At 36.2% G+C, this 72089-nt stretch overlaps 4 protein-coding genes across 5 annotated transcripts; 3 read left to right on the top strand and 1 right to left on the bottom strand.

Annotated features, from left to right (window-relative positions):
- The first annotated feature begins 19901 nt into the window (after positions 1–19901).
- Positions 19902–28804, top strand: LOC104222300 (damage-control phosphatase At2g17340-like). The gene is made up of 12 exons (XM_009773528.2): positions 19902–20105; positions 20225–20290; positions 21396–21462; positions 21570–21638; positions 21995–22135; positions 24081–24209; positions 24327–24413; positions 25262–25336; positions 25416–25493; positions 27584–27661; positions 28337–28399; positions 28589–28804. Exons 1-12 carry the CDS (start codon positions 19936–19938, stop codon positions 28667–28669), a joined length of 1104 nt encoding a protein of 367 aa, XP_009771830.1. The 5' UTR covers positions 19902–19935; the 3' UTR covers positions 28670–28804.
- A 1369-nt stretch (positions 28805–30173) lies between these two features.
- Positions 30174–30851, top strand: LOC104222301 (uncharacterized). Its single transcript, XM_009773529.1, has one exon. It carries the CDS (start codon positions 30174–30176, stop codon positions 30849–30851), a length of 678 nt encoding a protein of 225 aa, XP_009771831.1.
- Positions 30852–59175: 28324 nt separating this feature from the next.
- Positions 59176–63816, top strand: LOC104237822 (uncharacterized). Of its 2 annotated transcripts, none has more exons than XR_011404497.1 (5): positions 59176–59453; positions 60019–60449; positions 60538–60747; positions 62395–62645; positions 63442–63816. XR_011404497.1 is itself a non-coding variant. In XM_009792048.2 (5 exons), exons 1-5 carry the CDS (start codon positions 59222–59224, stop codon positions 63481–63483), a joined length of 1113 nt encoding a protein of 370 aa, XP_009790350.1. In that variant the 5' UTR covers positions 59178–59221; the 3' UTR covers positions 63484–63816. The 2 variants fall into 2 exon arrangements, 1 of the variants encoding a protein (XP_009790350.1); XM_009792048.2 differs by having other exon boundaries at positions 59178–59453; positions 62448–62645.
- An 85-nt stretch (positions 63817–63901) lies between these two features.
- On the bottom strand, positions 63902–69794 carry LOC104237821 (calcium-dependent protein kinase 4). The gene is made up of 9 exons (XM_009792046.2): positions 69647–69794; positions 68736–69548; positions 68083–68226; positions 67853–68005; positions 67561–67676; positions 67215–67382; positions 66505–66729; positions 65099–65251; positions 63902–64428 (listed from the first exon to the last, which is right to left on the bottom strand). Exons 2-8 carry the CDS (start codon positions 69463–69465, stop codon positions 65126–65128), a joined length of 1662 nt encoding a protein of 553 aa, XP_009790348.1. The 5' UTR covers positions 69466–69548; positions 69647–69794; the 3' UTR covers positions 63902–64428; positions 65099–65125.
- Positions 69795–72089: the final 2295 nt, after the last annotated feature.

Below are 72089 nucleotides of genomic sequence, written 5' to 3' on the forward strand. Positions count from 1 at the left end.
TAACACTTTTGTAATACAAAGGATGAATAGACTAAAATATACTCTAACATGCTATATATGCAGTTAAGCAGTACTACGAAACGTGCGTGTGTGTCTATATATATATATATTAACAATAAATTAAAATGTCTCGACTTATATCAATTAATATATGTATGTATGTATGTGTGTGTATATATATAAGCTATATACGATATAATATTAGCTAATGCACTAATACTTAGTGCATAGTATAGTATAGTATAGTATAGTATAGTATAGTATAGTATAGTATAGTATAGTATAGTATATATACTAAGTGTATTATATATCAAGGTATATTCGATATATATAGTATAATATAGTATATAGTATATAAGCTATATTCGATATAATATTAACTAATGCACTAATACTTAGTGCATAGTATAGTATAGTATAGTATAGTATAATATAGTGTATATATATATATATATATAAGCTATATTCGATATAATATTAGGTATGTATATATAAGAACATGAAGCGCTCGGAACACAGGGACGGGTTCTTTTAGGTATTGATATACTTGTAAATTGATTCATCGACTTATAACCTACTCATATGCATGTATATATATTAACAATAAATAAAAATATTTCGACTTATATCAATTAATATATGTATATATATAAATATATATATATAGCTATATTCGATATAATATTAGCTAATGCACTAATACTTAATGCATAGTATAGTATAGTATAGTATAGTATAGTATAGTATAGTATAGTATAGTATATATACTAAGTGTATTGTATATCAAGGTATATTCGATATATATAGTATAATATAGTATATATATATATATATATATATATATATATATATATATATATATATATATATATATGAATATGAAGCGCTCGTAACACAGGGACGGGTTCTTTTAGGTATTGATACACTTGTAAATTGATTTATTGACTTATAACCTACTCATAGGCATATATATATATATTCGATATAATATTAGCTAATGCACTAATACTTAGTGCATAGTATAGTATAGTATATATATACTAAGTGTATAGTATAGTGCATTATATAATACACTATACTATATATATAGTATAGTGTATACATACATATATATATATATATAATATTTGATATAATATTAGCTAACGCACTAATACTTAGTGCATAGTATAGTATATATACTAAGTGTATTATATATCAAGGTATATTCGATATATATAGTATAATATAGTATATAGTATATGTATATATATATATATATATATATATATATATATAAGAACATGAAGCGCTCGGAACACAGGGACGAGTTCTTTTAGGTATTGATACACTTGTAAATTGATTCATCGACTTATAACCTACTCATATGCATGTATATATATTAACAATAAATTAAAACGTCTTGACTTATATCAATTAATATATATATATATATATATATATATATATATATATATATTTTTTAAATATTATATATTTATTTATATATGTATATATATATATATATATATATATATATATATAGCTTAAATTGAATTAAAATCCTAAATTTATACTACATATGTACATAATTTTAAATTGAATTAAAAGTAATTTAATTTTTTTAGAAATTGGTCAAAAAGTCAAAACTTATTTTGCTACCAAAATAGCGACCAAAGTTGGTCGCTATTTTTAATTCCAGTGTCAAAATCGGGTTTCCCCTCCCATTCTTTCAAAAAAATTCCCCAAAATCTCTTTTTTCTCTCTCACACTCAACCCCCCCCCCCCTCCGACTCCCAGTAGCAGCGGCGCCACCGACCGACGGTAGCAGCTCCACCGCAGGCGACCTCCATTCCCAAGGTAGGTTTCTTTCTCTTTTCTTTGTTTTTTTCGAAATACAGTGATTTTGTTTAATTTATCCATGTTAGGGTTCACAGTTATATATTATTTGTTCAACCATGTTAGGGTTCAAAGTTAATTTCTCCATATTAGGGTTTAATTTCTCCATGTTAGGGTTCAAAGTTAGCTCAACCATATTAGGGTTCAAAGTTATATATTATTTGCATTTTTTAGGGTTCTTATTAATACATTTAGTCCAAAATATTTAGTTTTACCTACTAATTTGGGGAAGAAATTGTTTGAAGAGAAGAAACCCTAAGAGTTGCACCTTTAGGATTATGTATTGGAATTTTAGTTTATAAATTAAAATTTTAGGATATGACTTGAACTTTTGTGGATATGAGTTGAACCTTTAGGATATGAATTGAACCTTTAGGATATGAGTTGGACTTTTAGTTTATGTATTGAAATTTTAGTTTATAAATTGAAATTTTAGGATATGACTTGAACTTTTGTGGATATGAGTTGAACCTTTAGGATATGAATTGGACTTTTAGTTTATGTATTGGAATTTTAGTTTATAAATTGAAATTTTAGGATATGACTTGAACTTTTGTGGATATGAGTTGAACCTTTAGGATATTAGTTTATGTATTGGAATTTTAGTTTATAAATTGAAATTTTAGGATATGACTTGAACTTTTGTGGATATGAGTTGAACCTTTAGGATATGAATTGAACATTTAGGATATGAATTGGACTTTTAGTTTATGTATTGGAATTTTAGTTTATAAATTGAAATTTTAGGATATGACTTGAACTTTTGTGGATATGAGTTGAACCTTTAGGATATGAATTGAACCTTTAGGATATGAATTGGACTTTTAGTTTATATATTGGAATTTTAGTTTATAAATTAAAATTTTAGGATATGACTTGAACTTTTGTGGATATGAGTTGAACCTTTAGGATATGAATTGAACCTTTAGGATATTAGTTTATGTATTGGAATTTTAGTTTATAAATTGAAATTTTAGGATATGACTTGAACTTTTGTGGATATGAGTTGAACCTTTAGGATATGAATTGAACATTTAGGATATGAATTGGACTTTTAGTTTATGTATTGGAATTTTAGTTTATAAATTGAAATTTTAGGATATGACTTGAACTTTTGTGGATATGAGTTGAACCTTTAGGATATGAATTGAACCTTTAGGATATTAGTTTATGTATTGGAATTTTAGTTTATAAATTAAAATTTTAGGATATGACTTGAACTTTTGTGGATATGAGTTGAACCTTTAGGATATGAATTGAACATTTAGGATATGAATTGGACTTTTAGTTTATGTATTGGAATTTTAGTTTATAAATTGAAATTTTAGGATATGACTTGAACTTTTGTGGATATGAGTTGAACCTTTAGGATATGAATTGAACCTTTAGGATATGAATTGGACTTTTAGTTTATATATTGGAATTTTAGTTTATAAATTAAAATTTTAGGATATGACTTGAACTTTTGTGGATATGAGTTGAACCTTTAGGATATGAATTGAACCTTTAAGATATTAGTTTATGTATTGGAATTTTAGTTTATAAATTGAAATTTTAGGATATGACTTGAACTTTTGTGGATATGAGTTGAACCTTTAGGATATGAATTGAACATTTAGGATATGAATTGGACTTTTAGTTTATGTATTGGAATTTTAGTTTATAAATTGAAATTTTAGGATATGACTTGAACTTTTGTGGATATGAGTTGAACCTTTAGGATATGAATTGAACCTTTAGGATATTAGTTTATGTATTGGAATTTTAGTTTATAAATTGAAATTTTAGGATATGACTTGAACTTTTGTGGATATGAGTTGAACCTTTAGGATATGAATTGAACCTTTAGGATATTTGTTTATGTATTGGAATTTTAGTTTATAAATTGAAATTTTAGGATATGACTTGAACTTTTGTGGATATGAGTTGAACCTTTAGGATATGAATTGAACCTTTAGGATATTAGTTTATGTATTGGAATTTTAGTTTATAAATTGAAATTTTAGGATATGACTTGAACTTTTGTGGATATGAGTTGAACCTTTAGGATATTAGTTTATGTATTGGAATTTTAGTTTATAAATTGAAATTTTAGGATATGACTTGAACTTTTGTGGATATGAGTTGAACCTTTAGGATATGAATTGAACCTTTAGGATATGAATTGAAATTTTTGGTTTATGTATTGGAATTTTAGTTTATAAATTGAAATTTTAGGATATGACTTGAACTTTTGTGGATATGAGTTGAACCTTTAGGATATGAATTGAAATTTTTGTGCATGAATTGAACTTTTAGGATATGAATTGAAATTTTTGTATATGAATTGAACTTTTAGGATATGAATTGAGCCTTTAGGATATGAATTGATCTTTTGTGGATATGAATTGAAATTTAGGATTGCGGGAGGATTTTGTAGAAGGGGTTGATGACTTTATTAGACATGCAATGCAACTTCCACCAAGAATAACTTAGACACAGTACCTGGCATAATGTGCCTTTAATTGTTGTTCTCATTAGCGACAATGATGATGAGAAGGCAATGACGTGTGTTTCAAACAGTGATAGTGTAGGTAGGAATTTAACATTTCCTAAATTGATAAAAGAAAAAGTTATAGAGGAATTCTCTACTTCATTTTCCAAGAGGAAGTAGAGAATTCCTCTATAACCTCTTCTTTTATCTGCTTAAGAAATGTTAAATTCTTACCTACACCATCACTGTTTGAAACACATGTCATTGCCTTCTCATCATCAATGTCGCTAATGAGAACAACAATTGATCAAAGACACACCCTGTCGGGTACTGTATCCAAGTTACTCTCTGTATCTAAGTTCATCCCGAGTAATAGTACCACAAGGATAATCACCAAAGCCACCAGACAACTTTATGATGCCAATGAAGTAAGATGAGTTATTCAATGAGACTCGTATTGTAAAGAAGAAGAAAGAGACTGATCTAGAAAGGTGGGTCGAGGGTCGAGCCTCGACTATACATGTAAGTTTTTTACTTTTCATTAAGTATTTTGATTTACTTTTATATAAATTTTGAAATACTAATTCAATATAATTTTTCTTATAGGTTCGCTTCATAGCTGATGTGGGTGAATTCATACGCAGTCAGCCACCTAATGAGTCGGGCGAGGCAATCCAACTTTCGGATGAGGATGCTGAAAGAACACTCCTTGAGTACTTTATATACTTTGAATTAGACAATAGAACCAGTTTTCGAATGGGCTTGTAATAAGCGTTAACTTAGTTTTGTTAGCTAAATGTGTTAGTTCTATTGAACTTTATACTTTGTTGCTTTTTATTGTTGTTGTTGTTGTTGTTGTTGTTGTTGTTGTTGTTGTTGGCATAAAATGCATGTTTAGGATTTTTGGTAAGCTGGCAGGCGGTGTAGCTGCCAAAACAGGCATTTTCTGGCAAAAATATACCAAGAAAAGCGACCAACTTTGGTTGCTAATTGGTCGCTTTTCCCTTAAAAAAAACAATTTTCTGGTCAATAGCGACCAACCTTGGTCGCTACTTAACCCAGATTTCTCAAAAGCGACCAACTTTGGTCGCTATTCTATTTTAAAAAAAATAATTTCTGGAAATATAGCGACCAAAGTTGGTCGCTTATAATTAAAAAAACAATTATTTCTTGAAGTTAGCGACCAACTATGGTCGCTTATTTTAAAAAATAAATAAATAAATAAAAAAGCGACCAATCTTGGTTTCTATTTTTCAGATTTTAAAATATAATATTTGGATTAGAGACCAAAGTTGGTCGCTTTTTTATGATTAATAATAAATAAATAAATAACGTATTTTACATTTAGAGACCAACTTTGGTCGCCAAAATTATATTATTAAAATAATAAAGCGACCAAAGTTGGTCGCTATAGTCTTTACCCGGAATATTTGGTCCTTTTACCTTAGAGACCAACAATATTGCGACCAGGCATGTTTGGTCGCTTTTTGGTCGCTTTTAGGCCTATAAGCGACCAACTTTGGTCGCTTTTTGTGGTCGCTTTTTACCGGATTTCTAGTAGTGATACCTTAATAAAATATGGCTCAACTTAGCAGGAGTTAAGAATAAAATTAGAGCTTCGTGCTGATAACGTGTTATAAAATAAAAGCAATGCAGTAAAATGTAAATAAGAAGAGATAGAAAGAAGGGAGAAGTGTTTTCTTCTTTTACTTTGGTGTATCTTTCCATTGCAATTACATGGCCTTTTATAGGCATAAAAAGTAAAGATGATGGACAAAAAATAAAAGATTTAATTTTTATGTTATTCACAACATGATCATCCAATGTACAAACTATTCATAACAATTGTTGGTTTATTTGTGATTGATCCCCTTTTTGTTCTTTTATGTAGCAACGGTCCATGCATGAGCCATATATTACCTATATAGGAATGACTAATGAGGACATTGAAATTCTTCAGCTATTTAATTAGGATTTCAAATGGACTATGGGAAATCATAAAAAGAAAATGAAAGGTTTGACACAAGAACAAAACCTGCGTGGAGGGACTATGAAAACACAGTAGTATAGTTTTGAATTATTAGCACTTAGCTTTGTTGAGCTCAATTATGTTATTGTTTATTCCCCTTTCAAATGGAGGGACTATGAAAACACGGTAGTATATGCATAATATTTGATCTTCACGCGTAAATCCCAAATTTTAGGACAAATAAATCTCTGAACATTGTAGTGTTGCTTTAGGCACGGCTTAATCTATCATCGTGATTGTGTACACGTTCGCGTGACATGATTATGATCCTAATAACAAAATCAAGTTATGCGTTCGCGCAACTTCGATTGAACTTTCTTGATAATAATAAAGTGTGATTAATTGTGGACACGTGTGCGTGACATGATTCTTGACGCGCCAAACGAAATGAGTACACGTGCGCGTAACTCGTTTTTGGTTAATTCCTTAATTAAAAGCGGTTAAAGGGATAAATGCACATAGGTCCTAAAATGAGTAGTTAAACAATTTAAGCCAAGTATAAATTGCTAAACGACTGTGCTAGAACCACGGAACCTGGGAATGCCTAACACCTTCTCCCGGGTTAACAGAATTCCTTATCTAGAATTTATGGTTTGCAGACTTATAAATAAAGTCTAAAATTTCTTCAATTTGGGATTTAAAAATAAACTGGTGACTTGGAACACCAAAAATAAATTATTCCAAGTGGCGACTCTGAAAAATTTAAATAAAATAATCTCATTTTGGTTAATGTCACTTTAATTGAAAAAACTCCCTGATATACACCCTTCGGGTGGTAAAAAAGGAGGTGTGACAATATCCATATTTTCATCATGTGATAAAGTAATTGAGCTGTAAATCATGCTAGATATCATGTTTGGCTTTATGTCGGTATTGTTGGGGCCTTTAGTGGTCGTTTCTTGTTGTCATCTCACTATTTTATTGATATTTCGTACTCAATCATGTTCATGCATTTTTATATCATATATCAATCTCAGTTATTTATTGATTCATTATATCATTACTCCGTGTTAGTTTTCATGACATTGTAAGCCCGTGGGTGAGACTGACGACTGGGTGAGGCCGAGAGCCTGATTATGAGTGATAGTTATGGGATCGGGCTGCACGCCGCAACAATTATATTGATTTGTGATAGCGCTTGGGCTGTAGGAGCCCCTCCGGAGTCTGTAACACACCCCAGTGAGCGCGTATGATATTGTTGAAGGATGAATCTTCCCTAGACATGAATCTTGTCCGAAGTACTTGATACCTGGAGATGGATCTTCTCCACAGGGTTGGATTGCCCTTTTTCCTCGATACTGGGTGACTTATAGTCAGTGTTGTATATCTTCCGGGATGGATCTTCCCTGGGCCGGTGGGCCATATACAGTACCGAGTGGTTGAGCACTTGAGAGTGGAAGCACATGGTGCATTTCATACAGTATGTGCATTGGCATGTAGAGATAGTTGAGTTATATACCTTACACTGTTCAGATCTGTATTTACTTTATTGCTTTGAGCTATCTATTTAACTTGAAAGCATGCCTACATTTCTTCACATTTATTTCTATTAGATCTGTTGCGGTTGAGTTCGTCACTATCTTTCAGTCCAAAGTTTGGACTTGTTACTTACTGAGTTGGGGTACTCACGTTACTCTTTGCACCTCGTGTGCAGATCCAGGCGAATCTGTTCACGGCGGTGGTTGCTGATTGAGGCCCCAAAGTTTGGAGACTGTCAAGGTAGCTGCACATTGTTCGCAGGTCTTGACTCTCCTTCTTTATCATTTGATGTATTTTTTTAGTTGTTCCTTTAGATACTGTGGTGGATTGTATTCTGAATAGATACTCATGTACTTAGTGATACCCCGATTTTTTGGGCTAGATTGTATCGCCCTTTGGGATTTGTTATGTTTTCGAAAAGGTTTCTTTAATGTTAATTTGCTTCTGTCATTATTTTTACGGTTATTTTACCTTTTTAGGTTATTGAGTTGAGGCTGGTCTAGTTCTACGATAGGCACCATCACGACGGTTGATTTTGGGTCGTGACAAGTTGGTATCAGAGCCTAGGTTACATAGGTCTCACGAGTCATGAGCGGGTTTAGTAGAATCTTGCGGATCGGTATGGAGACGTTTGTACTTATCATCGAGAGGCTGTAGAACTCTTAGAAAACTTCACATTCTTGAATTCTTATCGTGCGAATCTGTTGATACTGGTAACTAAACTTCTGTTATTCTATTCTCTCACAAATGGTGAGGATACGTGCTACTGGGTAGGACGTACAGCTACCAGTGCCACCAGTCAGGGCCGCGAGAGGCCGAGGTCGCGGTAGAGCCTATGGCAAGGGAAGAGGTGTAGCTTGCACATCAGCTAGGGCAGCATTTGCAGATCGACTAGTTGCCCTAGTTCAGTATCAGGTCCCAATTATGGATGCACCAGTGGGACCAGCTCAGACACCAACTGTGCCCATTGTGATCCCACGCCTTTAGGAGGCCTTAACTCAGATTATGACCGTGTACACCAGTCTTGCTCAGGCGGTCTGTTTCTGTTGTAGCAGCCACTTCCTAGGTCGGGGGAGGTACTCAGACTCTCACCACCCGCACACCAGAGCAGGTGGTGCAGGGACTCCAGACACTAGGGGCACCACCAACCCAGCCGGTTGCAGCTGCTCAGGATTATATGGTCCCCGCCATGCCTGATGATGATCAACATAGATTGGAGAGGTTTGGGAGACTTTAACCCCCATCTTTCAACAGTGCAGAGGGAGAGGATGCGCATGGTTTCTTGAATAAGTGTCAGAGGATTCTCCGTACAGTAGGTATTATGGAGACCAGTGGGGTCTCATTCACTACTTTTCAGTTTACTGGAGCTGCCTTTACCTGGTGGGAGGCGTATAAGAGGCATAGGTTGGTTGGTACAGTGCCACTTACGTGGCAGGAGTTCTCCGTTCTCTTCCTGGAGAAGTATGTGTTGCAATCTTTTCAGTTGCGGGTACTTATGACTAGAGAGAGGTTGTCTGGTGCTACCTTTGATGAGATTGTTGATATTGCTAGGGAGATAGATTCGGTCCGCAGTCAGGAGCAGGTTGAGAGGGAGGTCAAGAGGTCTCGTGGATCAGGTAGCTTTAGTGGTGTTCCTTCTGGAGGTCAATTTCACCACGGTAGAGGTTGTCCTTACAGGTATGCTTAGACGGCCTGCCCAGTTCACCGTGGTGCATCATCTGGCCATAGTTCTCACAGTTCTCAATCAGGCCACTCATCTCTCAGTGCCCTTCCAGCTTAGAGTTCATCTCATATACCACAAGCTCAGGGTTCATCTATGTCGGGGCCTTCTAGCGGGTATCCCGGTGCTTGGGGCTCCCTTCAGTACCCACCACCATCGTCGGTAGAGTTGCTTTGATTGTGGAGATTTGGGTCATATCAAGAGGTATCATCCCCGCCTTACAGGAGGTTCATCTTAGTAGATGAGCCAGCCTTCAACTTCAGCACCAGTTACTTCACCGCCCGCCCAGCCAGCTCGGATGGAGCTTAGTCAACTAGGGGTCGCCCTATAGGGGGAGGCCGACTAGGTGGCGGTCAGACCTATTTCTATGCACTCCTTACCAGACCAAATGCCATTGTTTCAGATACAGTGATCACATGTATTATCTTCGTATGTCATCGAGATGCTTCTGTATTATTTGACCTGGTTCCACCTATTCATATGTGTCGTCATATTTTGCTCATTATCTGAATATGTCCCGTGAGTCTCTAGTTTCATCTGTTCGTATATATACGCTGGTGGGTGATACTATTATTATGGGTCGTGTATACCGGTCGTGTGTAGTGACTATTGGAGGATTAAAGACTAGAGTTGATTTGTTGCTGCTTATATGGTTGACTTTGATGCGATATTGGGCATGGATTGGTTGTCCCCTTGTCATGAAGTTCTGGACTGTCACGCTAAGACGGTGATGTTGGTTATGCCGGGGTTGCCACAGATTGAGTGGTGAGGTTCATTGGATTATATTCCCAGTAGAGTGATTTCGTTCTTGAAGGCCCAACGGATAGTTGGGAAGGGTTGTCTTTCTTATTTTGCCTTTGTAAGGGACGTCAGTGCAGCAATTCTTATTATTGATTCAATTCCGGTGGTGCGAGATTTTTTAGATGTGTTTCCTGCAGATCTGTCGGGCATGCTGCCGGATAGGGATATTGACTTCGGTATTGATTTGGTGCCGATCACTCATCCCATTTCTATTCCATCATATCGTATGGCACCGGTGGAGTTAAAGGAATTGAAGGAGCAGCTTCAGGAACTCCTTGATAAGGGGTTTATTAGGCCTAGTGTGTCACCTTGGGGTGCACCAGTTCCATTTGTGAAAGAAGGATGTCACTATGAGAATGTGCATTGATTATAGGCAGTTGAACAAAGTCACAATCAAGAACAAGTATCCTTCGCCTCGTATTGATGATCTATTTGACCAACTTCAGGGAGCGAGGGTGTTCTCCAAGATTGATCTGCTGTCTGGATATCACCATCTGAAGATTAGGGATTCGAACATTCTTAAGACAACTTTCAGGACCCGTTATGGTCATTATGAGTTCCTCGTGATGTCTTTTGGGCTGACCAATGCCCTAGCAGCGTTCATGCATCTGATGAACAACGTGTTTCGTCCTTATTTTGACTCATTTGTTATTGTGTTCATTGATGATATCCTGGTGTACTCTCATATCCAAGAGGAGCACGCCTAGCATTAGAGGGTTGTATTGCGGTGGCTGAAGGAGGAGAAGCTTTATGCCAAGTTCTCCAAGTGCGAGTTTTGGCTCAATTTAGTGGTGTTATTGGGGCACGTGGTGTCCAGTGAGGGTATTCAGGTAGATCCGAAGAAGATAGAGGCGGTTCAAAGTTGGCCCAGACCGTCCTCAGCCACAGAGATTCAGAGCTTTCTTGGTTAGGCTAGTTATTATCGTCGGTTCGTTTAGGGTTTCTTGTCTATTGCATCGCCCTTGACCAAATTGACCCAAAAAGGTGCTCCATTCAGGTGGACGGATGAGTGCGAGGCGAGCTTTCAGAAGCTCAAGACTGCCTTCAACACAACTCTAGTGTTAGTTCTACCATTAGCTTCTGGTTCCTATACAGTATATTTTGATGCTTCTCGGGTCGGTATTGGGTGTGTTTTTATGCATTAGGGTAGAGTGATTGCTTATGCTTCATGTCAGTTAAAGCCCCATGAGAAGAACTACCCTGTTCATGATTTGGAGCTGGCTGCCATTGTTCACGCGTTGAAGATTTTGAGGCACTATCTCTATGGTGTGTCTTGTGAGGTATTTAATGATCATCGTAGCCTCCAGCACTTGTTCAAGCAGAAAGATCTTAATTTGAGGCAGCAGAAATGGTTGGATCTGCTAAAGGACTATGATATTACCATTTTGTACCATCCCGGAAAGGCCAATGTGGTGGCCGATGCTTTGAGTAGAAAGGCAGTGAGTATGGGTAGTCTTACATTCCTTCCTGTTAGTGAGAGACCCCTTGCAGTTGACGTTCTGGCTTTGGCCAACCAGTTTGTGAGATTGGATATTTCAGAGCCCAGTCGAGTCCTAGCTTGTGTGGTTTCTCGGTCTTCCTTATTCGATGCATCAAAGAGTGCCAGTATGACGATCCTTATTTTCTTGTCCTCAAGGATAAGGTTCAGCACGGTGACACTAGAGATATGACTATTGGTAATGATGGGGTATTGAGGATGCAAGCTCGGATATGTGTTCCCAATGTGGATGGGCTACAGGAATTGATTCTTGAGGAGGCCCACAGCTCGCGGTATTCCATCCATCCGGGTGCCGCGAAGATGTATCAGGATTTAAGACAGCACTATTGGTGGAGGAGAATGAAGAAAGACATATTTAGGTTTGTAGCTTAGTGTCTCAACTGTCAGCAGGTCAAATAAGAGCATCAGAGACCGGGTGGCTTGCTTCAGAGATTAGAGATCTCGAAGTGGAAGTGGGAGCGGATCACCATGGATTTTGTAGTTGGGCTCCCACAGACTTTGAGGAAGTTCGATGCTATTTGGGTGATTGTGGATTGGCTGACGAAGTCCGCACACTTCATTCCTTTGAGTACTACCTATTCTTTAGACGGGTTGGTTGAGATTTACATAAGAGAGATTATTCACCTGTACGATGTGCCAGTTTCCATCATTTCAGCTCGAGGCACGCAGTTTACATCACAGTTTTGGAGGGCTATACAGTAAGAGTTGGGCACTCAAGTTGAGTTGAGCACAACATTTCACCCTCAGACGGACGGATAGTTCGAGCACACTATTCAGATATTGGAGGACATGCTACGCACTTGTGTCATTGATTTTGGGGGTTCATAGGACCGGCTTCTGCCACTCATGGTGTTTGCTTACAACAATAGTTATCAGTCGAGTATTCAGATGGCTCCGTATGTGGCTTTATATGGGAGGCGGTGTATATCTCCAGTGGGTTGGTTTAAGCCGGGTGAGGTTAGGCTTTTGGGTACAAACTTGGTTCAGGATGCATAGGACAAGGTGAAATTGATTCAGGAGCGACTTCGTACGGCGCAGTCGAGACAAAAAAGTTATGCTGACAAAAAGATCTATGATGTGTCTTACATGGTTGGGGAGAAGGTCTGAAGGTTTCACACATGAAGGGTGTTATGAGATTTGGGAAGAAAGGAAAGTTGAGCCCTCGATTTATTGTGTCGTTTGAGGTGCTTCAGAGGATTAGGGAGGTGACCTATGAGCTTGCTTTTCCACCTAGCTTATCGAATGTGCATCCAATATTTCATGTTTTTATGCTTTGAAAGTATATCGGCGATCCATCGCATGTTTTAGATTTCAGCACGGTTCAGTTTGATGGTGATTTGACTTTTGATATGGAGCCAGTGGCTATTTTGGGGCGTCGGGTTCAAAAGTTGAGGTCAAAGGATATAGCTTCAGTGAAAGTATAGTGGAGAGGTCAGCCCGTAGAAGAGAATACTTGGGAGACCGAGCGGGAGATGCGGAGCAGATACCCACACCTAGTTGAGGCTCCATGTATGTTTCTAGACCCGTTCGAGGACAATGTTTGTTTAAGAGGCGGGGATGTAACAACTCGGACGGTCATTTCGAGAGTTATATCCCTGTTCCCCCCCATTTCCTGCTTCTTTTGTGTTCTACAGCTATATTATGATATACAGGGTTAGTTAGTTTGGGTCCGAAGTAGTTTTGGAGTGAATTAAGACGCATAGTCTCTTAATTGATATCTTAAGTTGGAAAAGTTAACCGGATATTGACTTATGTGTAAACAAACTCATATTTTAATTTTGATGGTTCTGTTAGATCCGTTAGGTGATTTTAGACTTACGAGTGCGTCCGGAATGTGATTTGGAGGTCCGTAGTAGAATTAGACTTGAATTGGCGAAAGTTAGAATTTTGGCGAATTTGACCGGCAATGAAAATTTTGATATCAGGGTCGGATTGGAATTCTGGGAATTGGAATAGGTCTGTGGTGTCATTTATGACGTGTGTGCAAAATTTGAGGTCAATCGGACGTGGTTTGATCGGTTTCAATGTCATTTGTGGAATTTGGAAGTTTAGAAGTTCTTTAGGCTTGAATCTAGGTGTAATTTGGTGTTTTGATGTCATTTTGAGTGATTCGAAGGTTCGACTAAGTTCGCATGGGGTCATATGACTTGTTGGCATGTTTGGTTGAGGTCCCTAGGGCCTCAGATGGAATTCAGGATGTTTCTGACTAGGTTTTGGAATTGAATGAGCAGCTGAAGTGTTGCTGTTGCTGGTGTAATCGCACCTACAGAGTGGGAACCGCAGGTGCGAGTCCGAAGAAGTGAAGAAAGAGCCGCATATGCGGCCAAGAAGGAGTTGGGCAGATGCCGCATGTGCGAAGATTTTCCCGCACCTGCGAGTGTCGCAAATGCGGGCAACTGGGCGCAGGTGTGTTGGAAGGCTGCAGGTGCGATGGATTCCCGCACCTGCGATAGGCCCAGATGCGGTCTTGAAGCCGCAGAAGAAAAGTCAGGAATTTTAAGTGAAAATCCGCACCTGCGATGGAATTCCCGCAGGTGCGGCGTTGCAGATACGACAGGAGGTCCGCAGGTGCGATTTAGCCGGGCAGAACCTATAAATAAAAGACTTCGAGATTTTTCACCATTTTCATCATTTTTGAGCTCGAATTTTGGGGATTTTGAAGCAATCACTGAGGTAAGTTCGTTGTGCCTATTTATCTTCAATAATGGTATTTTTCCACTGATTTGACACCTAGTTGGCGAGTTTTTGAGGTGAAACTTGGGAGATTAGGTCTTGAGAATTTGAGAGTGAATTTTGGGGATTAGGAGGGGAAAATGATGTTGGATTTTGATGAATTTAGTATGGTTAGACTCGTGAGTGAATGGACTTTCGGGTTTTGTGACTTTTGTTGAATTTCGTTACATAGGCCCCGGGGGGTCGGGTTTGAATCAATTTCGGATTTTGGCTCTAATTTGGTAGTTTTCTTATGGAATTGATTCCCTTAGCCTATATTGATTGTAATGTATTACTTGTGGCTAGATTCGGGACATTCGGAGGCCGATTTGAGAGGCAAGGGCATTGTAGAGTAGGATTTTGCTCGGTTCGAAGTAAGTAACGCTTTCAAACTTGGTTCTGAGGGTTCGACACCCCAAATTATGTGTTATGTGATTGGTATTGAGGTGAGACACATGCCAAGTGACGGGCGTGCGAGTGTGCACCGTGAGAATTGTGACCTAGGTGATTCCATGGCACCGTTTAGTGACTCTATGCTGTTGATATCCATGTTTTCATCATGTGATAAAGTAATTGAGATGTAAATCATGCTATATATCATGTTAGGCTTTATGCCGGTATTGTTGGAGCCTTTAGTGATCGTTTCTTGCTGTCATCTCACTATTTTCATTGATATTTCATACTCAGTCATGTTCGTGCATTTTTATATCATATCTCAATCTCAGTTATTTATTGATTCATCATATCAATTTTCCGAGTTAGTTTTAATGATATTGTGAGCCTGTGGGTGAGACTGGAGAGATTGATGATTGAGTGAGGCCGAGGGCCTGATTATGTGTGACAGTTATGGGATCAGACTGCACGCCGCAGTGGTTATATTGATTTGTGATAGAACTTGAGCTGTAGGAGCCCCTCCGGAGTATGTAACATACCCCCAGTGAGCGCGGATGATATTATTGAGGGATGGATCTTCCTTGGACATGGATCTTGTCCGAAGTACTTGATACCTGGAGATGGATCTTCTCCACAGGGTTGGATTTCCCTTTTTCCTCGATATTGGGTGACTTATAGTTAGTGTTGTACATGTTCCGAGATAGAACTTCCCCGGGCCAGATGGTCATATACTGTACCGAGTGGTTGAGCACTTGAGAGCGAAAGCAATTAGTGCATTTCATACAGTATGTGCATTGGCATGTAGAGATAGTTGAGTTATATACCTTACATTGTTCAGATCTGTATTTACTTTATTGTTTTGAGCTATCTATTTAACTTGAAAGCATGCCTATGTTTCTGCACATTTATTTCTATTATATCTGTTGCGGTTGAGTTCATCACTACCTTTCAGTCCAAAGTTTGGACTTGTTACTTACTGAGTTGGGGTACTCACGTTACTCTTTGCACCTCGTGTGCATATCCAGGCGACTCTATCATGGCGGTGGTTGCTGAATGAGGCCCCATAATTTGGAGACTATCAAGGCAACACTACTTCAAAGGAAGTCCTTTTGGTAAGGACATCAGAAAGGAAACAAGATCAAAGGCAACATGAACGATGCTAAACCAAAGGAAGTCAAAGTCATCAAACAGGAAACAAAATCAAGTCCAGGCGTTAAAGGAAGTCAGAACAACACTAAATCAAAGGACATCGAAGATATCAAAAAGGAAACATATTAAGTGCAACCGCTAAAGAAAATTAGGCCCTACTTCAAGGGCTGATTTAGAAACTAGCGATACTGAAGATTGATCAATCAAATTAAGCCACAAATCACTCCCTTGATTATGGATATAAAAGGGAAGGACGTAAACGAATCCAACCCATCTCTTGTGCAGGATTCGGAGGCACCTCTTGTGTCAAATCTCTTAGAATATTCTGTGCCTCAATCAAAGGTCAATCTGCAACGGCTACTCAAAACTCTCCTATAAGAAGATTGGCAAACTCAAGAAGACGATCACACAACCACATCATCTGTTTCTAAGCCTTTCTAGTTCTTAGTACAAATACTGTATTCTTGAGTCTACAAGTGTCACAAAATATATGAAGAATTAGAACACAAAACAAGACTTGTGTCAACATTGGAAAGAATTATTGTTGTTGTATATCGTTGGTGGTGAACGAACTAAAACCATCACTACTGTAAACATTTATCAAAGATCTAAGAGAACTCTTGTGACCCAAGGGAATTGGATGTATGACCACACCGATACTGAACCAGTATAAAACTACTGTCTCTTCTTTATCCTTTTTCTCATTTAGTTTATCTCTACAAAATCGATCACTGCATAAAGTCTAGTCGACTAAACTCATACTTAGTCAACTAAGATTTTTAAATCGGTTATAATTCACCCTCCTCTTGTACTTTTATTGACTCCTCCTGAGTAGCATGCTGGACAATTTACTAACATTCCACTTATCCTTAATAGTATTATAGTTAATTTTGAAATGGTCCATACTCAGGAGTCAGCGAGTTCAGAATAAATTAAACCAAGAAGGAGTCATCCACTTTCATCCCCAAAGTCTGAAGTCTTGCTGCAATGTTAGTCATCTTGATAATATGATTTTGCATACTACGTGAATCAACAAACTTCATGGTCGTGAGTTCAATCATTAATGTACCAGCGAGAGGCTTATCTGTAGAACGAAAATGTTCTTCCACAAAATGTTCTATTTGTGGAATAGTGCTCTTAATATTGTTGGCAATAGTCATTCACATAAATATAAGGCTCAGCCTACTAGAGTGTTATCATGCTTTATAGAAGAACTTCTCATCCACACTGCTCGAATCAGTAATAACAGTGGGCTTATCATTCAGCAAAGCCAGTGGGCTTATAATTCAGCAAAGCCAAGTCAAGATCCATCACAGCTAAGTGGAATTGGACTTGTTCATGTCATTCATAAAAGTTCAATCCATTGAACACGGTAACAGACGAAGCATGCGAATGAAAAGGAATAGCTACAAAATAGATAATACATGCTTACAAATCAATATGGATTCAGTAAAACAATAAAAGTATACCCTAATTCTCCTTTGGGTAAATATTACGACACACTATCATACTTTAAATGCCATTTAGTCTTTAATAGGTAATTAAATATTTTTAACCGAACATATGTAACATCTTTGGACATACAAATATATATTTGACTAAAGAATATTAATTTACCTCATCATATTTACTATTCATAGAATAATTGATCCACCTTCGTATAAATCCTTAAGTTCTAACAACAGTGAAAATTAATTTATCCATTTATTTTTAATAATAGGCATTTCATTAGTTTTATGGATAAACTACAGTTTTCTGTATGCATAAATTCATAAACAAACTAGTTTGACCACTTTGGTGACTAGCAAAATATATAAACATAAGTTCACACATAAAATAAATATCATAAGATTTTATGCATGTGAATACTTTAAACAATCTAGTTTGATCACTTTCGTGACTAACAAACTATACAAACATTAATCACATACATAAAATAAACAAATAATAAATGAGTTTATTAACGCAATTGCCCAAATATTTTAAACAGATCCCACACAAATTGCTTTATAGCCAAGTAAAATAATAACGAGTCTATTTTAAATGAATTAAATAACTCATGTCATAATTAACTTAAAACCCCTTTTATGGTGGGGCTTAAATGTTGGGACAAAACATGATTTAGCGGTAACCTAGTCGAAAACTTAGAACTGAATTTGATTGAAAATTTTCAGCTTTCAAAGAACAACAATAGATAATCAAACTTATAGAATGTCACCGAAAGGGATTCTCATTAGCTTATCACTAATTTGTTCCCACGGATGTTTAATATCAAAACAATACTTATTCCCTAAGATTCTTCAGTAGCCAATCATCAATTAATTAATAGTACTTTACATGTAATTTATTAATTTTGGATGTCATAAAACCCTTAAGAAGCATGAAAACAGCCGCCAAAATCATAAAGTAAGCAATTGTAATGCCCGACATTAAAGCATCATTCACGTTCTTCTTCATCTTAATATATTAATTCGTTATCATTAAAGAAACATAAGTTCAGCAAGACTAGCACAACACAGTGATGGTGGGTCAAATTAATTATGTGTACGATAAATAATATTTTTTCATGAACGAAGATTATCAATTCAAGTAATCCAGGCTCTGATACAACGGGTTAACATAAATTTTAATTTATATCAGAATCTTGAACATGATAATCTTACATATAATCAATACAGAAAACATATCTGAAGTGGAAGCCATTATCACAAAGCGGAAGCGTTTATTGAAATTGGTTTCTCGCCCATTGCCCTAACTTTCATTACCGTCGTCTTTAGTGATGGAAAAGAAGAATAGAATAGGTGGTAACCCTAATGGGTGGGGAGAGAACCAATTTATAGAGGTTCTCACTTAATCCGGTACGTCCATCAAGTGACCGATCAGACGGACGTGATTAGTCTTTCATTAAATATTAATTATGAACTTTATTATATTGTATCATATACATAATAGGAAAAATCTAATATGACACACTAAGTTCACCGGCCATCTAGGTTGTTTGAATCGGGTGAAAGTAATAAATTTCTCCAGTAGAAAAGTTGGTAATCGATTGATTTTGTAATGAAAGAGAGCTGAGTTTTTTTTATTTAAAGTTACAATTGCAATTGAGTGTTATATTTCTGTAAGTTTTCTAAATGATGTTGTATTATCTGTTACCTGGACTAAAGGCACTCAAATTTTGCAAATTTAGAGGAAAATTGTTGCTCAAGGTTATATTTGAAGGATAAAGGTAAGCGATAATTTTGGCCCAGAACTCTGACATCAACATACTAATGAATTTTTTTAATTAAATAATGAATACAAAAAATTAATAAAATTTTTAAATGGTAATTATATTTCCAGCTTTATCAAATATGTTATTCAATGAAAAGACAAAAAAGTTGATTAACATTTTATGTTGGAGCTTTGTGCTTTTAACAGTAGGATAGATTACAATACTCCCACTCTTTGTACGGATTACCAACGCTCCTAATTTATGTTTCACTTTCTATTCCTTTTGCTCAAGCAGTAGTAGGTTTTAAAAAAATTACTATTCCCTCTCGAGTGTTAGGTCGATTAATTTTAAAGTTAAGTTAAATTAGATTAATTTAATATTTTAAAATTAAACTTTAAATGCTTTAAAACTATACAAAAATATTAAATATCATAATTTTCTCATATTAATATGATAAAATATATATATTTTAAAATATTAGTAAAATTCACATAATTTGATACTGGAAAAAGAAAAAATAGTACAGTACTAATAATAAATAGACTCTACTTGCAGATTGCCAGGAAAAATAAGAGAAGCGCCAGTAAAGATGGAGAGCTCAGGCGAACTGGTGCCGTTCCCGTTGCTGATGACTCCGATCGAGTCAAATTACCGAGCATGTACCATTCCTTACAGGTTCCCTTCCGACAATCCCAAGAAACCTACTCCCACCGAGATTTCCTGGATCGACCTCTTTTTCAATTCCATCCCTTCTTTTAGGTACTCAAATGCTCCAGTTTTAGATTTGAGAAAAATGAATTGTCGATCTAATCGAGCTAAATTTTTCCCGTAATAATTCGTTTATCTGAGAATTTTCATTTGTTTTTAAATAAATGCAGGAAGAGGGCCGAGAGCGATGACACTGTTCCAGATGCTCCTTTGCGAGCCGAAAAGTTTGCTCAGAGGTACCTTCTACACTATATTTTTGTATTTTTCCTATTGGATTTAAGTTATAACTGACCGTGTAATGAATATTTGCACTATTAATATAATTTAATCTGTTATAGCAGGTTAGTCACCATTTATCTAAGTTACAAACCTATGCTTATTTATTAAAAATGAAGATATCAGCTATTACCTTTTAAGTGACCTTCAATGCATAAAACTTGAACTATTATCTATTACCCCTAGCTTCACGGAATAGGTTGGTCAATGGAATAGAAAATACTTCCTTCTGTTGTTAATTCGTTTTGTTAGATAAGGGTAGCGGTGGGTACCAAGGAAACTAAATTAGAAGAACTAGTTTCCAAGTTTTAAGCTTAAGTACACAATGCTGAAAGAAAGTTGCTTTTTGTCAATTTTTTGATTCTCTATTTATCCAACAAGCTAGCTTAAGTACATGCTTCAATGTGCTTAAAGGGCACGGGGAGCAGCCGGAGGGCTAGGTAGTAGACAAATTAGTGGGCTATAAAACTAGAAGTTCTCTAAATCTCACATTTTTCTAATTAGACCTAAAGTAAGTGTAACCACAACAAAGCTAATCCCAACTAGATGATATCACCTGTATTGATATTTTGATTCCATTATATTCGGTTATGAACTAAGTTAGGTCTTTTGAGACATCTTCTCTCCACATGATTTTAAGCTTACCTCATCCACTTCTAGTCCTTAATCATCAATGTCGCGCCTACTGGATTTGGAGGTGTGCGTAGTATATGGCCAAACCATTTTAGACACCTTTTCTTATTTAATCTTCTCTCAAATCAATAAAATATATTTAATTTATCAATACTTATCAAGAAATTTTTTTACTACTTATAAAAGAAAAGATTACTGTGTAGGTTAGTTTCATGTATTTAGTGTTCATTTTGGAGGGAAATTGGGTATCGATTTATTTCTATTCTAATTTAGTGGTTTTACTTGTCGTCAAAGTGATGGAAAAATTAAAGTCGCTTTAGATCATACCTTGAGCAAGTGTCCGTATATTTCAGAAGGTTTGAGGTTTATATGCTACAAAATCAAAATTGATGACAGTTTCCGTCTTTACCTGTTTTTCCTTTTGGTGGATAGGTATGCTGAAATACTTGAGGATCTAAAGAAAGATCCTGAAAGTCATGGAGGGCCTCCTGATTGCATTGTAAGTTTAACCGTATTAGCAAAGCAGTTATTGACCCTTAAGTTTCCTGACAACTTTTTGTTGTTGGCTAAGAAGCTACCACTTTCTCCTTCTTTGTATTCTTTTAGCTTCTTTGTCGCCTTAGAGAGCAAGTGCTTAGAGAAGTGGGATTCAGAGATATATTCAAAAAGGTCAAGGTTAGTATGATTTTACCATTATTAAGTTCCTTAAGTTGACTCTCTCGTGTTAACAAGTGTTTAAAGAAATAACCTTAAGGATATGAAGAGTGCTATGAAAGTCTCTAATATATAGATGAAAACTGTCATTCTATAACATGGTGGATCATCCAGAAGTGAGATATGGACCCTAACTTTGCATCTGCTGTGCAAACATGCACTAGGGTGTCTGCTTGTGGATGTTGACATGCCTTACAAATTAAACAATCCCAGTTCTTTAAAGGTCATCAGATTGTTTTGTACTCCTTGTCCTGCAACATCGGAAATTAATGTCTGGTTTTAACTGCTATGGTTTTTGGTGTATGAAAATGCGCTAGGATGAAGAAAATGCAAAGGCTATATCCTTATTTGAGGAGGTAGTATGTCTTAATGATGCTATTGAGGATGAAGCCAAGCGCGTAGAGAATCTGATCAGAGGAATTTTTGCAGGAAATATTTTTGATCTTGGCTCCGCAAAGGTACTCATGCTTTTTGATCCATGATTTCTTCACAATCTCTGCATGAAGTCAGTTAATCTTCTGAACCATTAGTTCATCTAAATCATATATTATGCCTGGGCAATCAGTCAAGTTATGGCAACTACTAATAGAATGCTTTCCATCAATAGCTTTGATTTATTCTATAGCACTTTTGACAATATTGAATTGTAGAATCGTTCAATGGTATGCCCAAATTATCTCGAAATTCTAGTGGAAAGTTAAGTTGCTCGAGTTCATCTTTCCTCCGTTGGTTCCGTCAGTAGTTTTTCTTCCTTTGCTTGCCACATTAATGTCATAATTGGTGAAAAACTTGCTCCCTATAAATGAAAAAAAGATTGGTGACAAAATGGCTGCACTAAGATACAACTAGGTCTAGAATCAAAGTATTTTGTTCTATGGAAATTGGATATCAAGATTTTGTTCTATGGAAATTGGATATCAAGAAAGCCTATAATTATGCCTCTCCCTTACAGTTTATGCGGGACATGGTTTGGTTGATGAAGTCGATTAGGTGGATAATTGACTCTCAGACTAAGTTATCTATCTTTTTTAGAAAGTTCTCAATCTTTGAATCGGTTGTTAGGCTGGCTTCTTTGCCTTGTTCATGGATTAGTCTTAGGCCATCCCAAGTCACCAATGATATTTAACCTTTTTCTTCATGGATTAGTCTTAGGCCATCCCAAGTCACCAATGATATTTAACCTTTTAATGTGAAGCTGGAAATGACTTTTTTATTTATTTATAATGTGGTTAAATCAGAAGCTTTTAATGCAGTTATTAATCAGCTCGGAAAAATGGGCTCTAGGTAAGATGATTGCTTATTAAGGGATACAGGGAAATGTACAAAAACTAAAATGAATGCAAAAAAGTCTAAAACAACTTGAAGCAAACAATTGGATGATAATGAAGAGCAACCTCGCATATATGTTGTTACCTCCAAACTAACCATAAAGTCAGCACTCAATACTGATCCTACTTAGAGGCAGCCTTTTCATTCTTAGAATTACCGGAAGATTGGTATATGTGACAGATTCTTGTGCGCTTCTCTGGGATTTATGCTGGACTTTGGAGTTTCAGACAAAAAGTCTTGTCTTCCTGAGTCACTCCCAGGATCAGAAAATTATTTTCTGCCGCATGGTTCTCATGCTGAAGCCTAATAGTTACTGAATCACATTTCTTACTGTCTCTCCAATTTTTAAGGACTCCACAATCCTTTAATTTAAAATTGTTTCTATGGACTTCACAATCTTGGGACCATTCTCAGGAACTTTTCCTAGCTTAGAAACTTTATGAAAGATGCAAATCAACTAGAATTATCAGAGAAGTCTTACAGTGCTTATCCATTACCAGTAACACAATGAGGCTTAAAGTTATCAGTGTGTCAGTCTGTTCAGATAGTTTAGATTCATCATTTGAAAGAAGTGCTCTTATTTGAGGAACTTGTTACAAAACACCTGTGTTAAACTCTTCATTTGCCTAAACCTACTCATGTCAAACGGGTGTTGCATAATTAGGTCCACTGTAAAGATCCTTACAAGTACATAAAACCTGCTAGAAATTGACCCTTGTGGTATGGCCCTTCCCCGGACCCCACGCATAGCGGGAGCTTAGTGCACCGGGATGCCCTTTTCTGCTAGAAATTGAACGTGCCTATATACTTTCCCCTCTCTGAGGTATTTGCATACCTGAGTCCTTGTAGCATATAACAACATGCAGATTTCAATAGGGGGCGCTCTGTGAAATGCAAGAGTATGATATCCTGAGCATCTTGTTGGAACCTATAGAGAATCCAGCTAGCTGAAACCTGTCAAATTTGATTTTGATATAATATAATCTTACATCCTGCACAACTAGCAATTCTAAAATGATTCAAAATTTTCAAGATCTTGTAATTAATGTCTACTTTCCTTAACCTCCCTTGAAGCTTGCAGAGCTATTTTCAGAGGATGGTATGTCTTTTCTAGCTAGTTGCCAAAACCTTGTCCCTCGACCCTGGGTTATTGATGATGTGGACACTTTCATCACAAAATGGAGTAGAAAAACATGGAAAAAGGTGAGTTTCTTGTCATATTTCGTCTTCATTGGGCTTCAAGTTTTCTGATCTTTATTTTGACCAGGATCCAGTATGTTTGATGTCTGTTCCTTCACTGACCTCCTTACTCTTATACAGGCTGTAATCTTTGTTGATAATTGTGGTGCAGATATTATTTTGGGTATTTTGCCATTTGCTAGAGAATTACTTCGTCATGGAGCACAGGTTTATTTTGGATTCCCTTGTCCTTTGTTGTATGTAAAGCTCAGAAGTTTCTTGCGTTTTTTATAAACTGGATTCAAGTTGTAGGCCACCAGTAGCTGGACTGTTCTTTGATTACATTGCATTGAATGAAATACCATTAATTGACATGTATTTGATATGCTTGGTTTGTGGGTTTTTATGGGTGCACACGAGTTCAGTGTGGTGTAGTATAGATCCCTGCAATAGGACATTGACTTCCTCTTCTGAAAGTGTAACTTCATTCTCTTTTATTTCTCTTTTTGCAGCATTTATTACATTAATGGAATTTTTTAATCTCCACTAAACATTACAAACAAGCTGGGGCTTTGCGTTGCTTTTATGGCTATATCATAGTTGTAGCACCTTGTGTACAGTGAATATCATCATTCTTGTCTTGTTTCTGTTTCATCAATCCCCTGAAGCTAAGATTAGGACCTGAACATTTCTTGAATGAATTCAGGAATACTAATAAACCCTAGTTTAATAGGCATGAAGCCCCAGTGAATAAGTTACACACTTTGTTTATGTAGCCATGATGGTAGTATGAAGTTCATCGGATTGGTTGCCGCTAATTGAACAGCTGATAAATTTAGTAGCTATTTTGAGCTCATATTGGTAGTAAATGAAAGCATTCAGGTAACAATGTGTTTTTCTTGTTTCCATATCTCATTTACAACTGGTCAAAGAAATGAAAGAATTTCCAGTAACAATGTGTTTTTCTTGCTTCCATATCTCATTTTACAACTGGTCAAAGAAATGAAAGCATTTCCGGTAACAGTGTGTTTTTCTTGTTTCCATATCTCATTTTACAACTGCTTTTATTTGACCAGGTTGTTTTGGCTGCTAATGACTTACCTTCTATCAATGATGTTACTTACACTGAGTTAGTAGAGATTATATCTAAGGTAGTGCAAGCTTTATATTTAAACTTTTGGGGCTCTCCGCTTTAGTTTGGCCTTAACATGTTGTTTGGGTTATTAACAGTTGAAGGATGAGCATGGGAAGCTCATAGGTGTTGACACATCCAATCTTTTAGTGGCCAATTCTGGAAATGATTTGCCGGTAAGTGGCAGTCATTGTTTAGCTTCATTCACATGCTGCAGAGCTTCCTCCCTGCACCCCCAAAGAGCGGGTGTGAGACTCATTTCTAGATTTAGATTGTCCCTCTCAGTCAAGGTTTTTGACCTGAATTAATGGTGGCTCACAACTGATCTGCTAATTTCATGCTTACTATTGCTTGGCCTGATGTAATTATTCAGCTTTTATGTTCACGATTTCAATCACTTCCGGACATTTCTTTTGTGTGAAAACTGGTTAATTTTAGCGGCCAATTCTGGAAACGATTTGCCGGTAAGTGGCAGTCATTTTTTAGCTTCATTCACTTGCTGCAGAGCTTCCTCCCTGCACCCCCAAAGAGCGGGCGTGAGACTCATTTCTAGATTTAGATTGTCCCTCTCAGTCAACGTTTTTGACCTGAATTAGTGGTGGCTCACAATAATCTGCTAATTTCATGCTTACTATTGCTTGGCCTGATGTAATTATTCAGCTTTTATGTTCACGATTTCAATCACTTCCGAACATTTCTTTTGTGTGAAAACTGGTTAATTTTAGTGGCCAATTCTGGAAACGATTTGCCGGTAAGTGGCAGTCATTTTTCAGCTTCATTCACATGCTGCAGAGCTTTCTCCCTGCACCCCCAACCCCAAAGAGCGGGTGTGAGACTCATTTCTAGATTTAGATTGTCCCTCTCAGTTAAGGTTTTTGACCTGAATTAATGGTGGCTCACAACTAATCTGCTAATTTCATACTTACTATTGCTTAGCCTGATGTAATTATTCAGCTTTTATGTTCACGATTTCAATCACTTCCGAACATTTCTTTTGCGTGAAAACTGGTTAATTTTAGTGGCCAATTCTGGAAACGATTTGCCGGTAAGTGGCAGTCATTTTTTAGCTTCATTCACATGCTGCAGAGCTTTCTCCCTACACCCCCAAAAGAGCGGGTGTGAGACTCATTTCTAGATTTAGATTGTCCCTCTCAGTTTAATGGTGGCTCACAACTAATCTGCTAATTTCATGCTTACTATTCCTTTGCCTGATGTAATTATTCAGCTTTTATGTTCACGATTTCAATCACTTCCGAACATTTCTTTTGTGCGAAAACTGGTTAATCCCCCCCCCCCCCCCCACACACACACACACAAAAAAAAAAGGTTTTCGATAGTTATACGGTAAGTAGTTCCACTTACTCAAGTTGGACAAGATTAAGAAACCAAGGTGTTGTGAAACAAGTCCAAGATCTTTAGAGCTAGTTACATCATTAATGCTCATAAAATTGGTTTGCTCACAAATTCAATCTTTTAAGGTAAATCAATAGAATTCTTCTGCTGTAAAGGAAAATGCACTATGCCCCTTACTATTAGCTACCTGTTGCTTGCCTTAAAACTAATTTTCATGGTATTTTTCTCTTCAACTCATTAACCTTTGTCCTAAATTCCCTTCAATTAAGTTTGGCTGATTATTAATTTAATAAACTATTCGGAACCCTTTCTTTTCCTCCTATTTCTCCTTATTAATTTCCTCTATCTCTTAATAGATATCTCTATTTTTTTTTATACTTTTCTTGTTGTTTAAAGTTGCTTTTCCTTTTGTTTTTCTTTTTCATTTTATTTGTCCAAACAAGATTGTATGATTATTTTGAGTGACTAGTGAAATATTATAAACTTTTGATTGTTACGATTTACTAAGAACTAGATAATTGAATCATACTGAATATGGAGGATTAAGTTGCTTTCTTTGACATATATGATAGACGAATATACTATTTACTCTTTCTGGTATATTCCTTAAGTTATACCTAATATGTTCTTTATCAAAAGTTATACCTAATATGTTTTATACATTTGGTTTTTGTGCAAGCTTACTGTGAATTTCTACTTTTAAGCAAGCCAGTTGAGTTCACAGCTACCTTATTTTGGTTCACACCCAACCTAAATTTACAATGCACCTACCCTTGAGCTCACTCTCCAACTTGGCTTGGCTAGGCCATTACGCATGTGAGGAATTGCATAGATGTCAGGCTGACAAGGCGAGTTTTGGGCTGGTCCAGCTGTCAGACTATTTTACTGAGAGCATTTATGCATGTTGTTGCAGGTTATTGATCTCACAACAGTTTCTCAGGAACTGGCGTACTTGGCAAGTGATGCTGACCTCGTCATATTGGAAGGCATGGTAAGCCTTTTGCAAATCGATTCTCTTGCTCCAATCCCTTTGGAAAAGGCCCTTTCATGTCATCTTTTGTTCTAGTTTTGTATTAATGCTTGTCTGAAACCACAGTATACCTTTGAGGAAAATTTCCATTTCCTCGATGCTGCTACTGCAGTTATTGGTGGAGGCTGCTATCTCCACTGTGGAATGACGAGTTAGAACTTAGTGATTCTTTGTTGTTGTTGCCGTCTAAAAAGCATCAGTCAGTGATGTGATTCATTCATACCTTGTCTTGTGTGTTTATTCTAACTCCTACTCTTTGTTTTCTTTTTCTTTATACTTATCCTTAAATGGGAAACGAGTTATGTGCGTTAATCATATTTTATTGCTTCAACTCAACTCTACTCAGTATGTACTGTGGCTTAGAACCACTATATCAGTCCTTTTCATGCATGGACTACTTGATTAAATATGAGAGGAATAAGGCAAGTTATGGGAAGAATCTGGCAAGCTTCACGTCCACTATTAGATTGGCTGCCTCTTGGGGTGTGAATGGCTATGTTGTTGTTCCTCTTCTTTTTTTTTTGATAAATGTGAATAGCTATGTGAGCTGCATGGCTCGCCATATTTAAGTAATTGCAAATTTCCACACGCCCTCCCTCTCTAAACTTTCAGCTTTACTTTCAATTCTTATGGCAGGGCCGCGGAATAGAGACAAACCTGTATGCTCAATTTAAATGTGCTTCACTCAAGATTGGAATGGTAACAGCGTCATGTTTTCATTTACAACCTTCTCCCTCTCCCTTTACCCTTTATGTCTTGCTGATAAAGGAAGGACAAAAAAGAAAATGAGAAATCCTTATATTCAGTGGCTTTTTCCCCTTCCTTGCAAAATTTTGCCTTGATTGTTAATTCTCACTTCTTTTTTAATTTTTGATTTCTCAAACACAGGTGAAGCACCCAGAGGTCGCTCAGTTTCTTGGTGGAAGGCTTTATGATTGCGTTTTCAAATTTAATGAAGCTTTAAGTTAAATAGTTTTGTTATCAAGTATTTCAGTCCTTTCTACTGGACAATTGGACAAAGTCAACAAATTGAAGATTCTTGTAAATCATTTTAGTGGAAATTGTTTGCAACTCTGTTGCAGAAAATGTTCTTAAGTTCTTGAAGGTTGGATTGCAACATGTATTATTTTCTTCCTTAAACTTTTGCTTGGGTGCTCCTGCAGTAGCGTGGCGATGCAGGTATTATTACAGGTGCAACTTGATCTCACCCTGTAGTCTTTCCGGCACTTGAGCGTAGCCAATTGGACCTAGTATACCAAAACAACAGTTACTTGTCTGTTCAATTGCTAAACATTTAAGTGTTGCATTACTTTGATGGAACCATAGAAGAAGAGAGTTACAACCAGGGGTGTAACAGTACATAGTTTTACAGGAAAGAGCAGTTTGGTGATTGGCCTGTCTGCTGAGATGAAGCTGTTTTGTGGATCAAGTAAACATATTTGTAACAGAACGTAACCTTCTCAAAAAGGTCTAAAGGGTAAGCTACACAAGTAATATATTGATCATTTCTTCAACAACAGCTCGATCGCAACAAGTTGCATTGGCTTGTAAGATGTAAGAGATTCTTTTATCTGGCACATGTTCATGTATACCTTAATGTCTCGGTTAATTAGGCTATAAGTTGCATTCGAGTGCATAAACAAGAAAAAAACCTTGGTTCCCTAAGTTGGCTTGTCGCACAAGGAGAGGCGGTTATTGGATGTTGAAGATATACAGATACAAGGTACACCACTAAGAGATATGGTGGGATGGACGAATACGATAATTGAACTGATTTTGGGCAGCAAATGGACTGGTTGGGTTGGATATGGACGGGTTGAAAAGTGGTATGCAAAAACGAATACATTATGTGATTCGACTCATTATCCATATGTTTTCTTGAATATGATCACTTTGTCTTTTAATTATCTGATTCGACTCATGGCGAAAATGAGAACATAGTCGCCCGGGGAAACAGAGTACCTCTAGTCAACCCCGATGGACCACCGACCGTAGACCCAGTCGATGTCAGTTCTCGTATTGCCATTAATGGGAATTTGGATGTCGACCTTGAAAATAGCGCCCGCAAAGATGCCCGAGCAGTCGATCAGAACGAACAAAGCGGTGAAGAAAGCGAGATTAACTTTCGAATGATATTTGAAATGTTGCAGACTCAGCAAGCTGCGATAGCACAGCTCCAAATCATAATCAAGCACCAAGCAGAATTGAGCTCGATACATCACAAGAAGTTATTCATAGGGTCGAACCTGTACCGGAGAAATCGAACGACAATGGATCGGGAACTGACCCCCCATCATGAAGATGCTCGAGGAACTCACTAAACGGATCGAATCGGGAGAAAAGAAAATCGAGGCTAATGACAAAAAGGTAGAAACATACAATTCATGGGTTAACCAAATATCGGGGGTAGAAACTTGTGCAGAAACCTTTCCCTCCAAGTGCGGCTCTGAAGCCTATTCCAAAGAAATTTCGTATGCCTGAAATTCCCAAATACAACGCCACCGACCCTAATGAGCACGTTACTTCTTACACATGTGCAATAAAAAGGAATGATTTAGAAGACGATGAGATCGAATCCGTTCTATTGAAAAAGTTTGGAGAGACTTTATCGAAAGGGGCAATGATATGGTACCACAATCTGCCACCCTATTCCATCGATTCCTTCACCATGCTTGTTGATTCATTCGTAAAGGCACACGTCGAAGCAATAAAGGTCGCGACTAGGAAGTCAGACGTCTTCAAAGTGGGACAAAAGGACAATGAAATGCTAAGGGAATTCGTATCTCGGTTCCAGATGGAATGCATGGACCTACACTTGATCACCAATGATTGGGTTGTCCAAGCCTTCACTCAAGGTTTGAACGAGCGAAGTTCGATGGCATCACGACAACTAAAGCAGAATTTGATTGAATATCCACATATGACCTGGGCCGATGCACATAATCGATACCAGTCAAAGATTAGGGTCGAGGATGATCAATTGGGAACACCTTCCGGCTTAGTTTATTTGAACATGCTCGTCAGCAGAACTCAAAGGGACATCGACAGAGAACCCCGATCGAACAGAGATTGGTACCAATCATACAACACAGATCGTAAAAATAGCAGCCCAAGACGGAATCTCGTTCGAAATGATCGAAGGAATGATTGAGGACAGAGCTCCTGAGGGATCATGAGTAAAAGTGGTTTCGAAAAACATGTGAGCCCGCGAAAGCACCACGACTATCGGAATACAACTTCGACATCGATACGTCGGGTATTGTGTCAGCCATTGGACAGATCAAGGATACTAGATGGCCAGGCCCCTACAGACAATCCAGCTACCCTAACCAAATATGTAAATACCATGGAACCCATGGTCACAGAACCGAAGAATGCAGACAGTTAAGGGAGGAGGTAGCTCGTTTATTCAACGAGGGTCACCTTCGAGAGTTCTTGAGAGACCGAGCTAAAAATCACTTCAGAGACAGGGATGCAAATAGGAAAAACGAACAGGAGGAACCACATCACGTGATTCATATGATCGTTGGTGGGGTCGATATTCCTCAAGGCCCGATATTTAAATGCACCAAGGTGACAATCACAAGGGAGAAACATACCCGGGACTACTTACCAGAAGATACCTTGTCTTTCAACAATGAGGATGCAGAAGGGATCGAACAACCTCACAATGACGCGCTGGTAATATCTATCCTTATGAATAAAATTCAAGTTAAACGTGTGTTGATTGATCCAGGTAGCCCATCAAACATTATTCGATCGAGGGTCGTAGAGCAACTCGACCTCCAAGATCAAATCGTGCCTGCAGCTCGAGAACTCAATGGCTTCAACATGGCTAGTGAAACCACCAAAGGGGAAATCATTTTTCCAGTAAATGTGGCCGGGACTATACAGGAAACAAAGTTCCATGTAATCGAAGGTGACATGAGATACAACGCGCTGCTCAGAAGACCTTGGATTCATAATATGAGGGCAGTACCTTCAACGCTTCATCAAGTCTTGAAATTCCCAACATCGGAAGAAATCAAAATGGTGTATGGCGAACAACCCGCCGCCAAAAAGATATTTGCAATCGACAAAGTAGTACCAGTATCGGCACTTTCATCAACAAAGGTATCGAGTCAAAGGAAAAACTAAAAGTCAAATAGTAGCCACATGCACCGGCCTCGGCCCCATCGGAGGATCATGAGATCTTCAAGGATGAATATTATATGATACCCCGAACCTTCATAACCCCCGATGATTCTGATGCAACGAAGTCAACGGTCAAGGAGCTGGAACAACTCATATTGATCGATCATCTTCCCCATCGAAAGGTATACCTGGGCACGAGGTTAACTCCTGAGCTCAGAAAAAACTCGTTCAATTCCTTTTAAATAACATGGATTGTTTTTCTTGGTCCCACCTAGATATAAGAGGAATCCCACCAGAGATCACAACACATCGATTGAGCCTGGACCCGAAGTTTAGACCGGTAAAACAAAAGAGAAGGCCCCAGTCCAAGGTAAAACATGCATTCATCAAGGACGAGGTAACCAAACTTCTCAAAATAGGATCCATTTGGGAAGTAGAATATCCCGAATGGTTAGCAAACGTAGTTGTAGTCCCTAAAAAGGGGAACAAAATTAGAATGTGCGTAGATTATACAAATTTAAACAAAGCATGTCCCAAAGACTCTCTTCCTCTGCCGAATATCGATCGCATGATCGATGCCACGACCGGCCACGAGATTATTAGTTTTCTCGACGCTTACTCTAGGTGCAATCAAATTCAAATGAATCTGGAGGATCAAAAAAAGACTTCATTCATCACTAAGTATGACACCTATTGTTATAATGTAATGTCGTTTGGGCTAAAAAAATGCTGATGCTACTTATCAATGCCTAGTGAATCGAATGTTTGAAGAACAAATAAGTAAACCAATGGAGGTATATATTGACAATATGCTAGTTAAGTCCCTACGCGCAGAGGACCATTTAACACATTTGTAGGCAACTTTCAATATATTGAGAAAATACATCATGAAGCTCAATCCTGAGAAATGTGCATTCGGGGTCGGTTCGGGCAAATTCCTCGGCTTTATGGTGTTAAATCGGGGGATTGAGATCAACCCCGATAAAATCAAGGCAATCGAAGACATCACAGTCGTGGACAACATTAAGGCCTGATCATGCCCAACTCTAGTCCTAAAAAGGATAAGCGGTCGATGCAAATATAATCTGGTCTATAAGTCCGAAGTCGAATCCCACAGAGAACTAAGGCTTAGCTGTAGTTGTTCAATATTGCTAAGAACCACAAGTCCAAATAATTTCCTAATTGTAGAGATTATAATATTTATTTCTAACTAATTAACTAACACTATTATAAAGTAGTAAAATTATCAACTAACAAGGATGAAATTTGAGAAAAAACTAAGGAGGTCTAGAGTTATGATTTCCCCAAATATTGGAATCCTTCCCACTATGTTCCCAATAATTTCGTCTATATATTCTCTACTGATCGTGAGTACTTTAGGCGCCGTAATTCTCTCTCGAGCAACTACAACAATTTACTAGACATATTTTTCGAACTACGCTAATTGGCTTTATCTAATCGCTCATTATGACCATGTCAAGGCTTTGTTATTTTTAAACCTACCTTTAAACCCGCTGTATTGATTTCTCACATATGTTAGGAGTGACGTTGTTCAACAACCACCTAAATATGTATCCTTTCTCAAGCAACACATAATAAATAGTCACAGTCAATCGATGGTCATTCAATCAACAACAATAAACACGTAGTTGAACAAGTAGAGAAATCCGACGGCTCAATTATATAAAAACATAATAAGAATTTATCCTACAAAAGGTTCCATCAAAACCCTAGATAACAAATTAGCTATTCATAATAGTATGTAAAACTATAATACTAAAAGTCATAACAAACAATGAAAAATAGGAAGAGGAAGGAAAAACTCGTAGAAGAATTCCCCGCCTTGCTCCTATTGTGTCTCTGTCTCCTTAGGTCGAATCTGTGTCAAAAATCTGTCCAACCTCTTAAAATACCATTTTTCATGTATATATACCAAGTAGGGTCGGGTCCAAACAATTATACCTTCTCCTATGTAAAAAGGGACAATTGTTTAGGTCTGGATGCTCGCGGTCGCGGTCCGAGCGCAGTACTGGCGTAGTATTTTCCCAGTGCACTGCCTCAGTCCGCGTCCAGGTCCGCGGTTGCAATTTCTACTGCATTATTTACCTTGTTCCGTTTGAAATTTGGAAAAACGTAAAACATGAAAATTTTAGCCCTTTGAGTTAGATTTTCAACTGTATATTATATAGCCCAAATGGAGTTTGGAGCAAAGAGTTATGTCTATTTTACAAGACAGTGCGCAATATGCCTACTCGAGTCTTCGTTTGTTCTTAACTATCAAATTTGACCCCCGAACACGATCCCGGCTAATTTCTTGGGCTTTTACTCAGACTTCAAAGCTCTAAATCACTAGAATTCTTTCCATAACATCTATATAGCTCGGAATCACTCCTACAAAGCATAAAACACACCATTAGTGCAAAACACTAGCGATTAAAGCTCAAACTCAATTAAAGTGCAGTAAATTAGAGTGTAATAAGCGACTAAAATATGCAATTATAGCCAATCATCAACACCCCACACTTAAATCATTACTCGTCCTCGAGTAATCAAACTACACTTTATATAGACACGACCTTTTTAAATAATTCTCCTAACTCATCACATCAAGAGTATTTAAAATAGACTAAGCACAAAAGCGTAACATCTTCACCTCAAGATTTGACTCACAAGTACCACGCATTATTCACAACTCACCCACTTACTCTACCATAGAGGTCACTGACATTACCTTTCCTTCATGAATCAAGTGCTCACACAACAAAAGAGAGTAGTTCTACACAATAAAATTTAAGAACACTTAGGAACTCAAGATAGAAAGAATTCACTCACTCTCAGAAATAACATTCATATGCCACAAAAGATGCACCATAGGCTTACCCGTAGTGTACTACTCTACTAATCGAGCTCATTCAGTCTAGGATCAAGTAGGACTTTATTTGGTTGTAATGTAGGCTGTGGGACGGGTGTGAGCACGTGATTTTTGCCTCACACAAAACAATTCCCAAAATTAAGTCTTTTCTTTAATTATGTGCTATTCTAGGAATTACTGTACGATTTTCCTGATTGTTTGCATATTTTTGTGTGCATGTTTAATTTTATTAATGCATTAAAAAATACAAAAATATAGCATCTACACTTAGGATTTGATTTTTTTTACATTTTTTCGGGTTAATTTAGTAAATTGTTGTTTTACAAAATGGAAAAATCACAAAAAATAACGTATTTTTTGCATTTGAATGTTTAATGTCAAAATTTTGTGATTTTCTTTTAATTTGGTATTTAATTATTTATGATAAGTATTATTTAAAGTTAATTAGTATTTTTAAAGTTAATTTGGGTTTTTATAATTTAATTTATGATTTTAGTTTTAATTTTGAAAAAAAGTTTGGAAATAAATAGAAAAGGAAAAGAATTAAATAAAAGAGAAGGAAATCAAAATCAGGCCAAATTCAATATTAATTCAAGAAGCCCAAACCAAATACCCTGTACCCAACCAAAATGCCCACAAACTAGGCCTAAACCCAATTCATACCCGGTCCAATCTTCCCAAATCTAAACGGCGTCGTTTCTGAACCACGGAATGATCTGAGCCGTCGATCCTTTTTGATCTAACGGACAAGATCGATTCCCCGATTTTATTAAAATAACCAAAAACGACCCCACCCCTCAGAATCCCCTCGGTCACTCATCTCTCACTCAGAGAACACCCCTCCCAAAACCCTAGCCGCCACCCTTTTCCACAGCCCTTAAACCCGGCGGCACCTCCTCTAACCACCATCAAAATGACACCCCATGAACCCCTCACTCCCCTCTTTCCAAACCCCCACCTTGTACCCTTCGAATGAGGCCAGAGCTCGTCAAATTTTAGGATTAGGGTTCGAGCTTTAGGAGCCCAGTCGGAATTTCGCATGCACAGATTTTCCTCTAACGTCTCTTCAGTGTTCAAGTCAATTCAATCTCCAAATGACGTTGGTCGTTTGTTCTTAGCACAAAACAAGTGATTGACGCTATTTGGGGATCAATCAAGGTCAGTCAAGTTCGAACCGGATTGGTAAGTTTATTCTTTCCTTTTTACTTTCTTTTTTTTCTCTTCACTTCTTCTCTTGGTTTAAATCAGTCGAAAATCGACTAAGTTTCTACCAAGCCAGAAATTCGTGTGTCTGTTTTCGTTCATTCATTCTATTATAGGCTTAATCACTTATTGTGTTTTGTGTGTCCGTTTACTGAATGACTTGATGATTTCCTAGTTCACAGTCTCAATTTGGCTTCTGATTAAAACAAATGTGATAATTTAATCCTGCCTTAACTGATAGTTTAGAGTTGGTTTAAATTTCATTTATTCTAGTTTCAGGCTGTAATTGAGTTTTGTTTACATTTGTTTTACTTGAATTGGGAGTTCAATTTGTTTCTCTGGTATTTAGGTTCATTAGTTAACTTATTGTTAATAACAATCAGTTTCCTAAGGTTTGGTTTTAATTTGGTTTCAAATTTGTAGGATTTTCCTCCTTCTGTTAGGTTTCATTGATTATGTTTGTGAATGAATTCTGAAACTGAAAGCTTTGAGATTAGAAGGATAGTCTATCCTCTGCATTAGCTCCTGTTTCAAGACAATTTCTGAAAATTCCATGGTTTAGCATGATTTAACAACTATTTTTGAATTTCATTGAGTTTCAATCTAGCTGAAAGTCTCAGTTTCTTTTACTTACTGTTGTTGAGATTGTGATAATTCAGAACTTAAGAGATTGTTAAAAACAAAAACTTAAGGGTAATATTGGGGATTGTTTAATAAAAAGAGTATTCACCTAATTGAGAAGCTTCTCAATAGTGGTAGGGTTAGAATTACACTAACTAGGTTAAGTGGACAATTAAGAAATGAAAAGGTGAATTGGTAATGGAGAAGACACTAAGCTGTATGCCTATTTAAAGGGGCTGAAAATCAACACACACAGAGAGACATTGGCACTGAGTTCATATACACAAAGGAAAACTCTGAAATATTGAAAAGATAGAGTAAAAAGAGATAGAAGGAGTTCATAGATAGACTGAGTTCATATAAGAAGATTCTGGAAAAAAAACTCTGAAAGAATACAAAAGAGATTTAGGATTGAAAGATTACATAGATAGAAAGAAAGCTTAATAGAATCAGAAGTAAAAAAAAAGAACTGTTAAAGAAGTGTTGTTCCATTGGATTCTCTTGGTTAATTTCTAAAAATATTTTAGTGCTGAAACATTTTAGTTGGTCTATTGATGTTTTTGGTTGATTGAAAGTTTTTCAGGTATATTCTTAAAGCTAGTTTAGATTTGTTGTTAGAAATACTGGTTCCCTGCTGATTTGAGCTGATTTCACTGCTCAATTGGTTCTACTGTGTGCTGATTTCTATTGTTACTGCTGAATCTTACCCTCATTCATTCTCATTTCCACGTATTACTCAGCCTTATGGATATCATCTAAATGTGTTTGAAGTCTGGAATTGGAATTTGAAATGGAATGACCATGATGAGTCTTATTCTTGTTGTCTAGTATCATTTATATTTATAATGTTCAGTCCTCAAAATGTTTCAATTAGCATAATGAATCAATTTATTATGGTGTGTATAAATAGGACTGTGCTGTGAATTGTGAAATTTAGGACTGTTTAATGTTGTTAAACAGTCGCTGAGTTGTAGCTGATTATCACGCTTGATTGTCCTTGGCCTTTATTTGGTCTTTGGATTTCAGGCTGATTTCTGATAGATTGATATGTAACCATAACTTTGTGTGTTCCAGTTAAGTTATTAATTTGAAGTACTGATTATATGTTGCGTCCATAATGTCCATCTCCAATGTTATTGATGCTTTACTTCCTCACTCATTCTCATGTGATTGCCTTTGGATTCTTAATATTATGAGCAACAGTAGATTTGATGAGATGTTGATACTAATATTCTAATAGCATAAAGTATGAAAGTATAATTGAGTTTAAGAACAATGAAATCCGTTGGATTTAAGCTCTTTTGTCATTTTTTCCTATAAGTTCACGGAAAGTTGGATTGCTTTGTTCGATGTCTTTTACTTAAAACATTTTGGATAGAATCTCGTTAGTATTTTAGGTCAAGTCACGTGTTAGATGCAATCATTGGGTTAGTGCATTATCTTGTTTTAATATTGATTGAGATTTTTCTTTTTGGTTTCAATGCAAAAATGAAGTTAAATTTTGAGAATGATTGCAGAACCATATCACTGACATGTAAAAACAGTAACTTTCCCCTCAATTAGTAAGATCTTACTAGCAATATAAATTTCGGAGGAAGGGATGAGCAATTGATCATAATCAGTTAATCTCGACTTTTAATTGCCAAGCTCCGCACAATTTATCGATCTGCCAACTAATGGCTTGCTTCTGGAAATCCTTTTGGCTAGTTACATATACTAAATAGAATGTCGTGTATTGCTATGTTAAAGTTCAAATCTGTTCATACTATTTAAGTTCTTTAACCTCTGAATAAGTATGGTTTGCATACACATTCCTTCGCGTAATACATCATATGGCTGGGAGCATGCATTAATTTATTAGTGAATTTGTAGCTTTCAGACTGTAGTTACTAACTTGTGTGTGTAGAATCTTTATTAGCTATTAGGAGAATTAATCAACTTATGAACATCCGTAGTTTATTTTATTTGAGTAAAACCCCTTTGGAATAATGTAAGGCGTGCCATGACAAATAAAATCCCAAAACCCATGGTCCTCATTTAATGTTTTTATCCTTAGAAATCGAGGCGCGCCATTTAGCAAATTTTCCATGGCCTTCGCAAAGTTGCAAACGCGTAGTTGCTTTAGGCGCGTTGTTTTAATAATTTACCTTCCTAAACTCGGGTGTGCATTTCATGTGACACAAATCCAAATCCTAACAACGTTAAATAAAATATGTTGCGGATCGTGGGTGCATTTCATGTGGCGTGATCCAAAGACGTGTTTTAAATAACGTTGAATCTTCCTTAAAATAATTTAAAGCGGTTTAAAGTTAAAATGCACATAGGTTCAAAAGTTTTTAAAATAAAAATAGATAAATAGGCCAATAATAACAGTTGAGCGACCGTGCTAGAACCACAGAACTCGGGAATGCCTAACACCTTCTCCCGGGTTAACAGAATTCCTTACCCGGATTTCTGTGTTCGCGGACTGTAATACAAAATCAATCTTTCCTCGATTCGGGATTTAAAACCGGTGACTTGGGACACCATAAATTATTCCGAGTGACGACTCTGAATTTTTAATAAAATAATCCTGTTTCAATTGTCACTTTAAGTTGGAAAAAACTCTTATATATACTCCCTTCCGGGGGTGTAAAAAGGAGGTGTGACAACAGGTGGGATACATTTAGATATAAGAGTGACTACACCTCCCTAAGCACTTTAATACATATACTTTAACATTCAATCCCCATACTTATGTCAAACCAAAACTCCACCTTCACATCAATGTATATTACCCCATTCTTGTTTAAGTACACTTACATCAAGAGTCACCACTTATCAAGAAATACTTTTTTTTTCACAGCAATACAACTATTTTTTTTTCAATTCAAGTGGCTCTTACTTTTTCAAAACAGTGCACCTTTCTTCTTATTTAATTAGTTCCACTCAAAAGCCAAAACCAACCACCCCACACTTTAACTTTTATAAAGTTCATAAACAATTCAAGTGCTCGTGAGAGGTTACAATGGTTCAAATAGATGGTTAATTCAAATAAATGGGTAAGTCTTGTAATGTCGTTGCCAAATAAATAGGATTACATGTTCAAAGGGGTTAACTACGATACATAATAATTAGGCGGGTAAAATATACATATCCGGCTCAACAAAGAAATGCCTATATCACTTCCAAGACCGAATAAAACTACTATTTCGCTTTGCAAATACATGTGGCAAGTTCTAGGCATCAAATGCAATGCATAGAATAACACCCAAACCTCACACACACATGGCACATAACTCACTCAGGATTGGTTTCATCAAGACACCCTAGTCAAAGCAGTTAAGCAAAGTCAAGATCATACAATTTAATGTACTTATACTAGAGTCAAAAACTGAGCCTAAGCGTCACAACCAGAGTACTTACTATTCTCAAGGCATAACAAAGTTAAGAGATATCATTGCAATTTAATTCATCTCACACTAGCTCCTACTCCTAAAAAAATAAAACTAACTACACCCGGTTCAAACAAAACTCTTGGAAGAATCGCGGCACAAAGAAAAACCAAGGGGTAATTGTTACACTACCTAACAAAATAAAATCTTTTTTTTTCTTTAGACTTAAATCCCTCAAGAAAATTATCTAATAGATCCATTGTCGGGAAAAGTCAAATCTTTAAAAAAAAATATTATTTAATTAAACTAACACAACTAAAGTAGCATGAAAAGTAACCCAGACAATCTCCTCACCCCACATTTAAAATTGTACATTGTCCCTAATGCACATCATAGCTATAAAATGGTAAGAGAAACTCCCTGGTAGGCCAAAGGCCGAAGCACTAGCAGCTCATGGGGTACTCAGACTTCTCCCAGGCTTGGTCCTTCGTGCGGATACCTCACACTTAGTTCCAACCATCTGGTTTGTTGTTACATCCTTCCAATAGTTTTGCTTTCCATGCTCCTAGAAAATAAAAAATTGACACTACAAAAAATAATACAATAAAAAAATAAAAATAAAAAGATAGCAATAAAGCTGGGTTTCCTCCCAACAAACGCTCAATTTAACGTCGCGGCATGACGCGAATCACTTTTGCCTCTACCTCAAGCTTATGAATTGAACCCCCAATTTGGAATCATGTTTTCGGCTATGCTCCAGGGGTGGAGGAACAAATCTAATTGGCCCAAGCAGCCATTGTACTATTCTACACTTCTTGGCTTTTAGATGAGGTATGTAGTCCTGTCTTTCTGGCAAGAAAAATTCCAGAATGTACGCACCTTGTTCCTCATTCCTTGACTTCTCAATCGACTCGGATGACTCTATTTCCATATCGTCATCCAAGCACAATGTAGAAAAATATTTGGAGTGAGGACCAATGCGCTCACACACATGAACTTCAGGACCTTCAGCATCCTCAACATTAATGATACTAGAGTTAACAAAATTTGTATCCTCAATGTCCTTGGCTGACTCTAGTCTCACTTCTACAACATCGACATCCTCAAATTGTAGTTGGATAGGTTGTTGATGTTCTACTCTGACCTCCTCAATTAGTACCTCAAATTCACTCTCTTCTTGGCTTCTATCCTCAAAATTGGCTTGTTGAGCATTAAAAGCTTCAACCACTTGACTCACTTGAGCGTTCAAGTTGTGAATAGTTGCATCTTGCCTTTCTATCTGCAATTGTTTCTCATTGTTTTGTTCCAGAAGGCACTTTAGCATATCATTGATCTCCTTCAGGTCCGCATTCCCAGGTTCTTTGTTCCTATTAACTTCACAAGTAAAGGTATAACCATCATAGTAAGGGGTTGGTGGAAGATAAGAAATATAAGCACAACCATGAAAGTGACCATTTTTACCACCACACACATCACATATATTCCACAAATAAGATTGAGTTGGCGCACATAACTCGCTCTCGGGAATATTTTGATAATTTGATACGGGTGGTTTCCTTTACAATATTTATGAGGATCAATAGTAGAATTATCTCCACCTAAATTCCCATAATTTCAAGATGTCATGTTTCTCAAATCAACGATTATAATAAAACAAAAAATACAAAAAATAAAACAAAACAAATAAAAGTTCAAACTCGCAACCTAGCAATATATACAGCTACAACTACACCGTTAGTTCCCCGGTAACGGCGCCAAAATTCGATCACTCCAAACTCTAGTCCTAAAAAGGATAAGTGGTCGATGCAATATATAATCCGGTCTATAAGTCTGAAGTCGAATCCCACAGAGAATTAAGGCTTAGCTGCAGTTGTTCAATAAAGCTAAGAACCACAAGTCCAAACAATTTCCTAGTTATAGAGATTATAATATTTATTTCTAACTAATTAACTAACACTATTATAAAGCAGTAAAATTATCAACTAACAATGAAGAAATTTGAGACAAAACTAAAGAGGTCTGGAGTTATGATTTCCCCAAATATTGGAATCCTTCCCGTTATGTTCCCAACAATTTCGCCTATATATTCGCTACTGATCGTGAGCACTTTAGGTGCCGTAATTCTCTCTCGAACAACTACAACAATTTACTAGACATATTCTTTCGAACTACGCTAGTTGATTTTATCTAACCGTTCATTATGACCATGTCAAGGCTTTGTTATTTCTAAACCTACCTTTAAACCCGCTGTATTGATTTCTCACATACGTTAGGAGTGACGATGTTCAACAACTACCTAAATATGTATCCTTTCTCAAGCAACACATAATAAATAGGCATAGTAAACCGATGACCATTCAATCAACAACAATAAACACGTAGACGTAGTTGAATAAGTAGAGAAATCCAACGGCTCAATTATATAAAAACATAACAAGAATTTATCCTACAAAAGGTTCCATCAAAACCCTAGATAACAAATTAGCTATTCATAATAGTATGTAAAACTACAATACTAAAAGCCATAACCAACAATGAAAAATAGGAAGAGGAAGGAAAAACTCGTAGAAGAATTCCCCGCCTTGCTCCTATTGTGTCTCTGCCTCCTTAGGTCGAATCTGTGTCAAAAATCTATCCAACCTCTTAAAATACTGTTTTTCCATATATATATATACCAAGTAGGATTGGGACCAAACAATTATACCTTCTTCTATGCAAAAAATGATAATTTTTCAGGTCTAGACGCTCGCGGTCGCGGTCCGGGCGCGGTATTTTCCCAGTGCACTGCCTCAGTCCGCGTCCAGGTCCGCGGTCGCTGTTTTGACCGCATTTTTCACCCTATTTCATTTGAAATTTGGGAAGATGTAAAACATGAAAGTTTTATCCCTTTGAGTTATCTTTCCAACCATATATTATATAGCCCAAATGGAGTTCATAGCAAAGAGTTATGTCTATTTTACTAGACAGTACATAATATGCCTACTCGAGTCTTCATTTGTTCTTAACTATCAAATTTGATCCCCGAACACGATCCCGGCTTAATTCTTTGGGCTTTTACTTAAACTTCAAAGCTCCAAATCACTAGAATTCATTCCATAACATCTATATAGATCGGAATCACTCCTACAAGGCATAAAACACACCATTAGTGCAAAACACTAGCGATTAAAGCTTAAACTCAATTAAAGTACAGTAAATTGGAGTGTAATAAGCGACTAAAATACAAAATTATATCCTATCATCAAGGCCGTACAAAGATTAACAGGGTGGATAGCCGCCTTAGGCCAGTTTATCTCGAGGTCTTCAGATCGAAGTCACAGGTTCTTCTCACTGCTCAAAAAGAAGAACAATTTAGCTTGGACCCCCGTATGCCAACGGGCATTGGAAGAGTTAAAGTGGTATCTTTCGAGCCGACCATTTCTTCATACTCCGAAAACGGACGAGCAAATCTACTTATATTTAGTAGTCCTCGGACGTTGCAATAAGTGGTGTCCTAGTTCGAGAAGAGCAAGGTACGCAATTTTCTATTTACTATGTTAGTCGAACTTTAGGTGAAGCCGAGACCAGGTACCCACACTTAGAAAAATTATCGCTTGCTCTAATAAGCACCTCTAGGAAATTAAAATCATATTTTCAGTGCCACCCAATTTGTATGGTGACCACTTATCCTCTTCGAAATGTTCTGCACAAGCCCGAACTCTCGGGCCGATTGGCTAAATGGGCCGTCGAAATCAGTGGGTATGATATCGAGTATCAACCCCGAACGACCATTAAGTCTCAAATCTTAGCAGACTTCGTGGCCGACTTCACGCCAACCCTTGTACCCGAGGTCGAAAAGGAACTTTTGTTAAAAATGGGTACATCTTCGGGGGTGTGGACCCTTTGCACATATGGAGCTTTGAATGTGAAGAGGTCCGGGATAGGCATCGTTTTGAAGCTACCCACAGGAAATACAATTAGACAATCTATCAAAACCCCTAAGTTGACTAACAATGAGGCCGAGTATGAGGCCATGATTGCAGGTCTCGACCTAGATAAAATCTTGGGAGCAGAGGTCATCGAGGACAAATATGACTCCCTACTTGTGGTTAACCAAGTCAACAGGACCTTCGAGGTTCGAGAAGATCGAATGCAGAGGTACTTGGACAAACTGCAGGTAACCCTACACTAGTTTAAAGAATGTACCCTACAGCATGTACTTTGAGAATAGAACAGTGAGGCCGATGCCCTTGCAAATTTGGGGTCATCAGTCGAAGACGACGAAATTAGCTCGGGGACTGTCGTACAACTTTCGAAGTCAATAATCGAAGAAGGCCACGCCGAAATAAACTTCACAAGCCAAACTTGGGATTGGAGGAATAAATATATTGAGTATCTAAAAAATGGGAAGCTTCCATCGGACCCTAAGAAATCGAGGACTCTGCGAACAAAGGCTGTACGATTTACATTGGCCGAAGATGGAACATTATATAGAAGGATGTTCGACGGACCGTTGGCAATATGTTTGGGTCCGAGAGACACCGACTATGTTCTACGAGAAATCACGAGGTTACTTGCGGAAACCATTCTGGCGCTGAATAACTGGTTCACAAAGTCATTAGAGCGGTATACTATTGGGCCAATATGAAAAAAGATATTAAGGCATTCGTTTGAAAATGCAATAAGTGCCAAAGATATGCACCAATGATCCACCAGCCCCGAGAGCAACTTCATTCAGTCGTAGTCCCATGGTCGTTCATGAAATAGGGTATAGATATCGCGGCCATCTGCCATCAGACCCAGGTAAATCTAAATTCATTTTATTTATGACTGACTATTTCTCTAAGTGGGTTGAAGTAGGGGCTTTCGAGAAAGTCAGAGAAAAAGAAGTTATAGACTTCATCTGAGATCATATCATATGCTGATTCGGGATACCAGTCGAGATAGTATGCGACAATGGAAAATAATTCATCGGCAGCAAAATAACAAAGTTCCTCGAAGATCACAAAATAAAAAGGATCTTATCGACGCCGTATCATCCTAGTGGGAACGGACAGGTCAAATTGACAAACAAGACCATCATTCAGAATCTAAAGAAAATATTGAGCGACACTAAGGGAAAATGGAGAGAAATTTTGCCCGAACTCCTTTGTGCGTATCGAACAACGTCAAAATCCAGTACGGGGGCAACACCGTTCTCCTTAGTATATGGTGGCAAAGCTCTGATACCTGTCGAGGTCGGGGAACCTAGCATCAAGTTTTGATACACAACGGAAGATTCAAATTACAAGGCTATGAATATAAGCCTCGAATTGCTAGATGAAAAACGGGAATTCGCCCTCATCCGAATGGCCGTACAAAAACAACGCATCGAAAGGTACTACAACCGAAGAGCCAATCTTTGTTGCTTTCAAATCAGGAACTTAGTTCTGAGAAAAGTCACTCTCAATACTCGAGAACCAAACGAAGGAAAACTCACCCCAAATTGGGAAGGACCGTATCAGGTCCTCGGTATCATCGGAAAGGGATCTTACAAACTTAGCACGATGAACGGCAAACAATTGTCAAATAATTGGAACATATCACTTCTCAAATGATATTATTGCTAAGGTATGACTTTCTGCTTTTTCATTTGTATTTTATACTAACTTGTTGCAGGTGTTCGATCGAAGACATCGAAGTTCTCTCCAAACACGAAGTCCTTAGGTCTGAAAGCATGTGTTGCACTCTTTTTTCCTTCGACCGATTTTTATCCCAAATGGGTTTTTCCGACAAAGTTTTTAACGAGGCAACCATTGTTTGTTCTAACTTAGAGAAATTCAACAGTATCCGAGGATTCTTTACAATCAACCTCGAATACTAGGGGGGGACATCACCCTCGGATGTTATGTTTTCAAGGAAAATACTTTGTGTCTACAGAGTCTCGAAAGGTAAATTTTGTAGAGGGCCAAACGGTTAAATGAACTGTGTCCATGTAAATTACTCGAGACCTAATGGCAAAACATGTATGCATGAATGATTTATTGAAAGAAGTATTTTTTCCTTACCAAATCTTCCATGCCTTAGTGAGATTTCTACTTTACAATTTCACTTATGATTTATTGCGGAAACTGGCTCAAGTGCCAATTACAACTAAAGCTCAAACAATCAACCCCGTACTCGGGGACTACCATCCAAAAATTGACATGCTCAAATTATTAAACTTCGAGACCATAAGACATTAAAAAGGCAATCCTCGATTTTTTAGGTCAAGGCCACCTCACTCGGGGGATGACACTTCGAACAAGTTTGAAGTGTAATTGGGAAAATAATCCCAAGAGGCAAATTTGAAGGCTACGACAAAACTAACACGATTCCGAGACGTCTGAATTCTGTAATGAAAACAGGCCTTAGAATACTTTTATAAACCGGTTAAAAAGCTACCCTCGGCGAAGAAACCAAAGGGTTTCGACAACATCAGCACTCGAAAAACTCTAAGGGGTATTGAACTGTTCGAACCTTCGAACAATTTAGTACTGAACAAAATTATGTTAAGGCACAAAAAAGCAAAGGGTTTCGATAACACTAAACCCCCCAAAAAAACCAACGGGTACAAACTTACTTCATGCTAAGGCATCAAATTTTTATATGATTAAGCTGAAAGGGAAAAAAGCCACTCTTTTGAGGCCATATCAGCCCAATTCAAGATCCTAAGGGCCGTTATTTTTTGAGTTCGAGAATTCAGTCTCACTCAACTGAAACCTAAGGGTTTTTCTACTTCGAGTTCGAGCAAGTACTCACTCGACTATAGAGACTATATTAGTCTGACTTTGATCAAATTACTGAAGTTTCAGATTCACAAATTAAATTTTCACAAGGCACGAAGTGAGTCAAAATTCTCACAAGGCATAAAGTGTATCAAAATTGTCATAAGGCGAAAAGCAAATCAGAATTTTCACAAGGAAAAAGTCGAGATAAGAAAGGAAACGTTATATATATATATATATATGTATATATATATATATATATGTATATATATATATATGTATATATATATGTATATATATATATTTACAAGGACCGGTCAGGATCCTCCACAAAATTCAAAAAAGAAAAATCCCAAGTGCCTAATTTTCTTCGGGAGTTGCGTCTTCGTCATCGGAATCCCCTCCATCATGTTGGCATCCTCACAGAGTTGTTCGGTCTTTTCGGCCTTCTGCTGAACCTGCAGGATCGAAGTATTAGTCGTCGTTCCCGAATTGATACATCGAGCTTCTAAAAGTTTTCATTACCTGCTCAATCAGGTCGGTCTGCTCTTTATGAGTTTTGGCCAATTCGGCTCGGAGGTCCTTGATCTCCTCTTCTTTTTGCCCGCTGAGAAGTTTGAAGGCATTTCTCTCCTCAGTGAGCCTTTGAAGACCGGCCTCGCATCGTCTCAGCTCTGCCCGGGATTTAGAAAATGCTTTCTGATGAAGTGTCAAGGCCTATGTAGAAAGAAAGGAAATTAGGCAAGAAGAAATAAATGCAAGCGTAATATTGATGAAGGGAGCTGAGGCTTACCGGCTCAGAAGTCGTTGAGCCTCATCGAAGAGACTCGATGCATCACTCAAGTCGGTAGCATCTTTGACTCCCATAAAGCAACCACAGAAAAGGTCCTCCCCTTCATTGGCTCTTTCCACATTGGGGGTCCCCATGGCCTGGGCCTCCTGAATTTGCCCCTTAGAAAATGTAGGAAGGATCGGCGAATCGCCAATTTCTATTGGCCCAAGCGAGTCACTTGGGGCATTCTCTTTATTTTGAAGGGCCTCGGAGACAGCCCCTTCAGGCACACCCACCGATTGCTCCATTAGGCAAGAGGCATCTTTAGCCTTCGATGACTCGGGGACTTTACTCGGGCTCTTTTCCGAGATCCCCTCGGTTTGAGGATAAGTCTCTTTGGCCCCACCCGACTTAGAGGCCTTTGAGGCATCAACGTTTTTCTTCACTTGGGCAACCAGTGTGGAGCCATCGTCTTCATATTCTTCATCCTCTCTCAGTCGCTGAGCTATATCAGCGGGCAGATGGACAATATCTTTCTTCGGCTTACGAGCCTTACTCTTCTTGGGCTTTGGAGTCTCGGAGGTCAAGACCTTTTTTCTTTTCTTTTCCTTCGCCAGCTTCGGGACCGGGGAGAAACCTCCTCCTCCCCGGACGGGGGCCTCATGATGGCATCTTTTCCGCGGCCTGTACGAAAGGAACTCAAGTGAGTATAAGAGGGAAACATTTTAATGAAAGCCATCAGATACGTGAAGAAAAGGCTTACCGTGATTTTTGGCCTCCCATCGGCCCCTTTCTAAATCGCACCATGAGCACTCAGCATACGAGGAGGTCGAAGCTAGGTCCGAACCTAGCTCTCGAGGTTCGGAATCACACCAGGCATCCAAACAACCGCCACATCATAGAAAAGGACGTCAATGAGAAGAAGTAAAGGAAACAAAATAGTAAATAGAAGCTAAAGGAAGGATTGAACTTACGCTTCATATTTCACTTCTCGGGAAATGGCATCTTCTCGGCCGGAATTAGGTCAGAAGTCTTCACTCGAACGAACCGACCCATCCACCCTCGATCCTTGTCCTTGTCTATGCTCGAAAATAGTACCTTAGTGGCCCAGCGCTGAAGCTTTATTAACCCACCTCAAAAAAGATGGGGCCTATACAGCCTGATGAGGTGGTCGAGGGTGAAAGGCATCCCTTCGACTTTGCTCGCGAAAAATTGGAACAGAATGACAATCCGCCAAAAAGAAGGGTGGATCTGACCTAGGGTTATTTGATATTGGCGGCAAAAGTCAATGATGACAGGATCGACAGGGCCCAACGTGAAAGGGTAAGTGTAAACACTTAGAAACCCTTTCACATGGGTAGTGATATCTTCCTCGGGGGTCAGAATCACCACCTCTTTCTTCTCCCAATGGCAGTCTTTCTTGACCTGCTCAAGGTCACTCTCAGCTATCGAGCACATGTATCTCGACACTGGCTCACATCGGCCAAGGAAAGGCAAAGTTTTCTCGACTTTGAAGTCGGAAGTAAGATCACACTCCCTTCCCTCGGAATGCACTCCTCAGGGCGTGGCTCCACCGGAACGCACTCCTCAGGGCCGGCCGCGATGAAGAGGCACCCTTCTTTTGTGGAACAATTTTAGACATTTTTGCCATCTCTACAAGTTGAGAGAAGGAAGAAGAGAATGAGGTTTGGTGTTTAGAAGGAAGGTTGATAATGAAACCTAGAGATTATGCAGCACGAAAAAGCTTGAAGGAAGTGAAAAACTTTGAAGATTAGGGCGGAGATTAAGAGTGAAGTTTGGGCAAAAGAGAAGGAAAGCACATTTATAGGAAGAAGATGAGGGTTCAAAATCAATAATGGCGGACAACAACTGACAGATATTTAATGCCTTGACATGCGAACCGACGGGACGTTTCAGTCACTTCCGTCGCTTACGTCATAAAGATGACATCATGACAGGTCAAGGTACAAAATCGAATGCCCAATTCGTTTTTTCTCATTACACTCCAAGAAACGAGGGAACTATCTATATACGGTTAAAACCGGGCCTACCCGATTTTACTATTTGAGCGAGGCTAGGGACTTACATAGAAGATCGGCCTCGCAACGGATCAGATCGAGGTACGAGGATAAGGCACCGAGTTCAAGGACCGAGGTACCTATCGAAGATCGATGCTAGTAGAGATAGAAAAGCACAATGACAGAAAGGCGAGATATCCGTGACTGGACGAAGATCATGGCATAAATCTCGGAACAGATCAAATCAAGGGCGGTTATTTAGTTAATCATGGGATTTTTTGCTTCCGTAATTAGAATTGTACCATAAATAGGATTCCTCTACTATGTAAAGAGGGCCTTAATCATTTTGTAACCATCTTATATTCACGAATGTCAAAGCAATACAATATTTTCTAGCTTATATTCTTGTTTATCAGATTGTTATATTTTTAATTGTTCTTGCATTGGTCAGTTCGAGAGTGTTCAAACTCGAGGGCTGGATTCCGTTCAAACACTAGTTTGCCTTATTTTATTGTTATTTTTTATTGCTAATCTTTATATTTATCAATTGGTATTAGATGAAATCACGTGTCGTTAAATCACATTATAAGTTTAATTGTTATCCAATTTTAAGGGTAAACAAAAATGTATCACATACAATGGGATGAATGAAGTACTATACAAACATGTGAACTTGCTTCTTTCCAAACTCAATATGAATGTTTTTTTTTGTGTGTGTGTATAAGTTCATGTCTTTGTTAAATGCATTTGAATATTTTCTTTATTACTTTTGTCACTACTTATTTATATGCAAATTAATAAGCGAATCAGTTAGAGATCGTCTGCCTCTGTCAATCTTGACAAGTATTTGAGTCCAATTTATTCTAAAACTTGCCAAAACTTGAATTAAAAAGAATATGTGCAATTCAATTTTTTTCTCCCTCATCCATAATATTAAAAGAAATAAATTTCAAATTTCTATAGATCTCTTTCTTTCGTTCTTTCTGCTCTTTGCCAGTGCAGACAACATCAATATTTAAAAGAATCTATTCAAAATTAATCAATGAATGTAATCTTTGACCAATTCAAATTTACATTATGGTCATCTAAACGAATTTTGTCAACTATAAAAGGACACAATTCCTTGGTTCTAAAACATGAATTGAGTGCAGAAAGAGAGGTTATAACTTCACTTGCTCAGGTCACCGGTAAAATTGTTGTCATGTGAATAGGATGTCACGGGTTCGAGTCGGGAAAATAGCCTCTTGCAAAAATATATGTAAGACTGATGCGTACAATAAACTCTTATGGTTCAACCCTTTCCCGAATCTTGCATATAGCGGGAGCTTAGTACACCAGGTTGTCTTGATATTATTTCTACACACTATGTGCCTTTGATTAAAAGAGCTGTTTCAAAAGGTGGTGAATAGCTTTAATTAGATTTTATTGAGTTTAGAGAGGGTCCATCTACAATCTGATTTAAGATGTCGAAACTCTTCATTTTTTAAAATTGGTCGTTGTGAATTGTATTTGGGATCTGATCTATCAATAATTGACAACTCATATTTTAGGATCTTGGTTAGATTCCAAGTATAATTCACATCGGACTAATTTTAAGAAACGAAGAGTTTCTCCGTCAATTAAATTAGATCGTAGATAAAAATATCTCTAGATTCAGTAAGATCTAATTCATGCTCTTCAACACCTAAATATTTAGCTTAAATAATGGAGTTCCAGCCAAATTCCTGAAAAAGAAGTCCATATGGACAAAAAAATTCACATGACAGGACATGTATATATATTAGGATTAGATCGCACGTCTTTACTTTTTTCACTAGTTTTTATTCGATTAATGTGGATTATGATGGAAAAATTAACAAGCCATGACTTCAAAGCTTACCTTATTTAAAAAAAGAGAGATCTTTTTAAAATAAATATTAAGATTGAGTAAGAGGGCAGAACTTGAGGAGGGAGGCGAGTTGCGCCATGCCTAGCTAGCAACGGGTTTTTACCCTAAACTAGATCGGGGCGAAAATCCTAAAATCTAAAATATTACTTGGAGTTCCAAATCTTTCTCTAATAATAATAGCTTAAGTATATGAGGATAATTTGGACTAGTGATATTTAATTTTTATAATAAACTAGTAATAGTACCCGCGCGATGCGCGTGCACAAATATCAAATTATAATTTGAGTTATTGGAATTATCTTAAAATTTAAAACTTCCAGAAAACATGTTTCTTTTCATTTTATATCTATAACAATCCAACTCCTTGATCTAGTACTTGTATTTTATTTTGTGTTCAATATTAAATAATACTAAACATATCACGTTTGTGATATGTCTTGTTTGAGCATATTATTTAACAAAATTCTTACTACCACTTTATGTTTCACCGCAAATTCGAATAAGTCTTATCCTTCTACATTTTCACCCAAAACAACTCTTTCTTTAATCTTTGCTTCTAGTTATTGCATTATCTATTACTTAATAATGTTATATGCATGCAATCTTTTATTAGCTTACCAATTGACTTGATATCTTGCTTATTGCCCTTTTGATAAACATATATAAATATAAAAAAATTTATTCCTAAAAGCTAATTTATTTTTGTTCTTTTATCCTCTTAATTACTTGGAACTCTTTTTTCATTTAAATCTTTCAATAATATTTTTGACTATTATTTAATTATTTAATTTCCTTATACTTAATTAATTCAAAGTATAAATATTCTCACACTATCTCTATTTTCCTCTTTATACATCCGTTTCCCCACTATGAATTTTTAATTAGTTTTTTACACTAATATTTTACCAATAAACAAAATATATAATATCACGTTTTATTTTAAGTTATAACTTTGAATTAGTTTAAAATATTAATAGATAAGGTTTTTCTTATTATATTTTAAATCTATTAAATTTTCTTATAATTGTTTTGTATCACGTGTAATTAAATTTTCTTTCTTTTTAACGTTAGGATACAAATTAGACTTTAATTTTCGTTCATAAAATTATCCACATGAGATATTTATTTTATATTTCCTTAGTTTTAATTTGTTATCCAATTTTTAGTTTTTTATCTAGTAAAATTTTAATTTTGTAGTCCTATCCATAGTTTGAGCGTTTTCACCATAATTTTAATCTAAATCTCAAGCTCAAATCGTCTTTCCCTTCTATTTCTAATATTAAATATTTTTAAATTTTTGATTATTGCTATACATTACCTAATATGTAGTATTTTATTTTCTTATGTGGCTTTCATTAACATGGCTCTTTATTTTTATATCCTTTAATATTATTATATAAATCAATGTATGATTTTTTATATTGAAAAAAATATTTATTTTATTTAAAATTAATACTCAAAATTATTAAATAGTTTAAATTCATTAATAATATTTTTAAGCATTATATATTTACTTTATTTTTTTAAACTAATTCTTAGTATAAATAACCTCGCATTATCTCTAATTTATTAATATTTTGATATTTTTTAATTGTTTTAATATGTTAAACTTCAGTTATGTGGCCTTATCCACATCATGACCTTTTTTATCATACTTAAAAAAACTTTTTTATATCAAATTTAAATAAGTTTTATCCTTTTTTTGTTCTTTATGATAGAAATTTTGATTTTTTTTCTCTGTTTGTTTCTTATTTTGCTATTGTATATTCAATACTTAATATTATTAACGTTGTCATGTGCTTTTTATTAGTTTGAATTTAATATCCACTCTTATCACATTCATTTTAATATAATATAAATAATAAATAAAAATTATTTCAATAGTAACTTTGACTCTATTGCTCGTATTCTTAAATATGATTTTTCTTATCATATTAAAAAAAAGTCTCATCTCAAATTCAAATATATATCTTATTTTTCTATTTTCTCCATTGGACCACATTTTCAAAAATCATCTTATACTTTCAAACTTAACCTAGCAATACTCAATTCAAATATTAATCGTAAAATTTTTAATTGTTGCAGTAATATTTTCACTATTATTTTAAGAAATATTTATTTACATATAAAATATTTATTTGTCCGAATTGTAAACATTAATATAGCCTCATTATATATATATATATATATATATATATATATATATATATATATATTACTATTTAATTATTTTTCCTACCATAACTGAATTATGCACAAAATTTAATTAAAGATACTTATAGTAATGTATATTGTTCACAAATAAGGTCAGATACAAAGATTGTACTAAATAAAAAATTATTATTCCAACTTAAAATTAATGTGTAATATACAAAATAAAAATTTAATTAATTCTTTCTCAAAAGAAGATACCTGCCATAATTGAATTATACACAAAATTTTAATAAAAGATACCTACAGTAATGTATATTGCACCCAAATAAGGTCAGATACAAAGCTTGTATTAAATAAAGAATTATTATTTCAACTTAAAATTAATGTGTAAGATACAAAATAAAAATTTAATTGATTCTTTCTCAAAAAAGGATACCTACCGTAACTGAATTATACATAAAATTTTAATTAAAGATACATATAGTAATGTATATTGTACCAAAATAAGGTCAGTTACAAAGCTTGATCAATTAATTAAAATTCGTCCCTACCATAATTATACAAAAAATGTTAACTAAATTATACTACTAATAGAGATTTGTATCATAATTAAAAAATAATTCTTATTGAACTATTACTTCCATTAATTATGTTTTCATTTATAATTCAAATTTTTAATGTTGTCTTAAAATTGCCAAGTGACTTTTTTTAGCTTGCCACTTGGCTTAACCTCATGCTTCACTACTCTTCTTTTAATATAATATAGATATAGATAATCGGTGTCAAGTTTAAAAGTTTTTTCCAGTTATTCTGCCAATTCTAAAAGCACGAGGACAAAACTAATGCAAGGCTAGTATGAGGCCAAATAGAGAAGAGGCAGATTTAGAATTCTAAAATTATGGGTTCTTACCGCAATTTTGAATTATATAATAATAATAATAATTGAGTTCACAGTTAAAATGTTGACAAATATTTATTTTTTTCCGTCCAAAATAAGTAATTTTTTCAGATTTCAAGAATGAATTAATTATTTTTTTCCTACATTGTCCTTGGAGTAAATAATGTTAGAGTATGTGTTAGGAGTATTTATATGAAGCAATAGTAAAGGTTAATATGGTCAATTTCATTACTAATTAGTGTTAAAAGGTGAATTTTTTAATCTGTGTGAAAATAGCTAAAAAATCACTTATTTTGGACCGAGGGAGTAATAAATTTCTAATCCCTCCATCTCAATTTATTAGTTGTGAGCACGTGATTTTTGTTTTACGCGACAATCACTCCAAAAGAAACAAAATAATAGCAATTGGTCTTGTTGTACATTTGCTGAATTTTTACGTGGCGTTTTTTGCTAGTTATTCGTGATTTTGCCCATGGTTGTTTTATTCAAACAAAAATAAAAAATATATGTCTATATGTCATGTGAACCGTAATCCGTTTATTAAAAGAAAAAATAAAATGTGTGCATCCTTCATTGTATTTTGTCATTAAGTATTTAGTATAATTAAATGTTAATTGTGTGATAATTATTGTTCAATGTTTTATATGGTATTATTTGGCAAATTAATTTAAGAAATTAAAAAAAAAAAAAAGAGTTTCGGACTTGGGCCAGTCCGATTTTAAATAAACAAGCCCAAACAACCCAACCCAAAACCAAAATTACTGGTCCAGTCCAGTTCAGCCCCTAACTATCTCAAACGGCGTCGTTTGGGTCGTGTTTGATCTGGGCCGTTGATCTCAGATTGATCAACGACCAAGATCACTTCCCCATAACCCATAAACAAAACCCGACCCATTCCACCCGGACCGACCCAAACCCCTTTAGGTTGAAACGACACCGTTCCCTACCAGCCAAAAGATCTTGACCCTTCATCTCACCCCATCCAACGGCCAAGAATCGATCTCTCACTAACTATATAAGCCTATAACCTTTACCCTGCCCCCCTATCCAAACCCCCAGGCCTTAGTCGTCCCCTCCACAGACCTCAGTCCTCCAAACCCTAGCCGCCCCTGTATACCTTCGCCATGAAAGCCGGCGGCATGGACGCCGGTGCCCCCCTCCTTAACACCATAGATGCTCCTCACCGTCCTGGACCCAAATCCACCAACTACACATCTCGAATCCCATCCCACCTTCTCGAATCTTCATTTGAAGATTCGAGTCAAAACTCGATCTACACCGATCTGCCCTAAATTCATACCAGACAGTCCCCGGACCCCCCTCGTGACCAAACCATGCTTGGTTTGGTCCGAATCTAACCAAGAAAGCCCAAAACCCAAATCTGCCCTCTAGAACCCTAGGTTTCCTCGTGACTGATCCGTGTCTGTTTGAGCCAAGTGATTAGGGTCTAATGGACCCTAATCAAAGTGTTTCTCATTTGATAAACACTTCGATTAAAGTTCGTTCAACCCCAAGAAAGGTCTGTTTGAATCCAAGACAAGGTTTTCTAATTTTTTCAAGTTTCGAGGTAATGTTTGTTTTTCTTTATCAGTTCGTTTTATCTTTTGTATTTGAATGTTTGTTTGTGTGTCCAGTCGGTTGTTTAATTTGTGTCCTTAAATTTTTTTTATCAACTGTTTCTGTCCATCTCTGTTTTGATTGAATCTTTCTTTCATTTACTGGTAATGTGTGTGAGGATAAACTGTATAGTCAATGGAATTTGAAACTGCTCGATTAATCAGTCCCCGAGGTCGTCTGTGTTCTGACATTGCAATCTGAACCCCTTTGTTGATACTGTTAGATTTCTAATCCTTGGCTTTGATTGTATATATTATAATTAGTATAGTCGATTCGATACATGTCGTCGAATAGTTTTAGCTGTTTGAATGGTAACATTTTGATTTGTCTTGCTGAACATTGTTTGAATCAAATTAAGAATCAACTATAGCTACTTATGATTGATGTATTTGAATCAGAAGTATAAAAGGATTGGTTTTTGTAACTGCAATCTGAATTGGAGGGCATGTGCACTTGTGCACAACATGTGCATTAAAGGCCCTTTTTGGATTAAAATAGTTTGACAGCATATGCTGTCAGATTATATTCCTGCTGCCCATGTCTGCTTTTAGTTAATAAAATGGGAAAGGGGACTGTCAGGGAATCTCATGGGGGATTTGATTTTTTTAAACATTGAGTGGAAAGACAGTAAGAAAGGGAGGGGGTTCTGATTGTCTAACAGGCTGTTAAAGGGGTGATTTTAGGCTTATAAAAGAAAGGAACTTCCATTAGAAAAGGGGGACTGGATTGATTTTGAAAACAAAAAAAATTTGAAAAAGGAAAAGGCAGGCAGATTTTTAGACTAAACTCAGACTTTTGGAGATTTGATTGTTAGATATATACAGACACCTACGAGAGAGGAAAATATACAGAAAATCAGCAACTGTTTCTTCCTTGTTTGTGTGATTCTCAGTTTGTTCAACCTGTTCAATCAACTCTGTTTTCTTTCAAGTATCAGCTGAGTTCATTGGTTGATTCACATTGTTTGTTTCTCCTGGATTTGGTCTGTCTTGGAGCTTTGTTTCTACTGCATTGTTTGCTGCTGTCTTTCTGCCATTTTTCCATCGACTCTAACTGTATCTTGCACTGGAAGCTGTTCTATTTGTTACCTGCTGTTACTGCTGCTGTTTCTGTTGCCATTGTCATTCTACTGACTTCCTTTCTTCTTCGATTGTAAGCATTCCCAGGTACACACTCCTGAAACCTTGTTGGCTGAAAGTTTGAAGTTTGAAGCTGAAATAAAGAAATGAACATCCGTTTACTTTACGATCCTTATGTTCAAAAAAATAGTTTGAATAGTAGCTTGGTCTGTATTTGTTTAAATTAGTTCCAACCACGATTGCTCTGTATGAATTATGCACATCTTGATTGACATATCAGATAATATTGTTGTTAGATCAGACGTATTTTCAATGTGTATAACCATTAGGTTTCGATTTAGCTATGACAGTATAATATAGAATCGTGGCAAGCATCTGTATGTATTTTGTCTAGACTTTTGAACTGTCAAATCTGTTATATTTGGTTCCATTTAATTTCAAGATAAATGTACCCCAAGCTAATTCTCATGTGGTGTTACTTTAACAGGATGGCCATATATGCCAACCCTCTTGTTAGATTACTTGTTCCTATATAGGTTCGATATGGGTTTCGATATAGATTCACTGTTTCGAAATAATGCGACTACTTTTTGAGTTCAATTAATAGTAGTTTTCCTAATAAACAACTGATTTCATTTATCAAGCCCAAATGAGCTAGTTTTAAAATTCAAACTGGAAGGTTGTTTAATGTAAATTTAGTGTACGTTATTAGTTTGCTTGCAATCCCCCTTAGCAAATTAACAAAGCTCATTCACTCCTTGAAGACAAGGCATTAGGTAATTCTCATCTCATAAACAACCAATTAGGTAATCAAACAAAATTCGGATTCGTCAAACATAGTAGATATTTAGTATGTAGTTGCTTAAACAAGTAAGTTTGGTCTTTCTCTTTTATTTTTAGAGACAAATGTAATAGAAATGTAGTCGCTTTAGGACATCCTTTTCTAAAAAATGAGACGAGCCTCGCCAAACAAAAATGCAAATTGCGGGGCCCTCAATAATTGATCATAATAAATACTTAGAATTTGGGATAGACTGTTTAGTGAATTCCACTGCCTTCCCCAAAGATAATAACGCGTTAGACTCTTTAGGCGCGACTTAATTAAATTACATTCTTAAATTCGGGTGCGCATTTATGTGACCCAAATTCAAATCTCAACGGAGTCGAAATGTGTTAACAACTACGGGTGCATTGATTGTGACGTGGTTCGAGATGCATTTTCACGACGTTGCAATTCTATAAAAATAAATGATAATAATAAAAGCGGTTTAAACTTAATAAAAGCACATAAGTCACAACATGTATTTAAATCAGATATTTAGCCATTATAACAATTTAAGCGACCGTGCTAGAACCACGGGATTCGAGGGTGCCTAACACCTTCCCTCGGGTCAACAGAATTCCTTACTTAGAATTTCTGGTTCGCAGACTTCATTTGGAAAAGTCGAAAATTTCCTCGATTTGGGATTCAAGATAAACCGGTGACTTGGGACACCAAAAACCAAACCTTTCCCAAGTGGCGACTCTGAATTAAATAAATAATCTCATTTCGAATATTGTCACTTAAATTAGAAAAACTCCCCTCGCGCATTTTAACCCTTCGGGGCGGGCGCGCAAAAAGGAGGTGTGACATTAGTCATAGTTATTATTTAGGGAGTCAACTCTCTCTCTATATATATATAATAATCAGTTTAAAATATAAATTATTATGACTTATAGTATTTTTATATAGTTTTTATTATAAAATTTTTATTTTAAAAAAAAATAAAAATCTATACCTAATTTATGGTCAAAGTTAAAAAAAAAAAATTGACCCTCGTGATTTGAACCATGATTAATAAATTGAGACGGAGGAAGTACTAAATATAGGGTATCCCATAGGCTTAAGGCTAGATCTGTCTCTTATTTGAGTCAAAAGTGAGGTGTTGGGGGATAAGTGCATAGATTTGTCATTTTGAGAGATGCTATATGAGAGATGCTGTTAGGGATTAGCCGGCACTTATTTTGATCCGAAATTTTAAATAAAAAATCTTAACTTCAATACAATTTAATTTATTTTTGTCCTAAAAAATTAAATTAAAAAATTAAAATTAAGATGGTGGGATAACAGGCTAACGTGAGGCCAAAACTGGCTGCAGACGGAAAAAAGCAGAGAGGTTCTCTTCTATGGCTCTGTTTGCCCATGTGAGGTTGCTCCCCCAGCAGCACACCACTTTGTTGATTTCACCATCTTTCACTAAACATAATAAATCAAACTTCCCCCAACAATTCAAACTTGAGAATTATATTGCAATTTCCAAGAGAGCAATACCCATCATTTCCATACATGCCTTAGCAGCAAAGACAACAGAGCACTCAGATTCCAAAGTCCAATCACTTCCCCCAACTTCCGTTAATGGTAAGCATAAAAAGGAATACACCATTCATATGCCTAGGCAATTTCAGAATTTAAATTTTGTGGATTCAGTCTTTAAATTCCCATACCATTCAATTTAATGGGCAATTGAAATTATAATTTAGAAATTAATACTCATTCCGTTTCAGTTTATGTGTCATATATTAGACTATTCCAAAAAGAATTCTATATTTGAAAATTAACTTTACATTTTTTACTGTAACCTTAATAACAAGCTTTTATAGACCTACAAATGTTACCACATGTTTATGTCATAAATTTCAAAAGTTTTATAGACGCATAAATATTATGGCATATTTAAAATCACAAATTTCAAATGTTCATTTCTTTCTTAAACTCCACGTCGATTCAAATTATGTCACATATATTAAAACAAACGAGTATTATGTTTCTGTATTGAAAATACTAGATTAAGCAGTGATAGCAGGCTGTATTCCCTTCTGTTCATGTGATAAACCATCGTTTGGCCTCTCCCTGAATTTCTATGTCTATTTTATGATAATTTTTTTAATTTATTGTATGGACGATGGAAATATCAATTTGAAAGGATGGGCTGCGTTTGCAAAAAATGTGTCGGGGGAATGGGATGGGTTTGGAGCAGAATTTACAAATCAAGGTAAGCCGATTGAATTACCAGAAAATGTAGTACCTGAAGCTTATAGGGAGTGGGAAGTGAAGGTATTCGATTGGCAAACTCAATGCCCCACTCTTGCTCAAGGCGATGACGCCTTCTCGTTCATGTACAAGTCCATTCGGCTACTTCCTACTGTCGGCTGTGAAGCTGATGCTGCTACTAGGCATAGTATCAACGAGAGGAGTATTGTTGATGACAACGTTTCTGCTTTTGCGTATCAATCCAGTGGATGTTATGTAGCCGCCTGGTCCAATGAAAATAAGGCAAATCCCTATAAGTCATGGGAATTGGAGCATTGTTTGATTGATCCTCGGGAGAAGGAGTCGAGGGTGCGGATCATTCAGGTTAGAGGTTATCATCCGTTTATTGATTTAACCCGTTTTGACCTGCTCAAGTTTGACCTGGCCTGTCTATTTGACACCTCCAATTCAGGTCGTGCGCCTTGAAGATTCTAAGTTGGTATTGCAAAATGTTAAGGTGTTTTGCGAGCATTGGTATGGCCCGTTTCGAAACGGGGATCAGTTGGGTGGTTGTGCTATTCAAGATTCTGCATTTGCTTCTACCCAAGCCTTGGACCCTGCTCAGCTCATTGGTGTTTGGGAGGGTAAGCATGCGATCTCCAGCTTTGACAATGCTCCCCAAGTAAGCACTAAATAACCCTTTACGATCTCCTACGTGTTGAATTGCGTAACCATCTCACTAGGAAATTCTTAGTGCTTTTTGCGTGGCGGTGAGAGTTGAAACCAGGACCTCTTGCCTGATGTAATACCATATTGAATTGTGTGACCATCTTGTCCAAAAACTTAAGTTGTTAGAGAGCACGCTTTCTAATTACTTAATTATATTATGTCTCAACCGTATCATCCTCCTATCATCAAGTTGACGCATGCTTTCTTTTTGTTACTTCCAAAGCTAACTAACATTACATGACATACAGTCCTTAGTGCTGAATGTCCTGCGCAACAAAAAACAATCTAAAATCATAGTGATTGTAGCACCCCCCCCCCCCCCCCGCGTTGTTTTTGGTACAGCATCAAGAACTTTATTTGGCAGTAGAATTGTAGATTATAACATTCATGTGTCTTGACTTCAAGTTTATCAAGAATTGGGTTTTGAGATTTTTATCATACATTAGCCATTTGCTTGACTTCCTATCCCCAGAAGTTGACAACCATAATCTCATTTGTCACTTTTTGCTGCCTTGCTTTAGTTTAGGAAGAAATCTAGTAGACTGAGAATTGGATTTCTGCTAAAGCAAAGCCAATTATCTTCACAAACCAAAATTGATTCTTGCTTACCTTTCTATACATCTGGGGAGAGCACATGGATAATTCTCGCAGCGTTGAACTATTTGTGACGTCTGCACTTGTACCGATGCTTCATACAGAAGTTCTGGGAAAGAGTAATAGGGAGTAATCGTGTTGAGTAATAGGGAGTGGTCGTGTTATTCTTCACATCTCTGTTGCCTGCAGTTAAAAATAAGCTGATCTTAAGGCCATTGTTCTATCCTATCCAATAAATTAATCAACTAATGTTATTCAGGTAAAATATGGGCGAAAAATGCAGCAACACCAGCTGTTCTTTTGAGTCATCAAAATTATAAAACAATTGAAATAACTATTAGTATTCGGAACAACGTTTTCTTCTATGCATGGGTTGTGGTATCTAAAAAGCTAGCTAGATAGAAATGATTATCAACTTTAGTGCTGTTACTCTTGCCCAGTTAAGGACGATAGACCTTCTAACGGATCCTTAATTAGGGGCACGTGAACCCATGGTCTCTCCGCCAAACTAGATATTTTATGTGCATATTTTTTAAAATTGATCTAATATTATATGTTGGCACCCATGCTCCAAAAAGGCTAAATGGTACACTTGTTTTAATGTTGAGTTATTTACCTAGAGGAGCAGGGATCGATTCCAACTTAATACTTTTTTTTTCTTCTATGTTTAATGGTGCACCCATGTTATAGAAATTCTAGATCCGCCTCAGTTAATCTTTCAATGAAAATACCATTTTAGTCCGCGCAGGCAATAAACCTTCACACACTAATCAACAAGAATTCAAAATACCGACTTGATGGCAGAGTAGTTACAAAGTAAAAATCGACAAATTGAATAGTGTACCAAACAACATCTTATTGATTTGACTTTTCAGCTTACCCCGTTTCTATTGTAGTTGTAGTAGTAGTTTCATGCTTGCAATCTACTGCAACTGAACTTGCTTTCTAGGGAATTAGTAATCCTGGAAAAAATTGACTTGCAATGTCTGTGTTAAATAATTAATAGCATGTCAGCATCAGAAGGAATAAGTAATGGAGAGTTCTGAATTACACTGCCAGAAAGTTCAAGAGCTCGTCGATGACAGCACCAGGAAGACAGTTAGAGATGAATTAGATCTTGTTTTGCTCCCAAGGCAACTCTGGTGTTGTTTGAAAGACGTTGCAGGTGGCGAAACTTGCTGCGAAGTTGGGTGGCTGTTCGAAAAGGGACGTGCCATGACGTCCAAATGCATATTCTCTGATGATGGGAAGTTAAAGGCAAGTAGTTTTCTTATTGTTTTGTCCTAACAAGGAAATTTTTTGGTTATTTATTCTCAGTCTCGCTTTTAGCTTATACTGCATCTATATTGAAGATATTTTATGATAGCATATTAATATGAATATAATTCCCAGTCCGCCATCATATCTTATACCTATTTGTGAAATTTATTAGAGGAAAGACCAGGCGTCTCTGATTCTACAGAATCAGCCTGTTCTTTAATCTCTATTTTCTATTGGCGAAGGCCTCTGTTGATAACCATGCTCTGAGAGGTTATATTTTGAATAGATTTGCTCCACTGAATAGTGTAGCAGTGGTTAGGATTTTGTCTTGAATTTTTAATCTATTAAGACTTTCTTTCTTGAAGGAAGGGAAAAAGACCCCTAAAAGAAATAAATCTCATAAATCTTCTTAATATGCCTTATCCTTTTTTTTTTTTTTAAGGGCAAGTTGAGAATCTTTGCTTCTCAGTTCTCACAGTAACAAGACAGCCTCCACAATGTAGTCATTTAAAGAATTTTGTTTAGGGGGAGAATTTATTCTTCCGATAAGTCTTTTTTATATTAGTAGATTGATGTAGGTCACTTGACCAATCATATTAAGTTATTATGTATTTTTTAATAGATTTTGTTGTATTGTCTATATATCATCATTCAAGATTTATATTTATTAGCTTCCGCATGGCACCTTATTATTTTTTATCCCAACATTAACAAACCTTTTTCTTTAATTGGAAAGGACCATAAATTCCAATGACTTGCTCGATCTGACACTTTAGTTTTGATTATTCTTCAGGAAATTGCTATAGCATGTGAAAGTGCTGCATCCACAGAGTAGGCACCAGTTACCTGCAACATTGACGCAGCCATAGCAAAAGCTACATGCCAAGAACAGTACGAAGAGACTGCTCAATTATCCTTCCCCAGAATTATTTGTGGAGGGAAAATATGTAATTGTATGTTCGTATCTCCAACATGGTTTTACTCAGGAGTGACAATCATTCTCTGTATAGTATCGGTCCGAAATAAACTTAAATAGAGCAACATAATAGGAATTATTTAATTGTATGATCAACATGATTTTATTCATGAGTGACAACCATTTTGTATAATATTTGTCTAAGATGAGCTTAGATAGAGCATCATGGTCAATAAGGATTCATATAGTCAATTCTAACTTGCTATTGTTACAAGTCTTGCGGCACAGTCATTCTTTGCTAATGACTTCTGTTAGTTCTTATACCAAAAGATATACCTTGAACAAATTAAAAAATTATCTTCTGATAAAGAAAAACGTATAGATTCCAGTATTACTATAAACTAGCATCAATTACAACAGCAATAAACCCGGTATACTCTCACAAGTGGGGTCTGGGGAGGGTAGTGTGTACGTATAAACAAACATCAATTAAATTACACAAGTAAAAAGGTGAAAATCATTCAAGGAATAAGACATCATAAGATCAACAACCTAGTTTAATGATTTGAAACAAGAGTGAAAATCCTTGACTAAAGAACACATTAGTGGGATAATTTTCACACTGACTATAAATCTCACAACACTTGGTGGAGGCAAATAGCAGTCCGACAGTCTTTAACTCATCTTCTTCTACTCAAACTCGAAGGTACTGGATGTTACTGTTGAAACTAGGTAGAAGACACCATGGTATCATGAAAGTGTATTGCCTCTGGTCTCTTTTCTGTACAACTTGCGAACTAGCCAGTACCAGAAATTAGAATCTTCTTTTGCAGAATACAGGATCAACAGCAAGCTTCATTTTATCTGCAATGCATCATGTTCTACAAAATTCAATTATCCATAAAAGGATCTAATCTTTGAAAATATCTAAGAGAGCAAGAGTTGTCCACAGTACAACTCAAAGAAGGGTACATGACTTGATATCCATTACTTCTTTTAGAACTAAGAAAGTAAATATTATGAAATTTTCCAAAAGGAGGAGACAATTGTTCATCGCTTCTTGTAAAGAGGAATTACCAAATGGACGTAGATCTCAACAATTCAATCAGGCTCACAGGAGTGCAGGAAATTTAGCTCTAATGGAAACCTGTAAGCCTATCAATTCTATCAATGTTGAGGGAGAATACAAGAGGGCTTTTCACTAAATCTCAATCTTTTTTTGGAAACTAGCTAAGAATCCAAAAGTTAAAGAACTCAATGTACCCTTTTGAATTTAAAGGCATGCACCCGTTTTATAGAGGAAAAGATGAGAATCCAAAAGTTAAAGAACTCTAAATATAAAAAGGGTACATGCCTTTAAATTCAGTTTCTCAAGTAGAAAAGAACATTTTAAGATTTTTCATTGGTTCATCAACCACAAGGCAAGCAGTAAAATCATGCACCTTTCATTATTACGTGGTATAAGTTCCTAATTGCTATAAGTTTTTGCGCATCCACAAAAATGGGTTACTTCAAAAAGATGACAGGAACATACCTGCTAGAGATATGTCTGTCTCAGAAGCTAATGAGCTCCTGCTGCATCTCTCATGCTCAAATTCAGACTATTTCGCATTGTTCGTCTCCCTACACCACAAGGATTTCCTTTCTGCATCATAGCAACAAATTCCCCATAATCAATTCGTCCATCCTGGAAAGAAGCGAATCCGGAAACAGATTATTATATATGAGGGACAAATATAAATACAAAAAGAACCATTCCATGCATATAAAACACAGTTTTTGAGAGATAATTTTGCCTACATGGTGGGCACATCGAATCACAAACTCTAATGAATTATATTATAGGATTTTGCATGCATGAGGCACAAAATCTGCAAAAATATTTAGCAGGATATATATCTTGTGTGGCCAAACTTTTTAGAGAAAGGCCTGTTTGGACAAAGTTTTGGGAAGCCAACAGCACTTTTGTTGGAGATTTGAGGTGTTTGGGCAAAAATGGAAAAGAGTTTTTCAGCAGCAACAAAAAAGCATTTTTCCTGCTGTAGCGAAGAAGCTACATATCCTTATCAATAATTTTTATTCACAAAACTACACATTGATTTTAAAAAGGAAATCAACCATTAAAACGTTGTCCCATTCTCCTTCTTCACCATGAATTTTTTGCCATTTTCTCCCCAACTCTTTCTTCTTGCAAATCGCACCAAATCTCAAACAAAAGATGAAAATATTTTGATTAAATGAAATTGAAAAATTTAATCAGTCTCTAATAATAAATAACTATAACAATTTTTTAAAGTAATAGTAGTTGTAAGTAAATCTGTACATGTTCTATTTTCATAATTTGACGCTTAAAAACACTTTTTTTGACAAGATCGACCAAACACGAACAACTTTTCTAATATTTAACGAAACGCTTCTCAAATGATTTGGCTAAACACTAACAGCTACAATTCTGAAGAACTTCAAAAAACACTTCTGACAAAAAGCACTTCACAAAATAAGCGAATTTTAGAAAAGTTTGATCAAACAAGCTCATACTCAAGAAACCTACAGTCAAGGAGGACTTGTCAAAAGACAACCAAGTTTTTGCGTGATCTAGAAATACTTAGAGATATCTCTTCTAGTTATTCCTTTTAAACATTTGGATCTATGCTTTATCTGTGAGCATGTGTTACATGTTTCATTCACTTTATTAATCTTATAATCTTTGCACAAGTATAATTCTACAAGTGTGACTAAAAAACGAGAGGTTGAGAAGACTAGCTTAGGCAATCGGACCAAATAAAATAATGACATAATGTCCAAAGATACTTTTGAATTGAATCTGAGTGCACCCAAGCAATAATGATAATCAGAGAGGTCTGCTAAACTATTAAAGCACTTCAATTTCATATTTAGTACCTAAAAGACATATTTATGCTCTAAAGTCAGTCGACTTACATTATCCTGATCGACTTCTCTTATAATATCCTCAAAGTAAACATCTGTAATGTTATGCTCTACACAAGCTTGCTGGACCTCATCAACTGTTATATAACCACTTCCATCCTTGTCAAAATATTGAAATGCTGCCATGAGATGTTCCTCGCGCTCCAATTTATTAAGATGAACAGTTGCCGCAATGAATTCCCCATAGTCAATAGTCCCACTATTGTCCACATCAGCCTGAAATTGTGAGTATTATTATAACTACATCAATGGCCTTAGAGAGTTTAAATGGAGCTTTGCATGAACCTCATAGAAACGCATGTTTAGAGTTACGGGGCAATAGAAAGATCAACAGATATCATGTGGACAGAAACAAGGAACTGTACAATAAAGTGATGGTGTTTATAATGAGGCATATGAAGTGGGTCCAAGTCAGAGTTTAGACCTAACAGTTTTCAGGAACTTGTCACACATAAAAGAAAAGCTGAGTACCTTGCGGATGAGCTTCAGTAACTACAGAAGTACTCAAATAATCTAACACATGAAAGAGCCAAAATTCCAATTGAACTCTCCTCTTTCCAAACAGATCGAATTTACCATCATTACCCTGTGCCATTCTACAGAGATGAAGATTCTAATCTTCCTTGACAGATAGTCACGTCATTAACTTGAGAAAGATGCTGAAAACATATACAATCACTTTGCAATAAAGATTGCCTTACCGCATTCATAAGTTCACGTATCTCCGTATCCTTTAATGTAGAGCCATATTTTCTCAACCCAGCTTTTAGTTCATCAAATGTAATTGCACCACTATTATCTGTATCCATGGCCTTAAACATCTCTCTCAGACCAGCAATCTCTTCTTCTGACAAGCTTTCAGCAATCACCTGGAAGCAGAAAGAATATGTGAAGCTTCACAAAGATTTCAATTACATATCCAAGCAACCCAGAGGGAACACAACAAACTGTGTCACAAATATTATATTGGGTTTGATTGGACATGGAAGAATCTGAGATTCACAATATACTTGAAGCATAGATCTACAATCAGGTTTGAACAGATACCCGCAAAGCCATCTTTTTTAACTTGTTCATAGCAGAGAACTGTTTAAGGCGAGAGAGTACTGCAGGATCCAGTGCTCTATCAGGAGCGACACCATTTTCGCAAATCCAAGGATGACCTGCAGAAAGTTAGAGGATATTGTAATATGAACATTAGTTCATTCACCTGCATAATGACATAGATGTACGCACAGGTATACTATATAGATGCAATTTGAGAATAAATGAAGCTAAACAAAAATATTCCATCAACTGAAATATGAAAGGTTGCTATTACTTAATAAGGTAAACATACACAATACTTCATGAGCAGTTAACCGCTCTGACGGCTGCATGCACAACATCTTCCGGATAAGATCTTTTGCGCTCTCAGATATCAACGGCCAAGGGTCTGAATCAAAATCAATGTGCCCTTTCAGAACTGCGTCAAATATCCCCTGCTGCGTTTCTGTAGAATACAGATTGTGACTTTATGGAGATGGAAATCGGAAAATGGACAATATACACTTTAGGATTACTACATACCAGCCCAAAATGGTGGAACACCACTTAGCAGTATGTATAGTATGACCCCTGCTGTCCACACATCTGCTTCAGGACCATAATGCTTCAAAAGAACCTCAGGAGCCACGTAATATGGACTACCAACGACATCCTTAAATATTTGGCCTGCGGGAGTGAACAACAAGTACCATTCAACCAACATACAATATAAGGAAATGATAGAATAAGTGTATGCTAACAAATCAATGTTTCATAAACCAATATTTACTGATCTCCAAAGAGTGACAAGTTAGGGATATAAGCATCTCGAAGAATGAACTTTAGTAATAAATACAGCCATGTATAAACTATTCTAGAGAGAAATAAAAGGCCACGCCTGTAAATATGCAGTTACAAATAATTCAGCCAAAATATTAAGAATTAGACCTAAGACGAATACAAACAGAAAAGCATCGTTTGAAAGGAACAGAAAAGAGGTATTATCGATACCTAATATTAATCCAAATTGACAATAAACAACATTTGACTAGTGGTAACTAATAACTTAAGTAAATACAGAATACACGTAACCTCACAGAAAGATTTCTTTTTTATGAATTGTTCATTTTAAATATTCAGTTAAATAAGCCGGAGTTGAAGTTATAGATAAAAGTAAGCTGAAACATCATTATTACCTGGTTTAAAGAAAACAGAGAGTCCAAAATCAATGGCCTTAAGAGAGAAATCATCATCCTTATTAACCAACAAGAAATTCTCAGGTTTAAGATCTCTATGCATAACACCAAGCGAATGGCACGCCTCTACAACCCCGACAACAATTCTAGTCAATTCAGCTGCCTTTCTCTCACTATAATGTCCTCGTTGAATAATTCGATCGAACAATTCACCGCCACTACATAGCTCCATAACAATATGAACATATAAAGGATCCTCATAAGCTCCTTTAATTGTAACAATATTTTTATGCCCAGCTAAATGATGCATTATTTGAATTTCTCTCCTAACATCTTCAACATCCTCTTTGGAAATCAATTTTCGCTTCGAAATAGATTTACAAGCATATTCATTTCCCGTAGAATTTTCAGTGCATAAATAAGTTGTACCAAATTGACCTTGTCCTAATTTACGACCCAAAGTATAAAAATCACGAATATTAGGGGTTTTATGCCCCATTACGTAATAAGCCTGATTACTACCCGTACGATTCATGCTTGCTTTTCTAGGGCTGACGAGAGATAATGATTTTTGTTCCTTTTTGTGATTAGAAGGTGAGAAATTGTCAGAGGAAGAATAAGAATTGGCAGATGAAGGTTCGCGATTGGAATTGGAGTAAGAACTATCTTCGGGCTGAGCGTAGCCCTGAAAAGTTTTGCCTCCGATAGATCCACGGCATGTATTGCCCATCAAACAATCACAAATCACGCGCCTTTCAGCTCGGTAATGTCACGCTCGATAACGCTTTCGTCATCCACAAATGCTTCAATAAGCTGGGAAAAAAACCAAAAAAAAAACAGAGAAACTGAAATGAAGATCATAGAAAGTTAATTTGAGCAATATATAAAGAGAAAAAGGAAAAGAAACTTACAGTTAAATGCATATATCTTGCTGAAGAAGATGGATCTAAATGAAAAAAGGAAAAACAAAAGAAAGAAGAAGAAAATGGAGGAAGAGGAAAAGCCGGCGCAGAAAGAGAATAAATGGAGGTCCAACTCCAACATTGGTCAGCTTCAATTAAATGGTCCAATGATATTTTTTTTATATTTAAAAATAATTAATCTTTTAATTTTTCATTTATAATTAAGAAAATATTTATATAAATATCTATAATTTATTTTAGATCACAAAAATTTCTTTCATCCTCAAACATCACATAAAATGAAACCAAAAAAGTACTTATAATTCTTTTAAATAAAATTACGTAAAAGAAAAGGATATAATATGTGTATCCAAAGTTGCAAAATTATTTTAATACATCGGTCTCCTTACTTTTCTTTCATAAAATATATAGACCTTAAAATATGAATAATTAATTTTATAAAATAGTAGAGTGAGAGCATGTTAAACTAGTCCAAATATGGCATTGCCAAGAAACATCCCAATTCCCAATGACTGTTGTCTCGGCTAGGCGGCTAGCTACATATAGTAAGAAAATTGTACCTTTAGGGCTCGTTGGGGAGTGGGATATCCCAGCATTATATTTAAGTTGAGTTTATCTCATATTTAGTTAGGATAAAATTACGGTATAATTAATTTCAGAATTATAATATTTTTTTATATTTATGGAAGGGTAGAATAATTAATTCGGGAATAATTTATCCCGGTATAATTTTTTAGGATACAAGTTATCTCATCATTAATTATTTAGGGATTAGTTATCTTACCCTCCCATAGGGATAAAAAATATTACAATCCTGGGATAACTCATCCCGGGATTAGTTATACTACGATTTTATTCCAACCAAATATGGGATAAACTCATATCAAATTTAATCCCACGATTAATTATTCCTTATCCCTCATACCAAACGAGCCCTTAGGGGTCATTTATTTGTGAAACAAGTTATCTCATGATTAATTATCTCGGGATTAGTTATCTTACCCTCACATAGAAATAAAAAAAATACTACAATTTCGGGATTAATTATACCACAATTTTATCTCAATCAAACATAGAATAAACTTATCTCAAATTTAATCCCAGAATTAATTATTCCTTATCCTTCGTACCAAACGAGCCCTTAACCACTCAAATAGTTAAGAGTAATATATAGTTATATACTTTTAGAAAGAGTCTAAATGAAACATTTCTTCATATATAAATGTATAAAAAACACACATACTAACAATGAAGAATAAATGTGCTTAGTCATATATAACAATACTTTTTAGGATTTAATAATTTTAGCAATGTAAAAGATGTGAGAAAATATACAAGAAATACGGTAGGAGTTTATTAGGAGTGTTCAAAATCGAACCGAAACCGAAAATCGAATCGAAATCGAAGTTTAATGGCTTATTGGTATCGGGTTAATGGTTTAACAGACGGGGAACAGATTGAAATTTTTTCATTAACGATTTATCGGTTTGGGGCGGATTATTCAATTTATATAAATATCTATTATTTTTATCCATATATATATTAACTATCAAAAATCCTTCCACTTTAGTCTTCCACTCTTCCAGTACTCTATCCATATATCTATGTCTGGACTCATATATTAACGCCTATGAGCAGTGACGTTGAAGTTATATAACATATTGTTGATTTAAGGTAGTGAACTTTTCTTCCTGAGTAACAAAGGGGTTCTCTAGAATCTGTGTAGTCTGCTCAATATTGTTGATTTAACATATTGGATGTAATGTAGGCGTTAACAGACATATGTATGTCTGGACTCATCTGTAATTTCTTATTCTGAATTTGTATGCTAGGCGGTCAGCAAACAATTAATGCACGCAATATAGATTGAATTAGGCCGATAAACCGTCTAATAACCGCCCGATAAGAGCTAAACTGATATCAATCCGCCTGATATCTTATAGGGTGGCTAGCAAATTGTTACGCCCCGCAATATTACGTCGATATTACGTCCCGCAGTATTATATTACGATGATGTTACGTCCTGCAATATTATATTACGATGATGTTACGCCTTATAGTATTACATTACGATGATGTTACGCTTCGTAGTATTATAATACGACGATGTTGCACCCTGTAGTATTATACGTGAAATTGTCGCAAGATAATTGACCTCAGTTCAAGGACAAGATTATTTAGAGATTATAAGAATTATACTATTTCAAGCAAGTGATGAGTAAATTCGTGAATGTGAAAGGGGAAACAAGTCAAAGAAAATGAATTTTCATCCAAGTTTGACATGTTGTGATAAAATACGGCCCGAGCTAAAATACTCGGTATTTATGAACTAGTTCCATACAAGGTACCACATGGCCATGATAGTAAGGTGTATAAGGTGTGCTAAAGGTGAGTAGTATTTTAAGTAATTTGAGATAATTCTTCATTATGT

This window comes from Nicotiana sylvestris, chromosome 12 (assembly GCF_000393655.2).
Source record: "Nicotiana sylvestris chromosome 12, ASM39365v2, whole genome shotgun sequence".
Lineage (NCBI taxonomy): Eukaryota > Viridiplantae > Streptophyta > Magnoliopsida > Solanales > Solanaceae > Nicotiana > Nicotiana sylvestris.

Bases quoted from the DNA above. Each gene is read 5' to 3' on its own strand.
- LOC104237822 (XM_009792048.2), top strand. From the start codon at position 59,222: ATGGCTCTGTTTGCCCATGTGAGGTTGCTCCCCCAGCAGCACACCACT. The intron at 59,454-60,018 runs GTAAGCATAAAA...TCAATTTGAAAG, and splicing joins TCCCCCAACTTCCGTTAATG to GATGGGCTGCGTTTGCAAAA. The intron at 60,748-62,447 runs GTAAGCACTAAA...TTACACTGCCAG, and splicing joins GCTTTGACAATGCTCCCCAA to AAAGTTCAAGAGCTCGTCGA.
- LOC104222301 (XM_009773529.1), top strand. From the start codon at position 30,174: ATGCCTGAAATTCCCAAATACAACGCCACCGACCCTAATGAGCACGTT.
- LOC104237821 (XM_009792046.2), bottom strand. From the start codon at position 69,465: ATGGGCAATACATGCCGTGGATCTATCGGAGGCAAAACTTTTCAGGGC. The intron at 67,677-67,852 runs GTATGTTTACCT...AACTTTCTGCAG, and splicing joins AACTGCTCATGAAGTATTGT to GTCATCCTTGGATTTGCGAA. The intron at 66,730-67,214 runs GTAAGGCAATCT...TCACAATTTCAG, and splicing joins TACGTGAACTTATGAATGCG to GCTGATGTGGACAATAGTGG.
- LOC104222300 (XM_009773528.2), top strand. From the start codon at position 19,936: ATGGAGAGCTCAGGCGAACTGGTGCCGTTCCCGTTGCTGATGACTCCG. The intron at 20,106-20,224 runs GTACTCAAATGC...AAATAAATGCAG, and splicing joins AATTCCATCCCTTCTTTTAG to GAAGAGGGCCGAGAGCGATG. The intron at 24,414-25,261 runs GTTTATTTTGGA...TTATTTGACCAG, and splicing joins TACTTCGTCATGGAGCACAG to GTTGTTTTGGCTGCTAATGA.